General features: G+C 54.2%; 6 protein-coding genes across 20 annotated transcripts in view; 2 read left to right on the forward strand and 4 right to left on the reverse strand.

Moving 5' to 3' along the window:
* Positions 1–2,255: 2,255 nt before the first annotated feature.
* Positions 2,256–5,082, reverse strand: ENSA (endosulfine alpha). 2 transcript variants are annotated; one of them, XM_066985925.1, is made up of 3 exons: positions 4,935–5,082; positions 4,109–4,234; positions 2,256–3,340 (listed from the first exon to the last, which is right to left on the reverse strand). In XM_066985925.1, the coding sequence occupies exons 1-3, from the start codon at positions 4,989–4,991 to the stop codon at positions 3,170–3,172; spliced, it is 354 nt and encodes a 117-aa protein (XP_066842026.1). In that variant the 5' UTR covers positions 4,992–5,082; the 3' UTR covers positions 2,256–3,169. The 2 variants fall into 2 exon arrangements, with proteins under 2 accessions (XP_066842026.1, XP_066842027.1); XM_066985926.1 differs by lacking the exon at positions 4,935–5,082 and adding an exon at positions 4,505–4,698.
* A 1,204-nt stretch (positions 5,083–6,286) lies between these two features.
* On the reverse strand, positions 6,287–11,332 carry GOLPH3L (golgi phosphoprotein 3 like). Its single transcript, XM_048054320.2, has 4 exons — positions 10,557–11,332; positions 7,836–7,967; positions 7,557–7,671; positions 6,287–7,260 (listed from the first exon to the last, which is right to left on the reverse strand). Exons 1-4 carry the CDS (start codon positions 10,728–10,730, stop codon positions 6,833–6,835), a joined length of 849 nt encoding a protein of 282 aa, XP_047910277.2. The 5' UTR covers positions 10,731–11,332; the 3' UTR covers positions 6,287–6,832.
* Positions 11,333–13,052: 1,720 nt separating this feature from the next.
* HORMAD1 (HORMA domain containing 1) lies at positions 13,053–26,696 on the reverse strand. Of its 8 annotated transcripts, none has more exons than XM_048054317.2 (15): positions 26,557–26,696; positions 25,811–25,865; positions 25,321–25,465; positions 24,951–25,014; positions 24,531–24,548; positions 23,137–23,173; positions 22,732–22,752; positions 22,614–22,640; positions 21,917–21,984; positions 20,556–20,707; positions 19,709–19,962; positions 18,633–18,696; positions 15,485–15,561; positions 14,646–14,729; positions 13,053–14,117 (listed from the first exon to the last, which is right to left on the reverse strand). In XM_048054317.2, the coding sequence occupies exons 2-15, from the start codon at positions 25,841–25,843 to the stop codon at positions 14,046–14,048; spliced, it is 1,116 nt and encodes a 371-aa protein (XP_047910274.2). In that variant the 5' UTR covers positions 25,844–25,865; positions 26,557–26,696; the 3' UTR covers positions 13,053–14,045. The 8 variants fall into 8 exon arrangements, with proteins under 8 accessions (XP_047910274.2, XP_047910273.2, XP_047910272.2 ...); XM_048054316.2 differs by having other exon boundaries at positions 26,492–26,690; XM_048054315.2 differs by having other exon boundaries at positions 26,447–26,690.
* Positions 26,697–27,338: 642 nt separating this feature from the next.
* LOC106029355 (uncharacterized) lies at positions 27,339–32,067 on the forward strand. Of its 4 annotated transcripts, none has more exons than XM_048054324.2 (9): positions 27,339–28,966; positions 29,614–29,726; positions 29,917–29,995; positions 30,401–30,465; positions 30,618–30,685; positions 30,877–30,902; positions 31,164–31,260; positions 31,549–31,633; positions 31,930–32,067. In XM_048054324.2, exons 1-9 carry the CDS (start codon positions 28,860–28,862, stop codon positions 32,001–32,003), a joined length of 714 nt encoding a protein of 237 aa, XP_047910281.2. In that variant the 5' UTR covers positions 27,339–28,859; the 3' UTR covers positions 32,004–32,067. The 4 variants fall into 4 exon arrangements, with proteins under 4 accessions (XP_047910281.2, XP_047910280.2, XP_047910279.2 ...); XM_048054323.2 differs by having other exon boundaries at positions 27,342–28,966; positions 30,615–30,685; XM_048054322.2 differs by having other exon boundaries at positions 27,349–28,966; positions 30,874–30,902.
* Positions 32,068–33,513: 1,446 nt separating this feature from the next.
* Positions 33,514–35,332, reverse strand: LOC136788164 (HCLS1-associated protein X-1-like). 3 transcript variants are annotated; one of them, XM_066986233.1, is made up of 8 exons: positions 35,176–35,332; positions 34,896–35,087; positions 34,675–34,790; positions 34,518–34,563; positions 34,324–34,439; positions 33,960–34,110; positions 33,728–33,871; positions 33,514–33,636 (listed from the first exon to the last, which is right to left on the reverse strand). In XM_066986233.1, exons 2-7 carry the CDS (start codon positions 34,999–35,001, stop codon positions 33,753–33,755), a joined length of 654 nt encoding a protein of 217 aa, XP_066842334.1. In that variant the 5' UTR covers positions 35,002–35,087; positions 35,176–35,332; the 3' UTR covers positions 33,514–33,636; positions 33,728–33,752. The 3 variants fall into 3 exon arrangements, with proteins under 3 accessions (XP_066842334.1, XP_066842335.1, XP_066842333.1); XM_066986234.1 differs by having other exon boundaries at positions 33,514–33,871; positions 34,675–34,799; positions 34,906–35,087; XM_066986232.1 differs by having other exon boundaries at positions 33,514–33,871.
* Positions 35,333–38,022: 2,690 nt separating this feature from the next.
* Positions 38,023–65,000, forward strand: part of SMG5 (SMG5 nonsense mediated mRNA decay factor) — a 28,112-nt gene continuing 1,134 nt past the window's right edge. For both annotated transcript variants that reach the window (XR_010827097.1, XM_066985935.1), the window contains exons 1-22: positions 38,023–38,181; positions 44,840–44,938; positions 45,559–45,682; positions 46,345–46,501; positions 49,333–49,422; positions 50,731–50,820; positions 51,732–51,810; positions 52,365–52,490; positions 52,956–53,024; positions 54,723–54,931; positions 55,075–55,212; positions 56,316–57,017; positions 58,543–58,712; positions 58,992–59,067; positions 59,749–59,924; positions 60,906–61,064; positions 61,293–61,352; positions 61,664–61,823; positions 62,211–62,301; positions 62,898–62,972; positions 63,307–63,445; positions 63,817–65,000. The exon at positions 63,817–65,000 is cut by the window's right edge. Coding sequence is in view for 1 of the 2 variants with exons in the window: in XM_066985935.1 (XP_066842036.1) it covers positions 38,105–38,181; positions 44,840–44,938; positions 45,559–45,682; positions 46,345–46,501; positions 49,333–49,422; positions 50,731–50,820; positions 51,732–51,810; positions 52,365–52,490; positions 52,956–53,024; positions 54,723–54,931; positions 55,075–55,212; positions 56,316–57,017; positions 58,543–58,712; positions 58,992–59,067; positions 59,749–59,924; positions 60,906–61,064; positions 61,293–61,352; positions 61,664–61,823; positions 62,211–62,301; positions 62,898–62,972; positions 63,307–63,445; positions 63,817–63,900 (3,150 nt within the window). In the remaining variant the exon portion in view is untranslated. The remainder of the gene's footprint in view (positions 38,182–44,839; positions 44,939–45,558; positions 45,683–46,344; positions 46,502–49,332; positions 49,423–50,730; positions 50,821–51,731; positions 51,811–52,364; positions 52,491–52,955; positions 53,025–54,722; positions 54,932–55,074; positions 55,213–56,315; positions 57,018–58,542; positions 58,713–58,991; positions 59,068–59,748; positions 59,925–60,905; positions 61,065–61,292; positions 61,353–61,663; positions 61,824–62,210; positions 62,302–62,897; positions 62,973–63,306; positions 63,446–63,816) is intronic.

Below are 65,000 nucleotides of genomic sequence, written 5' to 3' on the forward strand. Positions count from 1 at the left end.
TCCCACGTCCCCCTGCCCCCATCCGTGGTATCTCCGCATCCCCGGTGCCCCCCCCAATCCCCAGTGCCCCCACCCCCAGTGCCCGCACACCCCTGGTGTCCCCACACCCCTCATGTCGCCGTCCCCGGTGCCCCCATGTCCCCATTAACCCCATTCCCGGTGCCCCCACATCCCCAGTGCCCCCATCCCCAGTGCCTGCACGTCTCTGGTGTCCCCACACCCCTGATGTCCCCATCCCCGGTGCCCCCTTGTCCCCATTACCCCCATCCCCAGTGCCCAACGTTCCTGTTATCCCCCATCCCTGTTATCCCCACTCCCCTCATGTCCCCATCCCCAGTGCCCCCAGATCCCCATTATCCCCCATCCCCAGTACCCACACGTCCCTGGTGTCCCCAAACCCCTGATGTCCTCGTTACCCCCATCCCCGTTATCCCCACTCCCCTCATGTCCCCGTCCCCGGTGCCCCCATGTCCCCATTAACCCCATTCCCGGTGCCCCCACATCCCCAGTGCCCCCATCCCCGGTGCCTGCATGTCCCTGGTGTCCCCACACCCCTGATGTCCCCATCCTCGGTGCCCCCTCACCCCTGTTACCCCCATCCCTGGTGTCCCCCATCCCCATTACCCCCATCCCCAGTGCCCCACGTCCCCATTATCCCCCATTCCTGGTGCCCCCCCATCCCCAGTGCCCCCATCCCCAGTACCCGCATGCCCCTGGTGTCCCCACACCCCTGATGTCCCCATCCCCAGTGCCCCCATGTCCCCATTACCCCCATCCCTGTTATCCCCACTTCCCTCATCCCCATTACCCCCATCCCTGGTACCCCCACATCCCCAGAGCCCCCATCCCCAATACCCGCACGTCCCCGGTGTCCCCACACCCCTGATGTCCCCATCCCCGGTGCCCCACGTCCCCATTACCCCCATGCCCAGTGCCCAATGTTCCCGTTACCCCCCATCCCCGGTGCCCCCCCATCCCCGGTGTCCCCATCCCGGGGCAATCCCAGGCAACTGAGGGGCTTTGGGGCTCAACCCCCCACCCCCCCTCCGGCCTCATCAGGATTTTGTGCCTAAACAGGGGCAGGACGTTGGAAATGGGGGCCAAAATTCCCCCCCACCCCCCCGCGTCCCCCTTTGGGAGGTGGGGGGGACGTTGCCCCGCGGGAGGGGCCGTGCCCCGCTGCCACCCCGTCCAAAGGGCACGGGGAGGACGCCGGTGAAGGTGACGCCAGCCCCGGCCGCCGCGTCACCGCGACGTGACGAAAGCGGGACGCTGGGCACGGGGCCGCTTTCTGGTTCCTTTGGGCAGCGGGGAAAGCCAACAGCCCCCCCCACACACCCCAAAAAAAAAAGGGCCGCGGAAATCCCTGCCGGACCCCACCACAGGTGGCCGTGGGTTGGGGGGGGGATTTAAAACGCGGGGGAGGAAATCCCAACAGAGCCCCTCAGGCGGGTTTTTCCTCCGCCAGGTTGGGCAGCGAGGACCCCAGGGAGCGGCCGGCGTTTTTTGGGGGGGCCCCAAAGCGAAGCCTCCGTCACCATCCCGGGCGTCACCACCCGCCGGTGGGGACAGCGGAGGAGGAAGCTGCGGTTAGCCGATGTTGGGGGGGGGGAAAGGGGGAGCGGGGGGCACCGGGAACCCCCCAGCGCACGGCCCGGAGCTCGTTTGGAAGGCAGGAGGGGGAAAAATGTCTCTCCCGGTGCCCCCCCCGGGCTACTCAGCTGAGAAATGTTGCGGTGCTGGCACGGCTCGGCACAAGGGGATGGGTCTGGGGGTCCCCAATGGCCCCCAGCACCCTATGGGGGGGTACGGGGGTGCTTCAGACCCCCCCCCCACAAAGGAAGGGGATGAACAACGGGCAAACGTTGCTCAGCCAACCTGAAGCCCCCCCGGGTTTTCACCCGCCCCCTCCGGCACGCAGCTCAGCTGCCTCAGCCCCTCCTGCCTCAAAGCAACCCCATCGGAGCCCCCCCCCCCCCAAAAAAAAGCCCCTGGGCACCCCCACAGGGGGACGTGACCCCGCTCCACACTGCAGTCGCGTCCCGGAGCTGCTCTTGCTGTTTCTCACCCTCTGTCGTCACGGTCGCTTCCTCCCCCCGCGCTGGGGGAAGTCGCGGTGGCGGAGCTGTGCCCCCCCCGTCCCCACCCCGCACGGGGGCTTTGCATTTTTCCCCTATCTTGCCTCTTTTTTTTTTCCGCCCCCTTATTTTCATTTTAAAACCACGGCGCGCTAGAAAAGAGGAGAGCTGCAGGGGTACAAAATTATATAGATTTTTATATATAGGATTCGTTATCTATTTACAACCCAGCTGGGGCAGGCAGCGGAGCACGAGGCGGCCGCGCAGCCGCGGCCCTGGCCGGGTCGCGCAGGGACCCCGGAGGGGAGCCGAGGACACGGCGTGCCCGTCCCCCCCGCCCCGCTCCTTGTCCCCGCGGAGGGCAACGTCCCCGCTCTGCTCCTCGCCTGCCCTGCGGAGCGAAATCCCCTCCCTCGGGGTCTCTCCGAACCGCCCGGCGCCGAACGTGAGCGTTGGGAGCGGCCCCGGCGGGGATGGCGCTCGAAAACACGCCCCAGGAAAGCCGGACCCCTGCACGCGGCGCCGCCCGTTGTCCCCCTCCCGCGGTTTTCTCCCGTCCCCATGGGAATCCCTAAAGCCGACGGCGTCCGCTCGCCCTCCCCTTGCCTCTGGAAGCAGGGGGGGGACAGGACTCGGGGCGGGTTCAGCGCAGCCCTCGGGGCCCTTCTGCTGACCCCGCACAAAGCCCCTCGACCGCGCGGAGCGGGCGGCGCGCCCCGCAGCCACCGCGCCGCCCTCGCTTTGTTTTTCGAGCCTGAAACAAAAAGGCAAGAGGGGGGAAAAAAATATAAAATAAATCAAAAAAAATCACCTCCGCAAGCAGGGATGGTTCCCAACAGGGTGAAAACGAAGGCAGCAAACCGGCTCGCTAAAAGGAACTGCCCAACCCCATCCGCCAAGCGTGTCCCGGGCTACTGACACCTCTTCTAGGGCCTGGCGTGTGTTTGCCGTAAATACTCATAAGCTACGCGGATTCTGGTGCTCCCAGCCCTACGGTACAGTGACGTTCAATCCGATTAACCGAAAGAAAAAGGAAAACGAGGAGAAAAAACAAACAAACAAAAAAAAAAAAACCAGCCTGTGAGCGCAGGCTACCCGGCCAGCTTGCTGGTCACAAGCGAGGATTTTCGCTGCGGGAGGTCCTGCGGCGTGGGGATGTGGTCTCCCGTCACCAGGTTCTTGTCGGGCCCCGCGCTCGGCAGCTGCTTGTTCTTCATCTTCGCCTTGGCCATGTTGTAGTCGCCGGAATCGAAGTATTTTTGCTGAAAAAAGGGGGAGGGGGGGGGGACTTGGGTTATTTTGAAGAGGTTCGCGGCACTCGCAGCGGGGGGACGGCCGGGACGCGCGCGTGGGGCCACGAGCGAGGTTCTTTACGGTGCTGCCAGGGGTGGTGCACAAAACCAGACCCCAAGGGGAAAGGCACAGCTGATTTAGTCCATGCCGAGCAGCGAACAGACGACCCGCTGGCACAAAGGCAGATTTTCGCCCCAGGCAGCACAGCCTGGCCCGCGCCAGGGCTTCTGCTGGCGCCACGCAGGTGGCGGACAGGATCCCGCGGCCGAAACCGAGCAGGGAAAAAAGCCTGCCTCGTGCCAAGCGATTAAGTAACCCTCTTTTTATTTATTTTTTTTTTCTCTCGCTTTAGGAACTGGCACCTAAACCCAACATTCCCAGCGTTTGCGTCGGTGGGAGAGCAGGCGCGGAGGCCGCTCTGGCCGCAGGGAAGGCAGCACCGAGCCAGCCCCAGTGCGGCGGCGAGGGGCCATCGTGCGTTCGGAGCTGGGGAGAAGGGATCCTCTCAGAAGGGATTTGGGTTTCCTGCCCCAGCCTCTGTGAGGAGGAGAGCCAGCAGCAGCAACCCCAGCGGCTACAGCTGGCTCTCGGAGGAGGATTTAATTACTTTTCCAGGGAGCGCGGTGAGAGGTTTTACGCTGAGGTGCGGCTCTCTGACTCGCTGGCGTTCCCCGTGCCCTTTGCACCAGGGCAGAGCCCGGGGAAGGGAGAAAAGGTCGCGGCCGAGCAATAAATACCCCTTTCTGCAGCCTCTTCATCAGGAAGTCGGAGCCTCCGGGCTTCTGGCCCAGGTTGGGGTATTTCGCCTTCAGCTTCGCCTCTTCCGCCCTCTCGGGGATGACGATTTCCTTCTCTTGCGCATCCTGAAAAACCAGAGGGGACTGAAGGCGCTCCAGCCCCGCGGGGAAACAAAACGCACCCGCGACACCGCGACGGGATCTCCGCCGGGCTTCAAACGCTGCCGACGGCCGCTGGGAGAGCTTCCTCCCCCGAGCAGCGGCTCGGAGGAAGGCTCGGAAGCGGCTCGGAGGCTGTTCCGAGCCATTTGTCGTGGCCAGCAGGGCTCGGTGCTGGCAGAGCCAGGTGGGGACCTGGCTCGGTGGCACCGCGGGGACGGGCTCGCGTGCTCTGACCTCGGGGAGCAGCGCCCTACGGGCAGCGCCGGTGCAGGCGGGTCCCCCGGGTAAGCCCAGGGCAGCTCTCACCGCTGCTCGCGGCATCCCCCCGCGGCACGGCACGGCACGGCTCGGGCCTTTTCGCCCCGCTGCCCCCTGCGGGGACCGGGACCGGGACCAGCCCTGCGAGGGGTCCGGAGTCCGGGGTCCCCGGCCCCCGGCCCCGCACCCCCACTATCCCACAACCCCCCGCGCTCCCCTCCCCCACAAGCCACCTTTTCCCCGCCTCTCCCGGAAGTCCCGCCCCCCAGGCCCGCCCCGCAGCCAATGAGAGGTCGGCGTTACTGAGAAGGAAAGCGGCAGCAAGCAATCAGCCAGCGGGGAGGTGAAGATTGACGCGCTGCCGAGCCAATAGGGAGCCCCGAGGGCTCGCCGCGGGGGTTCCCACCTGTTTTTCCTGCCCGGGTTCCTCCGTGCGGGTGCCGGTGCCGAGCGGGGCGGCCATGGCGGGGAGCGGCGACCCCGGTGGATCCACGCTGCCTCCGCGCTGCCTCCGCGCCGCCCGGCCCCGCTCTCTGCTCCAAAATGGCCGCTGCCGCCCCCTGCCGCCTCGGCAGTCTGACGGACAGGCGGCCGTCCAATGGGAGCGGGGAGGAGGGCGCGCTGATATCATCGCCAACCAATCAGCGCCCGCGGGGGGCGGGGAGAAGGGCGGGGCTTAGCCGCCCCAGCTGGAGCTGCGGCGGGCCAATGGGAAGTGAGGCAGCGTGAGCGGGGAGGGGGAGCCCCTCAGCTTGATTGACGCTGGGGAGAACCAATAGGCAGAAGGACTGAGGCCGGGGGCCCAATGAGCGGGCGGGAGGGGCGGGGGTTAGGCTCGGCTGCAGGACCAGGCCCGGGCGCCTCCTGGCGGGGCGCAGCCGCCCCTTGGAGCCCTCAGAGCTCCCAGTGCCCCACAGCGGCCCCCAGTGCTCCCAGGACCCCCCCAGTGCTCCCAGTACCCCCAGTATCCCCAAGCACTCCCACTGACCCCCCCCCAGTGCTCCCAGTGTCCTCAATGGGGCATCGTCCTGATGGCCCTGCGCTGGCCTCACGGCCCTGTAATGTCCCCATGGCCCCGCCACAGCCTTGTGGCCCTATAACGTCCCCACGGCCGTATAACATCCCCCCGGCCCTGCGCTGATCCCACGGCCCATAATTTTCTCATGTCCTGCAATGTCTCCATAGCCCCCAAATCTCCCCATGTCCCAGTTCCCCATAGCACCGTAATATCCGCATGTCCCTGTATTGTCCCATGTCCCACAATGTCCCCACGTCCCAAAATGTCCCCATGTCCCACAATGTCCCCATGTTCCACGGTGTCCCCATGTCCCACAATGTCCCCACGTCCCAAAATGTCCTCATGTCCCACAATGTCCCCATGTCCCACAATGTCCCCATGTCCCAAAATGTCCCCATGGCCCTGCACTGTCCCCACGGCCCATAATTTCCTCAAGTCCCACAACGTCTCCACAGCCCTGAAATGTCCCCATGGCCCTACGTTATCCCCACGTCCTACCGCGTCCCCACGCTGTCCCCATGGCCCCGTGCCATCCTCACGCCCCCACGTTGTGCTGCGGGCTCCTCGCCCACGCTCCCCACAGGCACCGGCACCGACCTGCTGCTTCCCTGCTGGCCCCAGGAAGGTGCCCACGAGGATCTGCGTCCCTGGGGACAGGCCTGGGCCTCACAGAGGAGCCCTGGGGCGCAGGAGCCCAGCCTGGGGTGCCCCCGTGCCACCGGCAGCACCGAGGACCTGCCTTCCACCACCAAACCCTTTTATTAGAAGGAGCAGTTGGAACCGCCGCGATGGCAAGCTACGGGTTTAAATACCCAGAAACACATTCATATTCACTTTGGGGAGTCAAAGTGGCAGAGCAGAAAGGAAAATAATAATAATTAAAACAAACAAAAATCACAGTGAGCTCTTCCCCTTCCTAAAAAGAACTGCACAGCAGCACAGCCCGGAGGCTCGGGGCCGCCCCACAATCGCACGCAGGGGAAGGAGGTGAAGGGGGGGCCTGGGCCGTTCCTGAGGGGGGTCTGACCCCCTTCCCATCGCGATTTGGCCGGCGGAGCGCTTCAGTGCCGCCACAGCAGGCATTCAGCGCTGCCGGTGGCCGTCACCTCCGCTCCCTGGAGGCACCGGCCTCTGTTTGCAGCGGCCCCGGGGCCTCATGCCCGCCCCGAGCCCTGCGGGGAGAGCTGGGCCCTGCAGAGCAGAGCCTCCCGCTACCACCCCGCGCCAAGGGAGCCCGTGGCCTCGCGCCGAGGCAGGCGAAGCTCCGCCGCCCACCCTGCGGGGCCTCAGGCCTTGTTGAAGGCCGCCAGGATGGCCCAGATCATCTCCGTGCCTCTGCCTTTGGCAGCTTCCACCTCCGGATCTGCGTCAAGGACCTCCTTGGTCCTGTTCATCGCCACCTCGTACCGGTCGTCCGGCAGGCTGCTGAAAGCGTTCTCCAGCACATCCGAGGAGTGGGCGAGCACCAGGAGAGCCAGAGTCCTGCGGTCCATGCGGTGCGGGTCACCCGCCCAGCGCTCCAGCACGCCTTCCTGCAGCCTCTTGAGCAAGCGTTGCTTCTCGGCGGCGTTGCTGACGGGGTGCGTGGTCATGTCGAAGAGGAGGAAGTTCTGCTTCTCCGTGGTGAGGATGCCTTTCTCCACCAGGTTCTTGGCGATGCGCTCGCGCACGTTCCGCAGCTGGTACTGCAGCTTGAAGGGGTTCCAGGTCTCCCCTGAGGAGAAGCAAACCGTGTTGGAGGCCGGGGTGGATGGAGCCTGGCTCAGCCCCAGGCTGCCCGGAGGAGCCGTGGGTGCCCCATCCCTGGGGGGGCCCAAGGCCAGGCTGGATGGGGCTGGGGGCAGGAACGAGGTGGGCTTTGAGCTCCCCACCAAGCCAAGCCAACCCAAGCCAACCCAAGCCAACCCAAGCCAAGGCAACCCAACCCAACCCAACCCAACCCAACCCAACCCAACCCAACCCAACCCAACCCGTGCCAGGACTCTGTGCCTCCTCTCTCGCTGCGCCTACCCGTGAGCAGCTCTATCCAGGTCTGCACCGTTTCTGCAGGCTCCGTGGCCTTGATGTGCCGTAGGGTCTCGTCCAGCAGGATGTCGCCAGTTGGAGTGTCCGACTTCAGGTGCACCTGGGGGGCCAAAAGGACGAGGCGCCATCAGGCTGGGACGGGGGCAGGCACTGAAGCATGCCGCAAAGCCACCGCGGGGCGTGGGTATGTATGCGGGGGGGACGCACGGGATGGCCGGCACCCATGGCACCGCCTCACCCCTTCGGCCCCATCGCTGCCATCACCTTCCTGTCCAGCAGCCGCTTCTTCCTGGTGGTGAGGGGCTCCAGCTGGATGCGGCCCCGCAGTGCCAGCTCGACGAGGATGCCGCCGCGCAGACCGGGGGAGATGCAGTCGTTCCAGAAGGAGGTGTAGCCCTGCGGGGAAGGGGACACGTGTGACGCTGGGGACAGGCGGCCGGAGCCCCACCGCAGTCCTCAGTGCCGTGTCCAGGGACCCCCACCCCCAATGTCCCCTCACAGAATCAAAGAATCACAGAATCACCAAGGGTGGAAAAGCCCTCCAGGATCATCTGGTCCAACTGTCCCCCTACCACCAATGTCACCCACTAAACCATGTCCCCAAGCACCACGTCCAACCTTTCCTTGAACACCCCCAGGGACGGTGACTCCACCACCTCCCTGGGCAACCCGTCCCAATGCCTGACCGCTCTTTCTGAGAAGAAATGGCTCCTCATTTCCAGCCTGAACCTCCCCTGGTGCAACTTGAGGCCATTCCTTCCAGTCCTTTCATCATGGAAAGGGCCGCAATGGGCTGGGCAGTGCTCGAGTCGGGCCAAACTCGACACATTTCACACCAGGCACTCTTTTTGGAGCCCTGCCCTGAGAAGCACGGGCTCCCAAGTCCGTATGGTGCTGGGCAGAGCAACAAGAAGGTGCAGGGGGCTGGAAAACATGGTCCTGGAGGGACTGCTGGTTGCATGGGGTTCTCAGTCTGGGAAGAGAAGGTCTGAAAGCAGGATGAGGTAAGCAGGCCCCAAGGCATAAAAACCAGCTGCAAAATGAAGGGAACGGCCTCTTCCCCGCCTCCACCGCATGGCAGACAGAGGCCGGGGCTGCAGCTGCGACGGAAGAGATTCAGGATGGCCCCAGGACAAACTCACTGCGCCCGAAGGGTGGATGGGGCCGGGTGCTGTGCCCCGTTCCTGGCCCTCGCTCCCTTTTCTTGGTGCTTTTCTTTGAGAAAATGGGCAGGAAGGGGGGAAAGGGCAGCTCTAACAGCCGCCGGGAGACCACAGACAAAGCAACCCAAGAAGCCTTTCCCAAGGCAGAAAGGCCAAGAGCTTGCGGCCTCCTACGTAGAAGCTTTTATAGTCGATATGGGCAACCTCCTGTCCCCAGCGTGTCTGTTTGTACAGCGCATCTGGACACCGGGCTGTTCAGCTTGCTCAGCACAGAGAGTCATAAAATAAATTAAAACCTTTATTTGCTTTCTTCACTTCCTTGTGAGTGAAGACAAAGCAACCCTTCACACTTGCCCTGCTAAGACGTGCCGATTTCCTTCCATGGGCGACGCACTGTGGTTTGGTTTTTTTGCACGTGCCCTTTAGGAACCAGTTCTCTGAAAAAGGGCACAGAGGTGACCGAAGATTTCGGTTCGTTGGGCTGGAAGGCACATTTTGCCCCGAAAACTTTAAGGGGGCTGAAATCAGAGAAGTTGAAAGCTCCTTGGCTAATATCAGCTCCTGAAATCAGACCGGTCACAAATGCTGGTGTGCATCCAGTGTCCCCTACATGGACAGACTGGTACTTAAAATAATGAAATTGCATTGCGGGCTCATTGGGTTTGGCTAAAATTCTCTTTTTAATATATATTTTTTTAATTTTCCCCTGCTCATCAAACCATGAGGGTGGACCATGAGGTCTGCTGCCTGTGTCTTCCCTTCAGGTGGAGAAACACGGAAGGACAGGATGAAAAACAAATAAAGAAAGTGTGAGACAAGTCTTTCTCTTATCTATTGTGCTCTCCTAACTTCCTGGTGGCTGGAGGGCCAGTCCCAGGAATACATAAACCGCACCAAGAATGCTTAACGTAGCCCAGGAATGAAGGAAACCGTGCCACGCTGCTCTCAAATATTTGCTCCCAAGTTATTTCCGTGATGCTCCCCGGATAGCCCTGCTCTCCTCTTACTCCCTGCTGAGCTTGGCAAGCCCTCAGCTACTGGCCAGCAGCCCCCTGCCGCATCCGTGCCTGCCAGAAAACCACGGCCAGAGCAGGGCTGGGGGCATGAGGCACCCGCCCAGGCTCATCCAAGGACCAGCGGGGCCCCCGGGGATGGAAGCACAGGCACCCTGCACCCCTCTGCACGTGTCGCTGCCTCAGGAAGCGCCTCGGGCCCCCGCTGAGCCTCCCCTTGCCTCATTTTCCCCATTTTGGCTGAGGGAAGGAGCAGTAGCGCCGTGCCCCAGACCAGGAGATAGATTTAGATGCAGGCATTGACACGGAGGAAGCAGAAAGGTGCCGAGCGGGGCCTTCCCCGCTGTGGGGCTGATAAGCAAGAGCCCCGATCGCCCCCGGCGCTGCCCGAGCAGGGAACGACAGCCCCCGGGGAGCTCATCCCGCTCCAGCCACTTTCTGTCGCCTTGCCCTCTTCCCTCAAAACCTGCCCCCGCCGTTTCTCAAAGAGGGTTCTGGCGAAGAGCAAACGGCGCAGGGGCATCTCCGCGCTCCCGTCGGGGCTGCCACACGAGGTGGGGCCCCCGCTGCCCCACGCCCTCGGTGCCGGCAGCGAGCACAAGCGGGTGGCCGCCGCGCCGCGCCGCCCTGCCCTGTTCCCCCCACAGCTCCCCGCAGCCTCTGCGGGCCGCCCTCGCCGCTCAGCCCGAGGGAGGTTTGAGCTCGGCGGGCAGAGGCTGCTGCGGAGGGACCCGAGGAAGCCACGAAGCCTCCACCACGAGGCCGCGGGTTTCCCTTGAAGACCTTTAGGACCTGCAGCCTCCCTTCACCTGCTTGTCCTTCAGTCCCAGGAGCAGCACCTCCTCCATCAGCGTCAGGCGGGTGCCTTTGGAGTCGTCGTCCTCCGGGTCTCTCTCCGCGGCCGCCTCTTCCTCGTCGTCCAGCTTCTTGCCCGCGCTCCCACCCGCCTCGGTGCGGCGGCCCCGGTGCGTCAGCGTCGTCATCCCCACCCGCGGCCGGGCCGAGGACCACGCACGAGGGGGGCTGCGGCTGGGACCGGGCCTCCAGAGGCGTCGGCGAGGCGATGGGAGGCTTCGCCCTTGCTCCCCGGGGGGGGGATCGCAGCTCGCCCGCCCGCCCCGCGATGGCTGTACAAGAGTCACCGGCGGGGAGCGGCCGCCCGTCGCCCCGTGACGTGTTTGAAGCAGGCGGCTGTGCCTCCACGGAGGCGGCGAGACATCGGGTCGGTGACCGAGCCTTCACGCCCCGGCGACCTCCGGCCTGGCGATGGGGTTAAGAACCCGGTTCACGCCCGGGGACTGGCGGCAGCCCCCCGGGGCAGCCCAGCTTCTTCTCGGGATGTATCCCGGTGCCCTCCGAGCCTCCCCTGGCCCCAAGAGCTGAGCCCGGAGCCTCGCTCGCAAGTCCGGAGAGCGGCCGGGGGCGAGGGCCGGGGCTGGGCAAGGAGTCGAGGGGCCGGGGCCGAGGACTGCGGGCTGCAGAGGGGTCCCCGGGCCGGTGCGGGAAGCGAACCCGGGACAGCGCTCCCCGGGCTCCGGTAAAGTCCAGCGGGGGGCCCCGGCCCCGGGGAACGGGGGTTGAGCCCGGCCCGGAGCCGCCAATGAGCGCGGGGGGGGCGGCCCCGGACGGCCCCGGGGGGGGCGGCGCCGGCTGCGGCCGGGACAAGGCGTGTGCGGGGCGTGCAAGGAGCGTGCGAGGGGCGTGCTGCTTGTGCAAGGCGTGTGCAGGGTGTGCAAGGCGCGTGCTGCTTGTGCAAGGCGTGTGCAGGGTGTGCAAGGGGCATGCTGCTTGTGCAAGGCGTGTGCGGGGCGTGCAAGGAGCGTGCGAGGGGCGTGCTGCTTGTGCAAGGAGTGTGTAAGGCATGTGCAGGGGGCATGCTGCTTGTGCAAGGCGTGTGCAGGGCGTGCAAGGGGCATGCTGCTTGTGCAAGGCGTGTGCGGGGCGTGCAAGGAGCGTGCGAGGGGCGTGCTGCTTGTGCAAGGAGTGTGTAAGGCATGTGCAGGGGGCATGCTGCTTGTGCAAGGCGTGTGCAGGGTGTGCAAGGGGCATGCTGCTTGTGCAAGGCATGTGCAAAGCATGTGCAGGGCGTGCAAGGGGCATGCTGCTTGTGCAAGGTGTGTGCAAGGGGCATGGTGCTTGTGCAAGGCGTGTTCAGGGCATACAAGGAGAGTTCAAGGGGCATGCTGCTTGTGCAAGGTGTGTGCAAGGGGCATGGTGCTTGTGCAAGGCGTGTGCAGGGTGTGCAAGGCGTGTGCAGGGTATGCAAGGCATGTGCAGGGCGTACAAGGAGAGTTCAAGGGGCATGCTGCTTGTGCAAGGCGTGTGCAGGATGTGCAAGGCACGTGGTGCTTGTGCAAGGAGTGTGCAAGACGTGCAGGGTGTGCAAGGGGCATGCTGCTTGTGCAAGGTGTGCAAGGGGCATGGTGCTTGTGCAAGGCGTGTGCATGGTATGCAAGGCGCATGGTGCTTGTGCAAGGCGTGTGCAAGGCGTGCAAGGTGCATGCTGCTTGTGCAGAACATGTAAGACATCAAGGCTTGTACAGGACGTGTGCAAGGCTTGTGCAGGGCGTGGAAGGCGTGCAAGACGTGTCGCACGCTGGGGTGAGGGGAAGGCTGTGCACGGGCACCGGGGTGAGCGCAGACACAGGAATCAACGCTGCCAGAGCCGAAAGGGGGCTACAGGAAGGCTGGGGGGAGACTCTTTGTCAGGGGGTGCAGCGGGGGGGGCAGGGTAACGGCTCGAGGCAGAAGAGGGCAGGTTTGGGTCAGGTATCGGGAAGAAATCCTGCCCCAGGAGGGCGGCGAGGCCCTGGTGCAGGCTGCCCGGAGGAGCTGGGGGTGCCCAAGGCCTTGCTGGATGGGGCTGGGGACAGGAACGAGGTGGGTTTTGAGGTCTCTGCCAACCCAACCCTTTCTCCAACTCTGCGGTCAAGAGTTGCAGAGGAAATCCTGTTAAATCAAACCGCAAAGCTGACGAAACCTGAGGCGACGCACTGGCAGCTTGTGCTAATTAAATCCTGCTCACCCGGTTCAGCGCGGTGAAGAGAAACGCGTGGCTGCGACCCACACCTCGCCCCACACCTCGCTGCGGGTCACACGTAGGGCATGGGGCAGCACCGGGGGCTCTCAGCACCACGACCGGAGCTGGAGATCCCCCGCGGGGCTGCACCGTACCCGTGCCCCCGCTGCCCGGCCAAGGAAAGTTCCACATCTGCGGGGTTTCACCCCGTTTGCTTCCCCCCCCCCCCCCGTTTTCTTAAGACCACTAAGCGCACTCCAACCAGAACGTGAAAGAAACACGCAGCCACAAATCGAATGCTGTTTTAATGGACAAATACGATAAAAAGATGTCAGTTTAAATTCAAATATATCAAGAAATGTTCAGCTATCCACATCCGAACACAGGAGCTGTGCAACAGCTTCACTCCAATTCTTCTACACTACATGCAAAAACACCAATTAATTTTGGCAGAACAATCCAGCACCTTTTCCAATTCCTGCAATTAATCATTTCTGATCCATGCAGGCTTCTCTTTCAAATCATCTCACAGCCTGAGAACAGACGCCTGACAGAGGTTCATACCATTTGTAAATACCTACGTAAATCTGTACACAAATCCTGGTATTTTGGCATGAAATACGTGGTGAAAGGTATGAAGAATGCTTATTGTTTGTCTGGTGCCTTTGGTCTGGAAAAAAATGGATCAAACATCCGTAACTGTTCTAGTTCTGTTTGCTTTGTAGTAAAACCAAGAATTGTAACACAGCTTAACAGCTTTCCTAAACTTGCTCCAGAAATTAAGAAACCTGCTCCAGAAATTAAGAAACCTGCTCCAGAAATTAACCCCGAGACTCGAGGATTTTGGGCCCCATAGGGCAGGTTCTGACCAAGGGGTTCCTCAGCTTTGCAATACAGCCCAGAAAACGTTACCAGTGAAATCTCTCACTGCAGTTAACGAACGTACACAAGCGCCATCAGGATTTAAGCACGTTGTTAGCAGGGAGCCAAATCCCCCAAATCACCTTTGTTACAGATTTTTTTTTTATTTTTTATTCCAGAGTTACATCAGTAGCCAGCCGCTATCTTTCCTGACGGGGATACAACCTCCTATAGAAAGGAACTTCTGATTTATTCCACAGGGCTTCTTGGTAGATTTTTCCTTAGAATCCACAACATTTTGACTGCAAATAGAACAAGGTCCCTGAAAGAACGTTTAAATATTAACAATCGCATTGAACAACCGAACGGAGGTGGTGTGGAGAAGCACCCTGGAAGCCGACAGCCGGGAGAGGGGCGTCTAAAACTGCTCCTTCGGCTCACTGATTTTTCTCCTTTTTGGCAGCACGTCTTGACTGGACGAGGGTTCGGCCTGCAGGGAGAAACCACGCACAGCGTTACAGGTCATGGTGCTGCGTGGGCTGCTCCTTGCTGCCACCACGTCTAACGAGGGGGAAAATCCACCCCGAACCCGGGTGCGCGAGGTGCTGAGCACTCGCGCTGCTCCCCACTGCACACTCAGAGGTTTTAACACCCGAAAGCAACATCTGGGCACCGAAGTTTTTCCAGCACGACCCCCCCGGCGGCTGAGGAAAGAGCAGGGGATTTATTTACGCTACAAGGGCAGTGCCCCCGCGTGCTGCAGCTTCAGGCAACGCGCCCCAAGCCCAGCTCCTGGAGCACCGTGCCACCTTCCGACCTCCATCTGGGCATTTCTGACTCGCACACCTACGCTCTGCAGCACCTCTGCTGCTTTAAAGCAACTGCCTCGTCTAAATTCTAGCATTGTTTCATTTTCTTCCAGCATGAATTGTAACAAAGGTTGGAGTTTTACTCACTGCTTGCAATAGAAAAAAAAGTCTTAGAGAAGAACAGGAATAGAAGAAAACCTGATACTAACAGTGTAGATTTGAAATATCTTCCCGCTTCTTGTCCTGCTCTCTGACACATTAAGTTCAGATGTCTTACTTGCCAAATGATCAACCTAAAATGAGAAAATAAATGCTTGTGACAGCAGTAAAAAAAAAAAAATACGCATCAGAGGGTTCAGTGCGCAGAGAGATTTGGCTCTGCTCACCATAGCACTTTACCTGAAATTTAAATTCAGGAGTATTTTGCAATGAAATCAACAGTGCTACTTACAGGCAGGGGTAACAGCCCTGGCAGATCAAAGCATCAGTTTTTTACACAATAAACCACTCAGTTACCTGGGACTACCCTGCACTAAGAAATCTTAGGGACCTGCATTTGAAGTAGTCCCCCACATTTAAATTATAACATTTTGCCCTTCCCCCCCCCCCAGGGAATATACTCTGAGTTTTAAGCCTGAGGAATAAGGCTGTATCTTAAGTTTTAATCAACATCATAAAAATCCAGTTTTGATCTGCTGGAATTAGAAGAGAAATTTCTGTTAGGCAGAGTGCTTAGTTACAGCAATTTATAAACACGGGAAATTGCTTTTCCATTTCTTGTAGCATCAGTCAGACCAGCTGTTTAGTTTGAAAACTGATCAGAGCACCAGCCTTTGGTTATTCCTTCTGATTGCTGTAGAATATTAACCACTTTTGTAAGACACTGGAAATTAAAATCTTAACGTGCTCTATTGCTGAAAATACTGTTGTAAATAAACCTTCAGCAGATTGCTGATTAATCACTTGAGTTAACCCAAAATATGGAGTCGAAAGAAGCTTCACAAAAGCTCGAGGAAAAGTTGAAGATGGCAGAGTGTGGTTTCCATACCTGGCGATTGGAAACGTACAGACTCCTGTTCTCTCCAGCCTTCGTAACTTCATCCCCTCCACGAGGGAAACTCGGGTCTATAAAAGTTGTTAAATAACAAAGCACACGGTCGACAATGCACCAACAGCCTCTTACCACCGCAACACTTTGACACGAGGAGAACGCGCGCTTCTGTGTGATACAGACTCGCACGTACCCTTTGGGAGGACGGGCTCGATCCCCAAATTCTCAATGTACTGCTCAATGCCCGTCTACATCACAGCTTGCTTGTGAGGATAAAGCCTCACGGGTCGGTTTTGTACTTCTGGCAGGCTCCTGCCCGTTCCAAACCACTGTCAGCAGGTGGCTGGTGCTTCGTAACCCAGCCACATGCAGCTGAGGACCTCTGCCCGCAGCTCCTGGTCACAGAGACCAGGCAGGAGGAGGAAAGAATGAGCTCTGAGAGCGGGAGAGGTTTCTTTTTTGTTGCTTCTAATCCACTGTGTTTTTCCACATATAAGCACAAACTGGTTAGAGGCGACAAACAGGTTCTTCAGGCAGGGAAATGACTAACTGAAGTATTTCTGGATGACAACCGCATTTTTCTGGCAGTCTCGCAGGTCCCATAAAAAAGCATTATACCAACCCTGTAAGACAAGCTATTCATCATACTTTTACATTTATTTTTATTTGTTTTTGAATTCTGGTGAATTCTAAAAGCACATAAAAGCTGGATAGCTTTCAGTGGGTATTGCAATTCTGCAGCCTACTTACATCAAGAGAAAAAGTGGTTTACATGCGCTCTTTCCTACGCACTTCCACGATTATTTTTCAACAGCATGGGAATATGAAGCTGTTTTGGAGAAGTTGCACATTTCTGAAAAACAACTGTAATGCCACTATTTAAATACAGAGCCTGTGCAGTGTCGGACTTTGATACCCCAACACATTTAAAAAAAAAAAATCTAGGCTCAATTTGCTTTGTCCAACTGCCTCTGCAAGCACTCAGACACCGCAACAGCCCCAACGAGTTGCTTGCTGTGATGGGGTTTGGAGGACCAAAAGCCTTAGAACTAACATGGCTGCTGGTTTTAGTTACATGGGGAGGAATGTCTGGCAGTTTTTAATGGAAAAATAAGGCGTTATTGCAGTCTGCAGAGCCAGAGTTAACACTTCAAAGCAGGTATAACTTAGGGGAAATACATAAGGAGAACAAACAGGGCAAGCAGCAGCAATAATGGGTATTTCTTCTATGAGCACCATGCATTTATCTCCACAGCAGCCTCTGCATCTACAACAGGAAAACATTTTATCACGGCTTCTGATCCAAAGGCTTCCTTCACCCCCAATTTTGGTTGTAAAGTGCTTTTTTAAAAAACAAAACAAAACAAAACAAACTTGTCTTGAGCAGCCTGTTCTTTTGGCTATCCTGTTTTACATGGGAGTATCAACATTCCAGAGCGTACTTGTCTACATTATCTCTGCTTAATCTTCTCTCCAAAAGGGCACTTCGTTCCTCTTTCATCCTTCCTTGCTGTGTTTGAAATAGTTGATGTACAGCAAGCGGGCGCCAGCATGGCCTGGGTGCCTCCCGGTCGCTTCAGAGCTCTGCAAGCAGCGGTTCGCCCTGCAGCTGGGCAGCCTAGGGGCTCAGACTTTGCTGTCTAAGGGAACCCAGAGGGAAATCGTTTGCTGCTTTTCCTCCTCGTTTCTCTGAAGTCTTAAGAGGGAAGCTTCTGCTGGGAGACGCCCAAGGACAGCGTTTGCTGTACCATGTTTTGAACCAGAGACAGTCTGGGTTGGCATAAGGGATGCTGAGTAAGAAAGCCCGAGTGCTCCCAGGGAGCATGCCTGGTAGCGGCTGCGGTCAGGCTGATGCAGCCGGGGTGTTGTTTTATTGGCGTTTCTGCATTCGGAGCTTACAGCTGAGGACGTTTTACATGACTCATGCAAGCCAGCAGCACAGGCTATTTATAAAGGGTAAGAACTTCAACACCACCAGTGCTGTTCTTCAGCAGCCAGGATCGGTAGGTACTTCCCAACGAGCTGCGTTAACAGGAAGGACGTAACTGCTGATCGATAAAAAGGGAGAAGGAAGCTTTATCTTGTGGTGTTAGTTTATCAGAGTAAGACTTCATTCATATTCTCCGCAGAATTCTCAGTTGAACTGCTTATGGACGTTGCACAAAACTTCAATAAAACACGTTAATATCTTTGGTACTTTCTGAAGTACTGCCGGGTAGGCTTCACCTTGGACTTTGCTTTTTGCTGCTGCTCACATTGCATGCATAGTTTTACGCTGACAGATAAATGTTAGGATTTTACTTGGAGAAAACTCAGCTTTGCCAGAACTTGTACCCACTAAAACTAAACCAGTTTAAAAAATATTAGCAATAACTTGTGATTAGCGAAGCACTTCGTGTAGCCAGTGTGAGAAAAGGGCCACTGGAAGCAGCCAGAAAAGCCACTGAAGTAGCCGAGGGCACAGGCACGATCACACGATGAACCATAAAACTTATCTAAGTTCCTGACTGTACCAGGAATAGCAAACCATTGCGATGAACTGCTGTGAGAAGAACGTGCATTGTATGCAGAGGTATTTTCACACGGATATAATTCAGCCCACCACAAATTAAACTCTCCTGTGCACGTGAGCCCTGATGGCCTTCATTCGTTCACGATCACGCAGACTGAAGCAGGTATGGGCTGCAGAATCACACTACTGGCCTACCGTGGTCAGAGCATAATGAGAAAGGTGGCTAGAAGTGGTGTTTTGCCAAATTTAGACTCTAAAGTCTGTAATAACAGGCTCAAGAGCACCTGGGACTACTCCAGCAAGCGTTATCTTAACATTAAATCCATTAATAAAAACAAAGTAATAAAAAATCAAGTGGCAAAAGATTTCTTCTAAATATATAACACGTTCGGTTTAGCTTATCTGATAAAATAGAAGATCATGATTTCAGAGCAGAAAAACAGAAATGGCTGTTTCCTAACAAAGTGCTTCACAGAACAGATCCATAATAAAACAAAGGCACAGCAACGTGCATGAGGAAAACACTGCAAATCTGAATACAGCAGCCTACATCAGAAAACTGAGTATTTCTTAGAGTAGCATCAGGAAAGAGGCACAAACTGAAGAGACTTGAAAAATAGATATAAATTTTACCTTGAGCTTCCAAAGTATTTACGTGATTATTATCTTCCACTTTATTATCTAACACGGGGTCTTCCTAGATTAAGGAAAAGGTCCGTCACTTACAGCAGACATAAAGAAAAGTTTCTACTCATAAAAGCTTAGCAACAGATCTCATTGGATGGATTCTTGGTGAAACAAACTGCTTTAAAATAATCAAAGATGATACGGGACATACAGACTAGCTCAGCGTTAGTTATCAATGCAAGCATACATTTAATTCAATTACTGAAAAACCTGTCCAGGATATTAAAACCTTAACAGATGCTAGGAGAAAACCATCGGTGCACCAGCTGCTGCCTTTGTGTTGCTGGCGAAGCAGCGATGGAGCCGTGCAGAGAGGCAGGGGCTGCCAAACTGCTGCTGGGGAGGCACTGGTAAGGAGGACGAGCCAGAAGCCCTGAAGCTCCGTTCTCACCTATGGCCAGTATGGATCAGCAGAGGATTTCTGCACCCAACAGCCCCTAAGTGTCCCCTGCCGCCTGCCCAACGCTCAGCGCCATCTCAGAGGCTCCGGCACCAGCAGGACGCGTGAGCCTGTCGGCACGTTCAGATTTGGCTCTGCTTTTCCTGAGAGAAATCCCAATCCAGATCCAAACTGAGCCACAGCATCCCCAGCTGGGTTTACCCTGCGGTCCAAGAGCAAATTCAGCCCCGGTCAGCACCGCCTGGCCGCAGTGGATCGCTCGGGACGGGCACGAGACAGCGGCAGGGAGGTTTCAGGGTGGCTGGAGCTGAGCAAGCAGCCAAGTGTACCCGCAGCACACCGCTGCTTCCTCCCTTGCTGCTCCTCTCCTGCCTCGGAGGGCTCCCAGCAGCTCGGGCATTGCGCTGACGCGCTTGTTCCATACTGCTTTAACGACAGACTGCCAACTGGAGAAGTACAATTAGAAGTGTGCTGAATACCTGCTGTGATACTTCAGTGTACCTGGAAATACCACGTCCCTTATTAAGATTGTCGTAACAGGCGCAGTAGGATTAACAGCCCCTTTCTAGAACATAAACCACAACACATTTCAATAAGCTGCACAAAGCACGCGAGCTCTTACATCCATGGGCTGGCTTTCTTCTGGAACCTCTCTGTCCACTCTGAGCACCTGGAGGGGCAGGTCAGTATCTCCTTGCTTCAGCATGCTCTCCTCGGCGTTTTCCATCCTCTGTTTGTCAGTTGTCACTTTAACTTTCAGCATGTGAAAAGGCGTCGGCACTTCACCCATGTTAAGATGCATTGGCTCTCCCTCAAATATCATCCCCTCACATTCACCCTCCTTAAAACCAGGAGGCTGGTAATCAGGTGGTGTAACTGCAGGGAAGAACACACGAGGTGTTGCATTGTAATAAAACGTGCTCCTGTCAAATTAATCTCAGCTTGTGCAGCTAAAAGACTTTTCTTCTTTAAATGCAGAGCTATTCATGAAAATTGTCTTGGGGGAGGGAATGATCAATACTCCATTTCAACTCCGTGAAGTTCTTTTTCCCCTACACAAAACTATTTGAAACAGTTATATATATGAAAGGAGACGAACTAGAAACTCCGATTTTTCACTTCATAGCAGTAATAGGCACTGAAAGCAGAAGCTAGTGTCAACCATTTAAACAGTTAAAATAGAACTAATCTGGCAAACATATCGCATCCTAATATACTGAGGTAAACTCCACTCGTTTTAAAACCCCACTGAAATCCTTGCTCCAATGAAGTCAGTCGTAAGACTGTACTCCTACAGAGAGATCAGATCTGTGCCCCTTGGATTTTAGAAACCGTCACAAGAAATAATTAAACACGGGAAAATTTAACAAGTCCCAGCCACCACAAGGATTATACATGAAAATATTTCTCTGTATTGTTTTCAAACGTCTAAGCACAGTTGATAAATAGAGGTAACAGGAAAACACTACCTTCATCGTAATAAAACAGCTTCATGGTCAGGCAGACATCATTTGGTAACGGACCTAGGTTTTGCATCAGAACGTAAATCTTGCGGATGAGGAGGATGCTCGCTTTCTTGGTGTCTGCACAGGTGATTGGGGAATCACTCCCCTTATTCTTGCTAGAAATGGACAAAGCGTTCAGATTTTTTTATACAGACCAAATGGTTTCAGTATTACAGTACACAGACACGCTGGAGAAGTAGACATCCCATCGCTGAGATCACAAGGACTGCAGTTCCTACCACCACCTAGGTGAGCTGCGCGCTCTCTGTCCCTTGTAAGATCAAATTCTGAGCCAGGAACGTCAGGGAAGCGTTGGGGTGCAGCAGCTGTGACCGACAGCTATATTTTATGTTACACAATGCTTAAAAACCACACAGATCTGAAAGAGAAGTTGGTACGTTTGAAAGCCCCGACCCTGCTAGGTCTCACACGCTTGCAGTATTTCAGGGGCAGCAAGTAACACTCCTGGCTTTGACAGGGAAGCTGCCTGAGGGACTCCTGGCATCCGGCTCCGCAACATCCAACTCGTGTTGTACAAGCAGCTGCCCCAAACTCTACCTTACCGTCACTAAAAACGGAGAGGTCTTGCTCTGCTGCCTGCTCCCTCCTCCTCACAGCCACCTTCCCAGCTGCGTTCCCTGGAACTTGTTAACATCTTTACAAGAGCCTGAATATTTCCCAGAAATCTACCCCAGGTTAGAGAGGTGTCAGAGGACCTGAACAGCCAGCCTAAGGCAAGTAACCGCCAGTTATTTCACAAGGCAACACGGCCTTTTGGAGGCACACCCGAAACACTCCGCAGACACTTCTCTTTCCCCGCAGGGTGGCAAGGAAGCGGGACTTATTTTCAAATCAGCCTAGTGCACGAAGCCAGCCTGCAGCGGCTGCCTCCCACCTCCTGCCACCACGCGACTTTCAGAGGGACGTAACCAAACTCAGGCCAAAGGATTGCAGCACTGTAGCCCACTCTGTTGTGTTTTTTTTTTTTTAGTTTAAAATCATTTTATGCCAGAGAAAAACTGGAAGGAGTACGTTACGCAAGGAAAGAACTTGTCACATTTCAATATTTGTTTAGAACAAGCTACTTCCTTGTAGCTAAGAAACATCTTCTGACTGCACATTTAACAAATACCCTCGTGCTATGCTAAAACAATTCACTGTGTTTTAAAAATAGCCTAACTAATAAGGACACATTGATAAAATTAGTCTTAAGATCCAGATTTAAAAGAGCAAAAGCCAACCGGAAAATCTGAAGTTCTTACATTCGGGTTGGTGCACACAGCGAACTTTAAAGCTACAGAGCAGAACAGCCCCGGTGACAGTACCTGCTGAAATTCAGGAGCGGCCCATTGTGGGTGTACTTGAATTTGAAGTGATAACATTCAGTAATTGTCTGCAAACAAACAGCAATTATTAAAGTTGTCAAGCAAACAGCTACTGCTGCTGCTTCTACTCAGTCACCTATTAACTTCGTATTTAAACAAAACGATGATAGCTCTTAGCTCCCAGCCTCTAATACAGCATAGGAATACTTCAACAGCTTTAATGCACGCTATATGAATCAAATCAAACCAAAAATCTAAAGTTCCCCCCCGGAACCACCACAATGAAATATTTTAAAAGAAACTTCAGCAGAAGTTTTTAGAATTAAATATTCTCTCCAAATTTCAATTGCTATGAAACTACTCCACACACCCCACAGACAGGGGGACAGCGGTTAGTTATGGATTTTCCCCCACGAAGAGCCACGGGTTTGTTACACGGAGTTAGGACGATGGATTCTTTACAGACACTGAACTCTGCAACCGTACTCTGCACTGGCTTGAGAGTAACCTGACAGAAGATGCTCAAAGGCAATGTAGAGCAATTCTTATTAGCTCTGCTGATGTCTACATTTAGCATTTTAAGCTTTTTTTTAATGTCCATTGGTGAGAAAATTCAGTCCTACTGCTCGTATACAGGCATGCCTCACTCTGCCTATGCTATCATTAGTCATCAAGGAAATTATTCCACCAGATTTACCTGAGGATCTTCCGGATGGGTATAGACCTGGATTTTTAAAAGTAAAGACAGGAAACAGATTAAGAACTGTACACACATTTAAGCACGTAGAGTAGTGCCTTACTTTTGACGTACTTACCGCTAGGACAATCATTCTTAGCTGTTGGAAACATAATTAAAGCAAAAAAAAATTAGATACACTCTACAGCCTATTTCTGCTTACCAAGCTGCTTTGTTTCTTTAGCTCTCAAAACCAATTATGACCACTGTAGGCCTATTTGAAGAAATCAAGCTCTTCATATGCTTAGCTCATCTGTTTAAGAAAGAATTCGCTTTACTGGCTTAAGAATATCCCGAAGTATCCCTGACTAAGTGTTTCTACACACAAAGAACACTATCCTGAGACGTAGCTAACTATTATAGCATGCTAAAGCAGAGCTACCCCGTAACCAGAAAGTCCTACAACTACCGTGGCAGGTAGTGGAATTATATAAACGAACATTCCCATACACTTAAAGTAATCAAGCGATACTAGAAGACTTACATATTTCTTCTGCAAGGCATCATAGCATCCTAACATCCTGCAAAAATCAAATAAGATTGTCCGTCTAGTCCTGATTAAAATATCCCCACAAAATTAAAGTCTTTGTATAGTCTTGCTACTGCTGTAGCAAAAATAATGCTTATTCCATTATGTCTCTTTTATTAATAATAAAAACTTTCACTTACAAATAAAAATATAATCTATAAGGAAATAAAACAATGCAATTGTGCGCTTATTGTCAAACTTTATGTATGGATTCACAAATCAGTTTATGGATACTTAGCTGAACATGGGCATCTCTGAAGCACAAAGGAGTTATTATTTAGCTGCTGGAATTTTATGCAAACAGTACACCAAAACTTACTGTAATTTCTCCTACAGTTCTTTTGAATACGGTCAACGAGCAGGCGTTATTTATGGCGTGTCCACGGTGCTGAGTTACAGAACGCTGCTCACCTGTAAGCGACGAAGTGCTTGCACAAGCCCTTGCCAGCATCCCCAGGCTGCTGTGCCACTGCCCTCGCACGCTGACGCTCGGTGCGCGAGGGCAGGGCGACCTGCCGGCTGCTGCCCAGTCCCCTCTGCCGCAGGAGATGAGCACAGGCCACGGGTTACAGGGAGGAGGCCGTTCCCATCTCCGAGTGACCCAGTCACACCTCCGACCTCACAGCTCAGCATCTCCAGCACCTCAAGGCAGCCCCAGCTGCTGAACTGCTTTGTTTCTAAATGCTCGATCTCTCGTTCTGGTTTAAGTGCGAAAACAACAAAGGCGGCTTTTAGGGAGGTCCTAAAAATAGGAAAGTGTCCTCCTAAAAATAGGAAAGTGTCCTCCTAAAAATAGGAATGTGTCCTCCTAAAAATAGGAATGTGTCCTCTCAACGTCCTGATGCAGCTTGAGCTTGACCACAACACGTTCTGTGCGTGGACAGTGACTCCAGTTTGTTTCCTAAAGGGTTCGATGCAGCTTGCTGTGGGATCCTGTGCATGAAGTTGCTGCATCCTTCCCTCTATCCTACAGGACCGAGAGGGAAACCTTCCTTCTCGAAGGAAATCAAAGCCACACCTGGAGGCGCCCAGTAGCGAAACAACTGCAGGCAACACCTCAGGAATCAGAGGGCATCCCGGCTGTGAAAAAGTTTGAGGTACTTAGGCCCATTCTCCAGCACAGCTGTGAAGGAATCCATTTCCCCAGGCAGACAAGAACCACCCCAGGTGCCCTTTGCCTTATCTACACCTTTCTAAACAGCAGGGAGGGCAGCCAGGAACGAATCTAATTGTTAACAGAAAGGAAAACAAATACCTCTAGTCCCACCTGAATGTGTGAACGTGCAAGAGGACCACCATCTGCAGAGCCAACTCTGGTTTGGAATAGGAATGCCCACAGTACCACTTACACAAAGTTAGAGCCAGACCTTTAAACGCAAGATGCAGAAGAGCAACAGGTTCATTTTTCATGGGAAGGCTGCACCCCCTAGCCAGCTACAGAGGAATCGCCCGTCGGATTTTTTTGCATCCATCTGCACCTTGAGCGTTCTCCTGTACCCACGGAAACCAAACATGAAGCACGCTCACACTAAACAATGACTGGCGCTCTGTTAAACACTGAGCTGTAAGCTTTCTAGAAGAGGAACTAAAGAAATCAATTACAGCTTTACCAAAACGCATGCATTTTTATTTTCCAAGTAGAAAACTGCTACTAAAAGCACTGCCTGTGCAGTTTTTTACTTGCAGAAAGTGAAATTTTCTTTATAGTTGCAAGCTAGAAAGGTATCTTTCCGAGCTCACACACCACGTAAGTGTTCTAGTTGACATACCATTTCACCAGCTGAGTAGAGCCAGGACAGTTCTTGTCTTCCCTCAGGATTTTGACACACAGATCTCAAAAGAACAACAACAAAAAAAATCCTTAAGGACAAAATTATGACACGAAAAGTGAAGTTCATTCTCCAGAATTGTATGTTAAAAGTATACTATCATTTACATTGCTTTAAATATTCTAATTCCTGAATCAGCATCAGCCCTATCTTTAATAAAACTCGGTAATTACATTAGCAAAGTTTCATTACAGTCATGAGAAATAGCTACTGCCTTTAATTAAACGAACCCAGCGTCTTTAAAACCACCAGCTTAACAACCACCCTGTGCCACTGTATCACGCAAAGCAGCTTGCAAAGAGCCTGTTACCATCCAGGTATCTCGTCCCATAGGCACTTTCAGGAAATATCCCTCTCAGATAGGTGATGCAGGACACTGCCACTGCCAAGAGCCTCTTCACGAGCGTCAGGGATTGCTGTTCAGTGGTTATTTTATTAGGGAACACAACCGCACTCTGAAAGAGAAAAATAGCTTTCAACATCAAACATCCAGACTGCAGCCTGCTCCGCTGCCTTTTTAATTGACAAGTATTGATAAAACTAAGCATTTTCTTAACACTTGGTGTTACTACGTTTTTAGGACATTGCTGATTTCTACCAAGCGTATGACCGCGAAGTTCAGACTTTTATTTTGCTATTTTGCTACTGAGCACCTTTATGCACAGTTAAGTGTTGAATTAGCCCATAATTTTCAAACGCAGAAAGCTTACAAAGCACCTGGGTGCTTTATTTCAGCTAAGATTCACTACGTTTTTCTTTATTCAAATAGCACGCTGTGCTGAAACACGAGAAAATCATACCGCGCAGTTCTTCTGCTTCTGAGCAGTTGCCATTCTGCTGATTTTACTCTTCTGGCTGTTAAGAAAACATCCGCGTTAACGCACACACGACCGCTGCTCGGGAGTGCATTAAGCCCACGCTGCAGCTATTCGGTTTTATTTGGTTTTATCGATCCAGTAGCTGAATCTACAGGTGGTTCCTGGGCAATCTACCTCCATCAGTAAACAAACAGTAATTTAAATGAAACAGTACAGGAGGCCTTATCTAGCGATTGGCAGCATTAGACACAGGCTTTTTCACTTGAAACTACATAGGGAAAAGTTGTATGAGCTAAGAGCAGAGATGCACGTGCGTGAGCGAAACCCACCCCAACCACCACCTCCCCCCTGTGTGTGTCAACACAGAGCAGCTCCCCATATATAATTAAAATATTTGGGGCCTATTGTCATTATATAAGTGGGCCTTTGAAAGAGATCCTATGATACGTTAACACCAGCCAAAGCCAAACCATTCGGCTTTTGGCCAACGCCCCCAGACTTCGGTTGTTTTCCTTCACCATTTAAATGAAAACACACAGAAACAGAACTTTTTTTTTCTGTTCAACCACTTTTTGACAACCTCTGACATTCAGTGGTTTAAGCATATGCTATGCACACCCCAAACAAGCCTTCCACGCTCCTGTTTCTTGAAGTGAGATGCACCTATGATGAAGGAAGGTAATCCCTTCCCTTTGCAGCCCAGAAAATACACCAGGTTGGAGATACACCTCCAGGAAATACACCACCAGGTTGACTAGGCCGCCCACAACAAGCAAAAGGGCCTGGCAGAGACTCGCCCACAGCGTCCGCCCTCAACACTCCCCCCACACCGCTCCTCAGAACGCAACGAGCGCGGCCCGCCCCCTCCCCTCCGCTTTTATAGCCCGCGAGGGCCGTGTGCAAAACAGGGCGGGGCTACGAGCTCTGCACGCGGCTCCGCGGGCCGTGCGCAGCCCCGCCTCTTCTCTCAGGCGGCACAGGGGCCGTGCGCAAAGCTCCCAGTACCCTCCCAGTACCCTCCCAGTACCCTCCCAGTACCCTCCCAGTACCCTCCCAGTACCCTCCCAGTACCCTCCCAGTACCCTCCCAGTACCCTCCCAGTACCCTCCCAGTACCCTCCCAGTACCCTCCCAGTACCCTCCCAGTACCCTCCCAGTACCCTCCCAGTACCCTCCCAGTACCCTCCCAGTCTTCTTCAGAGCTCCCAGTTCTGCTCAGTCTCCCCCACCCGCCCCCAGTTCCAGGGTTTTCAGTGTACAAAATAAACATGTATTTAAAAAGAATTTTAATCCACGCTCAGCTGTTGGGGTTGCCTTGCACAACCAGCGCTCTGCTCCTATCACTACGCAGAAAGGCCAAAAACAGAATTAAAAGCACTTGTTGGATTTATAATTAATGGGAGGGTGTTTTCTGTGTAGGTACGGGGGCGATTGTTAGAAATACGCATCAGGGGAGGCTTATGTCTTGGGATTTTAAAAGCCGTGCACTCACATATACCCACCTTGCAATGTCTTCTTTTGGAACCACGGAATTCAAGTCATGGAGATGGAAATGCATCCCTAGAAAAGGATCCGGATACCGCCGGCGTTACCTTCAAAAGGCCATGATCAGCTCCGCTACAGCTTGTGTTCTGCACTGGGCAATCGCCAGGCCTTGGGTAGGGACCCCTCAGCCACGCAGGTCGCTGTCAGCGCCCACAACAAATTGCTGCACCCCAGCCTGTCTCCACGGTGCTGCAGGGGATGAGGATTTAATGGGCCTCTTCCTTCAGCTACAATTATAAATGCCGTAACGTCAGTTGCTCCTGGACCTGAAAAATCTTTTGAGAAGGATGCTGCTGTGAAAAATGCAGTGAGGGAAGCGGTGCTTGTCTATGGGAAACCCAGGGAAGCTCCCACCAAGGTCAGCTGTGAGGCTGGGTCTTTTTATTCAATCGAATTTGGGAATCATTTTGACTAAAGAAGATGCTGCAAGTGCTATGATCAAGCTGGTAGTGGACATCCCAGTTTCATGGGTCAGGAAAGACCCTTGGACACTCATAAACTCCTTGGACAGTAGGAGTCTGAAGACAGCGGGGACAAGGAGAGCAGAAGAGCTTGGACTCGTTTCGGAGGAAAAGCCTCTGTGGATGACCTGAGATGGAAGAACAAGTAGGGCAAACTGCCTCTGTTCTCATCTATGTCTAGAAAACACGCGTTTCCAGATCTTACAGATAAATGTTGAGATGCAAAGACCTTTGCTCAGTAAATCGGATCTGCCACCCGCGTCTGACTTTTCTCATATGACATTTCGTAACTTTTTGGAGAGTCAGCTTTCTAGAGAAACAGGAACTGAGCTGTAACAGGAGGAAAGTTCAGTTAGCTTTAAACTTAACCCATTTTGCTGTTCTGATTATAATTTCCTATGACGCTATGATTCTGTAGCCACACAATATCTTCTCCAGCCATCTCCTTTCTCTTGAGAGTTTTCCAATCTCTTCCATTTCATCACATCAATTGGATGTCGTCGCTCTGGCTCAGTGTTGATGGGGGGCACTTCTAAGAGTATTAACTTTGCTTCAGGCTTGGTAAGGCAGCAAAGCTTCATCCCTGTGGCTTTGTTCCCAGCAGAAGAGGCAGCTTTGCAAGTGGTTTTACGGACCTGAGGCTGTATACCTATGACAGTTTAAAAATCAAACAAATGAAAAGCCCAGAGAAACCCTGTTAGACAGGAGAAGAAGTAAGCACCAAGTGCTTTGTTGTCTGGGCCCCGTTCCGTTTCATGCTTGCAAAATATGTTTAGCCCGCAAAACGGTGCAATAAAACAAAATGCCTCTTCTCACCAAGACGTGAAACATGCACGTAAAAATGACACGGGCACCAGGGCGAGCCTTTGCGTTTGGGCTGGGTTTTACGGAGGAAGAACCTCTGAAGAACCTCGGGAAGAAGACCCCGGTGTGATGCCACAGCTGCCACCTCAGGGGGCATCTCTGTGACCTCAGAGGCATCTGCGCTCCCCCCTGGGTGAGCCTGCGGTCTGCAGAGCCCCGGAGATGGCGAGGAGGGCTCCCCGCAAGAGGCGCCCAGGGGCATCGCCAGGCCCCTCGCAGAGCGGGGCCGCCTGCGAGGCCGCAGGGGAGGCAGCGGGGCCGAGCCACGGGTACGAGTCGGGTTGTTCCCACCCTGGGCCGGGGTGGAACCGTGGGCAGGGGGACCTGTGGACGCAGGGACACATGGACACAGAGCGAGGCGGCCGGTGGAGCGGGGTCAGCCTTGGGCAGCTGACGGAGGGCGACGCTGAGGCTTTGCTGGGAGGCAGTAGCCTCAGGTTTTGCCTCACAGGGGGGGCAAAGCCCCGAGTTTTGCCCCACGGGGGGGCCAAGCCCCGAGTTTTGCTGCATGGGGAGGCCAAGCCCTAGGCTGGGGCCGCTCCTGTCATAGCACGGCCGTGCCTGGCTGAGCGGGGTGGCCGTGCGGACGGGGACCCCACCAGCGTCCTGTGGGAGGAGGCCATGGTAGGGGACTGTCCCTGCTCCCTGAGCAGCATGAGGCTATTGAGGGTGGATTTAGATTAGATGTAAGGAAGAACTTCTTTACTCAGAGGGTGGTGAGGCACTGGCACAGGTCGCCCAGGGAACCTGTGGAGGCCCCTGAAAGTCACCCAGCTCCGCTGCCCTTTCTTGCTGCAGCTGGGAGGCCCCTGGGAGGCTTCCCAAGCCCTGTCCTCTGGCACGGGGCTCTGTCGAGGCTGCTCCTGCCTGCTGTGGCTCCTGCGGACAGACAGGCTCCGTCTTTTTCCTCCCGCAGGTGCCTCCACGTGCAGGTTGGGCTGCAGGAGGTGAGGCACTCTTTGGAGTTAGTTCCTGGCTCTGCCAGCCAAGAGCCTGCAAGGCGGCATGGCACGGCCACGGAAGCTGCAGGTAAGCTGGGCGCTGCTGCTTGCTCCGAAGTCCTCTGGGGTGAACCCACGGAGCTCCTCTGTGCCCGGGGAAATCGCTCCAGCAACATTTCCTCCGTGGCAGAAGAACCACAGGCTGCCCTGCTCTGGGGCACGCCTCTGGTGGGGATCCAGGGCAAGAGACCTGACTGTGCGCTCATTTCCTCGCCCAGGGATGGTCGTCAGCACTGCTCACCGTCTGGCAAGGGCCCTCGTGCTGCAGAGCCTCCTCAAGACTTGCACCTCTGCTGCGTACGTACAACACGTTTCTGTCGTGGACCGGGGGGAAAAATGGGATGGCTGCGGGCCAGAGGGTGACAAGGGGAGGGCGGCGGGCACTGCCCGGCCAGCACACCGTGGCTACTGCTGGCCAAAGCTCAGGCGCTGCCGTTGCCGTTCTGTAGTTGCGTTTACTTCCCTGGGTTATTCCCGCTCCCTTTCTGAAGGTGCTCCTGGAGCCCTTCCTTTGGGGAAGATCTGCCTGCGGCGTTGGACAGCGTGGACAGGAGGAGCGTTTCTCTTGGGGGCTGCCCGCTCAGCTTTCTCTCCGCAGCAGGCTTCCAAAACAGCTTCTTCTCAGACTGCAAGTGGAAATCCACCCACAGAGGGCTTTGCCCAAGGCTTGGAACATTAACAACAAGACTCCCTCCCTTTTAGGCAAAAGATGACCCTGCACAAGAAGGAGTTCTTGAAAATCTTCATCGTGGTCTCAGTGACCCTTGGTGAGTTTTCACGAGCAAACGTCTGGCAGCAGCCACGTTCCCCACGTCCTCCTTTCGCCTGCTGCCACACGGCAGCAGGAGGAGACAACGTGACCACGGGGACCGTTCGCCACCCCAGCAAAATAACCATCTCTCGGTGATGTGCACAGCAGCAGCTGGCGCGCTTTGCTGCGGGACCTCGCGGCTGGCCTGGAAGACGGGGGCAAGGAAAGCGGCCCAGGTGGGTGACTGCTGTGGGACAGGCAGCTCCTACAGGAGCGCTGCTGATGGGAGCTGGGTCGATCTCTGGCTGCTCTGCTTCCCTGTGGAGCGACCCCAGGAAGCAGCAGCTTTGCCGTGTCTTCTTGGGGAAGCCTGTGGGGAGCCCCAGCAGCTTCGGTTCTCTAACAGAGAGCTTTTCCTTTCCAGAAGCTGCTGGAAGAAATGGAGTCTGTGCGGTAAGAGACGTTTCCTGAGCGGGACTTGGTTTCGTGCAGTAGCCTCAGCTGACCTCTGGCTACTCGCACTCATTTTCGTAGCATCCGGGGCTCCCGTGTGTCTTTTGGGTCTTTGCCTTTCGCTAAACCTGGTGATGAAGGGGAGCACTCACGCAGAGAAAGAAAGGAGAGCCAAGCACAGCCTCCTTGCTGGGCTCGGAAGCTCTCAGGAGGGGACAGGCTGCCCTCTGATGAGATCTACTGCTTTCCTCTTGGCCGCAGGAACTCCCTGGATTCCATGGAGGCCCAAGGCAAGAGGATACGGCTCCTGCTGGAGCAGGTGGCTTCGCTGAGGGCAGAGCTCAGCAGCGTGACGAAGGTGATCCCGCGCTTTGGGAAAGGAGGCCGGGATGAGCAGAACCCCAGGCGGCCGGAGCCTGGCTCCTGGCTGACCTGGCAAGCGTAGAGGGTGGAGAGAAGGGTGCGGGGCCTGGCCCGCGTCTGCGCTGTGGCTGCAGGCACAGACACTGTTCCTCAGCCCTTCCTTCTCTTGCATCCCTCCAGGCAACGCTTGCCGCGAGCTTCTGACCCAGGCCTCCTTCTCCTCCGGAGAAGCTGAGCCGCCGCCGCTGCGTTTGCTTCCTGCGACCGTTTCTGTCTTTCCCAGGTGGTTCAGGAGGTGAAACGGGCAGCCTCTGAGACGGCTTCGGAAGACGACGTTCAGCCGTCTGACCGGGCACCGAAAAGCTCAGGTACAGCCACGTGCTGGCACGGGGCCCAAGGCTGGGGCCGAGCAGCTTTCTCTGACCCCCCCCCTGCCCTCGAGCTCCTTGCGGGTGCCTTGGCGCTGCCCCCGCGGGCATTTCCCTGCCGAGGCAGGGGGCTCTCTTCCTCCCCGCTGCGTTTGGCTCTGAGTACCGTGGCCGGATCACCCTTTGCTGTCTGCGCCTGTCGTCCACGCGGGCGCTCGCTGCCTCCCAGCACCACCGCAGCTGCTTCCTGCGGTGCAGAGCAGCAGCCAGGTGGGTCCTGTACTTTCCCCGTGCAGATGGGCGCCTCCACCCGACGAGGACAGCGACGAGAGACGTGGGGCTGGCCAGCGGCATCAATAACACCGTGTAAGCACCGCGTTCTCCTAGCCTGTGGCCTCTTGCACCCTTACGTTCCTTCCTCCATTAAAGGTGCCACCAACGACCGTGTCCGAGACCTGCGAATGCCAAGCGAGTTGGTCCTGCAGGCTTTTTTTTTTCGCTTCTTCCGTGCCACAAATCCTTCTGATAACTATCTCGCGGGTTTCAGCCCTTCCTGTGAGGTTAGCAGATGCCCCCCACAGCCCGGTTGCGTTGCTCAAGCCCGCGGTGTCGATAAGGATCCTGGAACCAAAGGTCTAATGCAGGGCACCCTTCTCGCGCCCCGAGGCCTCCCGGGGACACTTCCTGCAATCTGCTGTCTGCTCGAGGCGTCACAGAGCTCCCCAGTGTACTCCAGGACGCCGCAGAGGCCTCCCAGGGGCCCACATTTTGTTCTAAAACCAGTTAGAGCCATTGGAACGCTCTCCAGGGACCTCGTGGGTGCCCTGGAGTCCTTCAAGGCAGCACTACAGCCCTTCCGTCAATCTATAATCCACTCTAGAGTCCTCACGTGTCTACAAGGAGCACCCGGTGCACTCGAGCTCTCCCTGAAACCCTCCCAGTGACCTCCACTGTCCTCTAGGATGCCGCAGAGGCCTCCCAGTGCTGCCTTCAAGCATTCTGGGGCCCTGCAGTGCTCCCTAGGACCTTCTGGAGGCCTCGAAGGGCCCTGCAGTGTACTCTAGCACACCATGAAGACCTTGCTGGACTCTCCAGTGCTCTCTCCAGTCCCCTGCAGGCATCCCAGTCCCCCCCCGCTGTTCTCCAGTGCCCCGTACGTGCCTCCCAACGCTCCCGGTGCAGTCTAGCATCCGATACAGGTCTCCCAGTGTGCCCTAGAATCCTCCCCGGGGCACTTGAGAGCACTCTGGGTTGTCCTAGGAGCCTCCTCTTGCACCCTAGAGGCCTCCCAAGGACACTTCCTATAATCTGAGAGCCTCTTGCGGCCTCACAGGGCTTTCTAGCGTGCTCCAGGGCACCCTAGGGGCCACCCAGGGCCCTGCAGTTTGCTCTAGGATCAGCCAGACACCTTGCAAGGCTCTCCAGGGACCTCGGAGGGACCAGAGTCCCGCGTGGGGCCACTGGCAGCAGCCGCGTCCCTGCTGCCACCCGTCCCTGCCTGTGGTGCCGGAGCCCCCCCGAGGACCCCCTGGCGGCCGCGTGAAGTCCGCGCTGCCCCGCGTCCCGGTGTGGGAGCTTTCCCCACCCGGAGAGCCGCTGCTTTCGTCCGCCGGGTCCCTTCCCAAGCCACCGCCGCTGCGGGCAGCGCTAATGAAAAGGCCTTGGAAGTGCTCCCAGGGCCCTCGAGAAGGGCCCGGGGGAGGCGATGAAGCGGGAGGGGGAGGCGGGCAGGGAGCAGCGCGGGCACGGGGCCAGGGCAGAGGAGCCCCGTGGGTGGCTGCGCCCGCAGGGCAGCCCCCGGAGCTGCAGTGGGACCCCCACCTCCAAACCTGGGGGGGTCCCGGCCCACCCCGCGCCCGAAGGAGCCTCGCACGCCACCGTTAGCATAAATAGACTTTATTGCTCTGTACACATATACACGCTCGCCCCCAAAAAGCAGCGGTGCCCCAGAAGGGGGGGCAGCCCCCAGCACAGCCGCTGCGTCCCAGCAGGACCTGACCCACCTGCAAGGAAAACGGGCGGGGAGAAGGGGCTGTGCCCGCCCCGGGCAGGGCCAGGCAGCCCCCCCGGCCCCCCCACGCCCCTCTCACGTACGGGGGCAGCTGCCAGGAGGGCAGGGCTACCAGCCGGAGAACCAGCGACGGAAGAAGGTGCCCAGCACGGACGAGGGGTCGCTCAGGGTGGGAGCGCGGAGCTCGTCTTGCTGCGGCCACGTGCCTGCGAACTGCGCCAGCTCCCCTGCAGGGCGGGGGGGGGCTCGTTCGCAGGGCGCCGTCCCGCTCCCCTCACCCCTCCCGCACCCCCCCCCGTCAGCCCCCCCACTCACGGTCATCCATGTTGAGCACCTCCTCGCGGCAGTCCTTGCCCGTCCCGTCCTCCTTGGTGGTGGTGATGAAGGCCTGGTCGCCCCTCCGGAGGGTGACGGTCGTCTCGCGGCGCCCGTGGCTGTCCTGCACGGTGCGGCGCTCCTCCACCGCCTGCACGGGGCACCCGCAAAGTGTCACGGGGCACCCGCACCGTGGCAGGAGGCACCCACAAGGTGTCATGGGACACCCACGCCATGGCACAGGGCACCCACACGGTGGCATGGGGCACTCACGCCATGGCACCAGGCACCCACAAGGTGTCACGGGGCACCCACAAGGTGTCATGGGGCACCCACACCGTGTCACGGGGCAGAGCACACTCACCCCGTCAGGCAGCGTCACTTTGGTGACGGAGACGCTCTTGAAGTAGGAGCGGGGCTGGGGCTCGTCAGGCCTCAGGATGGTGCCCAGCCCCGCCGAGGACACCTGCGAGTCCAGATCTGCGGGGCGGCCGCGCGGTGAGCGCGGGGAAGGGGCGCCCGGCCCCGACCCCCCCCCCCCCGCCAAAGGGCACCCACCTCGGTCCTCCCTGCGCTCCGGGGGGGCCGGGCGAGCGTCCTCCAGCTGCAAGGCAAAGCCAGCACCGGTCACCGGAGCCCGGGGCCCGGGGGGGGGGGGGGTGCTCCGCCACCCGAGGGCCCCCCCCCCAGCAGGGCAGGGCCCCCCCCTACGCACCCCCGGGAGGGGGCTCCAGGGCCGGGCCGGGTCTCGGGCGCCCTCGGGGCCGTCCGGGTGCTTCAGCATCGAGTCGCGCAGCGGCCGCCCGGGGCCGGGGCCGGGCAGGGGGGGCTCTGCGGGGCACAACCGGGGCGGGGGGGGGGGTGAGGCCGGGCCTCGGGGCTCCGCCGAGCACCTCCCCCCCCCCCCCCCGAGCCCAGCCCCGGTCCCGTTCCCACCTATGGCCGGGGGGGGTCCCGGCCCAGGCCCCCCCGAAGACGCCCAGGAGCTCGCCCGCGTCCCGGAGCAGCTCCTCCAGGCCGCCGGGGCCGAAGCCGAAGCCATCGGGGGGCGGCGGCCGGGGGGGGCCCTCGGCGTCCTCGTCTCCGTCCTCGTCCCGCGGCGCTCCGCCGAACAGCGGCTCCCGGGGCCTGCGGGGGGGGGGGGGGGGGGGGGCGCTGAGACCGGGAAGGGGAACGGGGGGAGTCTGGGGGGGGGGCCCCGGGCCCGTCCCGGTACCTGCGGCCCCCCGGGAGCCCGAAGAAGCCGCGGAAGGCGTCGTAAAAGCTCATCGGGCCCGGCCGCGAAGCGCCGCAGCCGCAAAGCGCCGCCGCCGCAAAGCGCCCCCGGAACCGGCACCGGCACCGGGAACGGGAACGGGGCCGGGACAGAGCTCGGGGCCTCCCCGCAGCCCCCCCGCCACGGCCCGGCCCGGCCCCGGCGCTGCTGGGGAGGGGACGGGAGCGGAGGGGGCCTGGGGCCTGCCGCAGGGGGCGCAGCCCCAGTAGGTAGCACACCAGTAACACCAGCAGCCCCAGTAGCACCAGCAGCCCCGGTAACGCCAGTAGCCCCAATAACACCACACCAGTAACACCAGCAGCCCCAGTCACACCAGTAACAGCAGTAACACAGCGGCCACCCCAGCAACACCACCAGCAGCCCCAGTAACACATCAGTAACCCCAATAACACCACCAACAGTAGCCCCAGTAACCCCAATACCACCAGCAGTCCCAGTAACACACCAGTAACCCCAATAACACCACCAGCAGCAGCCCCAGTAGCACACCAGTAACCCCAATACCACCAGCAGTCCCAGTAACACACCAGTAACCCCAATAACACCACCACCAGCAGCCCCAGTAGCACACCAGTAACTCCAATAACACCAGCAGCCCCAGTAACACACCAGTAACCCCAATAACACCACCAACAGCCCCAGTAAGACACCAGTAACCCCAGTAAGACACCAGTAACCCCAATAACACCACCAGCAGCCCCAGTAACACCAGTGACCCCAGTAACACCAGAGCGCGGCTCCCGAGGCAGAGGCAAGGGGAGCAGGGCCAGGCGGTGACATCCCTGTGCTGGGAGCCTGGGGGGCCCGAGGGGAGAAGGGTCCCACTGGGGGGGGTCCAAAACCAGCGCTGCCCCCCCTGGGGCACAGGGAGGGATGAGAAAAGACACACGTCGCTTTTGATCTTTATTCTCCTCAGTAAATAACCCCCGCGGGGGCTGCAGTTGAAGCGAGCGGTTTGAACTGAAAAATACAAGATCTGGACTGCATAGAAAAAAAAAAACAAAAACAAAACCAAAACAAAAAAGAACAAAAGGAGAACAGAAAATGGGGGGGGGCCCTCCCCAGCTCCTGGGGGTGGTCGCAGAGAGCAGCGGGGCAGGGGTACAGAAATGAGGGAACTACAGGACGGCATGGGGTTTTTGTTTTTATATACAAGACACATTTATCCACTGAATTTAGAACACGGTACAAAAAAAACACTTCAACTAATTCATCTTACAATGCTGTTCATACCAATTACTGTTCTTATTCCTAATAATAAGGGGGTTTGCTGTAGGTGACTCGCAGCTTCCACTCCTTTGGATCCGAGAGGTTCTGGGGCAGCAGGAGGTGCGGGGAGGGGGAGGAGGGAGAAAGGAGTAAAAACCAAAAAAGGTTTTCACTCAGTTGGCGCCCCAGCTGTAGCTGTTGTAGGCAGACGTGTTGGCCTGGGATTTCTGGGGGACGGAGCTGCCTTGGCTGCGCTGCCCGGAGCCGCTCTGCGGGGAAGGGGGGCAAGGAGGAGAAGCAGAGGGTTAGCACCGGGGTGCGGGCGCTGCCATCCCTGGGGTCCCAGCCCTGGGCAGCTCCACAGGGTGATGCTGGCACCGCTGGCCCCGGGCACTGCGGGCTAGGGGTTGTTTGGAAAGAGAGAAGGTGCAGAGTCCTGTTGCATGTGGGGTTGCGTAAAGGCTCCCCAAGGGAGTTCAGGTGTACCCAAAGGCTTCCGTTGGGAGCACTTTTGGATGGGAGAAACTGATGCCGTATGTGACTTCTAGGGTCGTAATTAGGGTTAGTTTTGGGGTTACTGGGAGGCTTTCAGGGGGAGCTAGAGGGCTCTGGGTGGCCCTGGTCGACCTGTGGAGGATCTAGAGTGCAGCAGAGGACCACAGGAGGCTTCCAGTTTGCGCGTGTGTGCACTAGAGCCCTGCGAGTCCTCCAGAGGCCTCCAGAAGCGTCCTTGTTTTGCCTCTAGGGTTCAAGAGGAGGCTCATAGAGCACCGCAGGGTGCCCTAGGAGGCTTCTAGGGCATCGTAGAGGAAACTGGGGGTCACTGGAAGCCTTTCTGGTCGAGCTAGAGGGCACTTGTTGTCCCTGGTAGACCTGCTGAGGATCTAGAGCGCAGCGGAGGACCACAGGAGGCTCGCAGCATGCGCGAGAGCGCACTCGAGAGCCCTTGCGGTTCCGCTGGAGGACACTAGATTCCAGGAAAAGAATTTATTATTTATTTACATTATTTATTTACATTATTTAGTTATTATTATTATTTATTCCTTCTTTTGCCCGCGCGGTGCGTTAGGAGGCTCGGAGCGCACCCTGGAGTGCCCTGGGGGGCCTCTAGGGCGTGCTAGGCGACACCGGGGGGCACTCGGAGGCTGTCCGGGGAAGCCAGCGGGCAGGCGGCCCAGCCCCACAGCTCCTGCCCGACCCACGGCGTGAGGCGGCCGCGGGGAAGCCCCCCGGGGCCCGCGGGGAAAAAGCAGCCCAAGGAACCGGCAGCCGGCGCCTCCCCGGCCCCGCTTCCCAGCGCCGTTCCGTCCCCCCCCTCCTTGGGCCGCCGGAGTGACGCCGGCCCGGCCGCCATGTTGCCAGCCTTTAGTACTGGCACGGCCGCCATGTTGGCGGCCCTCAGGGGCGGCGCGGCCGGCCCGTTTGCCAGCACTAAGTACTGGCGCGGCGAGCGGCGGGCCCTCGCGGGGTGAAGCCGGCCCGGCCGCCGCCATGTTTGCCCTCCGCCGAGATCTCGCGAGAGCGGGCGCGGGGCAGGGGGCAGCGGCGCAGCCATGGCGGCCGAGCGGGGCCGGGGGCGGCGGCGGCGGCGGCGCGGGCGGCGCTGAGGGGGCGGCGGGGGGCGGCGGGCGGCGCCGGGCCTCGCCCCCGCCGGGGAGCCATGAGCCAGGGCGGCGGGGCCGGCAGCGAGAGCGGCGAGCCCGAGGCCAAGGTGCTGCACACCAAGCGGCTGTACCGGTGAGGAGCCGGGGGGGGCGGGGAGGAGGGGGGAACCGGAGGGGATCGGGGGGATCCCGGGGGGGTGAGGGGGGATCGGGGGGATCCCGGGGGGGTGAGGGGGGATCGGGGGGATCCCGGGGACCGGGGGAGTGAGGGGAGATCAGGGGGACCGGGGGGGGGGCGGGGATCAAGGAGACCGAGGGGGTTGAAGGGGGCTGAGGGGGATCGGGGGGGCTGGGAGGGCATCGGGGGGATCCCGGGGGGGTGAGGGGAGATCGGGGGGATCCCGGGGACCGGGGGGGTGAGGGGAGATCAGGGAGACCGGGGGGGTGATCGAGGAGACCGAGGGGGTTGAAGGGGATCGGGGGGATCCCGGGGACCAGGGGGGTGAGGGGAGATCGGGGGGGATCAGAGGGATCGGGGGGATCCCGGGGGGACCGAGGTGGTGAGGGGGGATCAGGGGGACCGGGGGGGGATCGAGGAGACCGAGAGGGTTGAAGGGGGCTGGGGGGGATCGGGGGGATCAGGGGGGATCCCGGGGATTGGGGAGGATCAAGGGGGCTGGGGGCGAGCAGGGGGATCAGGCGGAATCAAGGGGACCAGGAGGGACCACGGGGATGAGAAGGGCTGGGGGGAATCACGGGGGCTGGGGGGGATCGAGGGGACCGAGGGGGATCAGAGGCGTCAGGGGGGGATCCCAGGGAGCAGGGGTGGATGGTGGGGACGGGATGAAATCGGGGGGACTGGGAGAAATGAAGGGGATCGGGGGATCGAGGAGAGCGGGGAGGGTTTTGGGGATCACGGGGACAAGGGGGGGGATCAGGGGAAGGGGAGGGGAAAGGGGGAAAGCGGGGAGACCAGGAGGAAAGAAAGGAGGTGGGAGGGTACGAGGAAAGTGGGGAGGATCGGGGGGAAGGGGCTGGGGGTGTGGGAAGGGCAAGGGAAGGGAGATTGGGGGGTCAGGGGAGGTCTGGGGGGGCAGAGGAGGACGTGGGGGAGTTACGGGAGGGTTAGGGGCTGGCGGGAGGACGTGGGGGGTCTGTGGGATATCGGGGGGATGCTCAGGGAAGGGGGCGAAGGAGATGGCAGGATGTAGGGAAGGTTTGGGGGAACTGGGGAAGGGGACGGTGGAGTTTAGGGAAGGTTGGGGTGAAGGAAATTTGAGGGGGGAGGTGGGGAAGGATCCCAGGGAAAAGAGTGGAAACAAAAGGAAAAAAGGAGGTGTGGGAGAAGGAGGGGGGGGGGGATCCAGGCAAGGTTGGGGGGGGGGGAAAGGCAGGGGGATCCAGGGAAAATGTGAGGGGGTAAGCAAGGGGGGCAGGCAAAGGGGGCGGGGGGGGCAGGGAAATGGGTCAGGACAAGGGGGGTGGAGGAGGGAGTCGTGCAGGGTCCACAGGGCCGGGGTAGGAGATGCGAGGATGCAGAAGGACATGGGTAAGATGTCCTGCCCCCTCGGGACACCCAGGGAAAGGGGAGGCCGCGACGGGGCGTGCGTGGCGTCGGTGGCACACGGGGGAAGAACTGGAAGGCTTTTAGGGCCAGGGGCCGCTGGAAGGAGGGCAAGGCTGCGGCTGCTGCGAGCCCGCGTGATAGAAGCGCTCCCTGGGACTCTGCTCTCGCTCGCGTCCCTGCGCTGCCTGGGTGGCGTCGAGGCCAAATTCTGGCGGCCCCGGTCTCCCCGGCCCAGCAGGGCTGAGGCACGGCGCTGAGGTGCTCCGCAGATGCCTCGTTTTGTGAGCACGTCCCACCCGTTGCCCCCTTCTGCCTCCGTTTCTCCAGCAGCAAAGCAGGCTCGTGGGTGAGTCGAGGGGCAGCAGCGTGCTCTCAGAGGTGAAGGAGGTGGCGAAGGCGCAGATTTTTTTTTTAGGCACGGCCCCTTTGCTTTTCGTCTCACCGCCTTGCTCGGTGACATCGGGCAGGCCCTTTCATCTCTCCGAGCCTCGTCGCCCTCTTCTAAACTTGCCTCCCTCTGAGAAACCCGGCAAGATCCTCGACTGAAAACACAAAGCACAAAATCTCAGGTTGGAGTGACTAAAAGCTGTTGCCTTGGCGTGCTTCATCCAGGTTCTTCGTGCTGTTCTTTGCCCTTTGAGGTTAGATGAGGTGGATTTCTTTCTCTTCTTGCGAGGTCGGTGGTAAAATGGCTTAACCCGAGGGGTGGGCTCCGTTAGCGCGCCAGAAACACCTCCGGGGCTGCGGAAGATCCCTCTCTGCTGCCAGACCGAGGCACCCCACCGGATCCCGGGGGTTTTCTCTCCGCATCTGCTGGAGGCTGAGCTAGCGCAGCACAGCGCCTCGCCTCCTGTCGCCTGCTGGGGCGAGCGGAGAGGGCTGGCGAGGACGCGTGTGGCGAAACGGAACGCATTTTCTTTAAACCTCCTTCGGCGTGCTTTGGGACGGGTTTTCCTCTGCGCTCACAGCGGATGAGGGAGGCGCGTGGGCAATGATCGCCTGATGAGCGGCGCCTCGCCGCCTTGCTGGAGCTCACGGGCGAGCATCCTTTGACCAGACGTGGGACCGGTCATCAGGGCGAGGAGGAGGAGGTGGTTTTCTTCTTGCGGCAGAATGAGGGGAGGGATTTCTTATGGCGTTTTTGCAGTAGAAGAAGAAAACTACAGCTCCTGGGGATCTCTGTCTCCTTTTAGCTGGAAGCGTTGTGGTTTCAGCGCAGGGTTTATAATATCTGCAGCAGCCACGAATTTTCTTGCTGCCTCGTTGATAGCTCCCCTAGCAAGCTTTCCACCTCAACCAGTCCCTTGACAATTTTTCTCCGTTTCAGCCCGAGGTTCAGTTAGGTGAAGCGGCGTCTTACTCTCCTTTAAGAGGCACGTGGCGCTTTGCGCGGTGGCTGACAGCCTCTGGAAACTTTTGGCCGCCAGATTAAAGCGAGCTTTTGAATCCCAGATGTTGCTGAGTGTCACCCAGCTACAGACTGCGCTGGCACGGGCTGAGGTTTGCGGCCGCCTGCTGCGGGAGTCGAGCTCAGGTCCTTGCTGAGTGTCTCTGTTCTGTTCCCTTTGACTCTTCCCCGACCGATAATCCCTGAGTTTCACCTCAGAATGTGGCAACTGGATTACGCTGGCTGCTGTTACGATGTACTTTCTTATTTTAGGGTGACCGGATATCTTTTTTTACGGCGTTCTGGGCAGCTGCCAGCTCCAGCGTGGCTTTGCCCTCCTCTTCTCGCCTGCCAGCCTTGTTCTGGGCGGCGTTATTTGCGCGCCGACGCATGCCAGGGTAAAGTGAACGGCCGCAGTTCCTCTCCCTGAGAAACGTCGTGCTCCTCCGAGTCTGTGCCTCTTGGTGATGGCATGAAATAAAGAAATAGAGGACAAATAACTCTCCCTGCCGTGTCGCCCCATCCCGGAGCGGTGGGGACGCATGGAAGGCGTCGGATCGGTTTCTGCCTGGCCGAAGGGGACTCGGCGTCGGACCGGCTCCGCTCTGCTTGGCGTGGCGTGCTGCGCTCGGTTCTTTTAATCGCCTGCTCTCTGATTTGCCACCTCCGCGGTTCCGATGTGCTGCCTGGAAGCAAGGTTTAAACCCAGCAGGCACAAAACCGGTTCCTGAGACGAAATTTGGCCTCTTGACTGCCGCGTAGAACTCAGCCCGTGGTCTCAGCCGCCCGAAGCACAAACGCTAAATAGCATTTTAATTAGAGCACGGTTTGCAGCGCCTGTCTTGGTGTCGCCTAATGCGTTCGAAGCGAGGCTGGCTCCGGTCCCTTTTTGTCCTCCCCGTGTCCCCCCCTTCCCGCTGGGTGTCTGATCCTTGCAAGTCACCGCTGGCCATCGCAGACCCCGCTCCTGCCTCTGCCTCCTCCTGGAGCTTGTGCTAATAAGGAGAGCTCGGGGTGTCTGCCTTGTGCCCTACAGGCACCTGCATCCTACGAGGCAAACCTTGCTGCCCTGCGGTTTTTGAGCCACCAAGTTTTTAGGAACCCCCTAAAAAAAATAGCAAAAGGGACCGGTGTCTCCAAGTGGCCGGGTCTGGCTGTTGTGGGAGATAATTGTGAGGCGGGCGCCCTCCCGGATGCCCTCCCCTTGTGCTTGAGGGTCCGGTGAGATACCCTTCAACGTCCCTGGAAGGAAACCTTTCTGTACTTCGCGTCTGGCAGGCGTTTGAGAGCCCCGGTGCGTGTCAGTGGGCTTCTTTCCTTAACTGCTTGGTTGCGTTTTGTAGCCAGCGGTTTCGTATCGTGCTGCCTGCATGGTAGGCACCAGAAGGGGGGCTCTGGCAAACGCGTTCTGGGTCACTTCCCCAGTGTCCTCCTGCGCAGTGTCAAGATGCGTTTCCGTCGCTGTTGGACTCGAGAGGATCTTTTAACAAGGCTTTATGACACCTTTTTAGGTATTTAAAAAAAAAAAAGAGGCTTGTCCGGGGTGTCAGCTGCCGAGCAGTGAGAGAACCTGGGCCACGCACCCGTAAAGGAACCTGAGTTTAATAAATGCCAGGAGAAGGGGCCAGCGTTGGGCCTTTGGGTACCGTTAACGTGCACCCGTGGATTTGGACGCATGGTTTCATGCCTGCACGTGTGACGCTCCCCCAGGGGCTGGCTGTGTCCTTGGGTGCAGGTGCCCACGACGAAGTCATTTCCCACCTGGTGGCGTCGGTGACGTGCGAGCTGGGGTCCGACACCCGGCAGCTGCCAGTTCTGCGTACGGCCAAAGCATTTTTACAGCCCTTTTGAAGACAGAGAGACTGCCCGTTTTGGGAATAGATCCCAGATTGCCTCTGCTTCTCCCTGGGAATCGAACGAATCGGCAGTTCCCCTTTCTTCTGCTCGCCCTTCTGCACAGGAAACAAATCAGTTCCCCGTGAACAGCGCCGATCGCTTCCCGCTGCAGGAGGGCTTTGGGAGGTAGCGATGGGACGCGAGGTGCAGGTTGCAGTCAGGGTGTGTTTCTTGCCCGCTGCTTTGGGGAGGTGACTTTTGGGGAAGCGAGGGGTGTGTGGAGGTTTATTTTTCTTTTTTTTCCCCCGTCGATATGCTGTGAGCTTGGATGAATGCTTCACTGCTTCGTATTCGGCGTGCCAAACCTGCCAAAGAAAACGCGTTTTCCTTGCTTGCTTTTCTCGCTCCTGCGAGTGTCAGGTTGTTAGGGATTGCAGAGGGTCTTCACGCCACGTGAGGAAGATGCTAGCGAGCAGAAGTGGCTGTGGGCATCCAGGGTAGTAGCAGACTTCTGGGTGACTTGTACTCTGTTCTCGGTTTTCTCCGTGGTTATTTAGGAAGAAGTCGGTTCCGCTCCGCGGTGTTTCCATCTCCCAAGTCGCCGTGTAGGACAGTCTTCCCTACACTCCTCTCCTTCTGTCAGGTTCTGTGGTTTACCGAAAGCAAATTTTTTTTTTCCCAGTTATTCCTGGCTTCCCAAGACGTAGCATGAGATGGGACACCTCTCGTTGAGTTCCCAGATGTTTGGAAGTGTTGTGTTTTGTTTTTTTTTTCCTTCCTTTGGGTGCAGTGCATTTGGGAGGGAGATCTGCCGTGCTGGTAAGGGGCTGCCGTCTGAAACTGTTACCTTGGAGTGAGACCTGTGGTTTTCAAGGAAGCGCTGACGGTTTCGGTCCGTGCGTATGGTTTTGCACGCTCTTACTCGCAAATGCCACGCGAGTGCCCTGTCCACGACACGACGCCCGTCTGAGAGAAGGACCAGCAGTTCCCCTGCGCTGTGAGCGTGGCCAGGGAGTTTGCTTCCTGCAGAGGATGGAGATTTCTCGGGGGGAAACTGGCAGCAGCATCCACCCCTTCTGCCTTGCAGAGGTTGGCTCTGCACAGGCCGGTCTGACCGTGTGCTTGCAGCACATCTGCAGCCTCTTGTTCCGTCAGCTCTGCGAGCGCAGCGGTAGGAGTGATGGAGGAATTGGAGCAAACAAGGAACAGTGGGAAGATGCGAGGTGGAGGGAGAGAACAAGTACCCGGGGGGTTTGATAGCCGACGGCTGGCTTGGCTTGGAGCACACGTTTCTTAAAAGAGGAGCGTGTGGAGTGGAGTAGCTTCAGGAGTCAGTTTATTGACCTCAAGCACAGGCTTAGGGGTGCTCTCTCTCGGTAAAGGGGGGCTTCACGCGGCTGTTCGATTCTGCTTTAGCGACCTGGCCGTGAGATATCGGCGCGAGCGCTTTCTCTCAGCGCTAATGCTTCCGTAAGTCACTGGTTTTATTTCCTTGTGGTGTCCTGGAATTGTAGGCTGATTTGTTCGCAGCTTCGGACTGTTGGGTGTTGATTTTACATGCGGCGGCATTCCTCCTCAAGGAGAAGTCTCAGGCAGCAACTCACACAAGTGTTTTTGCACAACTTGGATGCTTCTAGGTGGCTTGTTCTGTCTTTTAGCTGACATTCAGGGGGAAAAGCTGGTAAAAATTTCCTGTTTTAGACTCTTTTGGCATCCCTCTCTTACCTGTCATCTAGAGATCTTTAAGACCTTTAATTAAGGAATCATAGTAACGAAGGTGAGGAAATTTTGGCGAATAAGTTGCTTTCTCTTGTAGATCAGTTGGTAAGGAAGCAGGACTTGGTGGACGTTTGACTCGCCCTATCAAAATAGCGATCGTTGGGAATTAATTCATTTTATAACGAATGAAATGTGTGGTTCCATGCAGAGACTCCAGACCTTGTAAAATAACCTCAGATAACCCGCGCTGAAGCTCCTCTGTATGTATTTATTCCCTTGCAGAGCAGTGGTAGAGGCTGTTCATCGACTGGATCTCATCCTTGGTAATAAGGCAGCGTATCAGGAAGTGTTCAAGCCAGAGAACATCAGCCTGAGGAACAAGTAAGTTGGGCGGGGCAATCGTTTTTTGTATTTCTCTGGAAAAACCCACGTGGAGTAACACGTGGACGTCTTGAATCAAAGGTTTCACAGTGTATTCGCTTTGTGGTGCACCCACTGAGAACGGATTCCTCCAGGTTTTCGGAGCAGAGGCTAGATTTCAGGTATTTGAACAACACCTAGCCCCAGAGTCTGTGGCTGGAGGCTTTCCCAGGTGCCACTATAATACAAATAAGCTGTTGGCTGGTGCCTTCCTTGTAATTATCTTAAAAAAAAAAAAAAAAGTGTGATGTAGAAACTTTGTGTGTGTGTGTGATAAATCTTTTATCAGGTTCAGAAGATACCTAGTGGGGTTGTCTTTTCTTTCTAGCCTGTGGTCATAGACAATTTTTTTACATTACTGCAATTTAAGAAGTTACTGGTGGCCAGCTGAGCCCTGGTAACTGGTTTGGTGTAGGCTTTTCCAGATGTTCTTGTGTGGGAGCAACACAAGCTGTGCCATCGCCAGATAGCCTAGCTCATCCATCGTAATTAATTCAGATTTCCCTCGGTTTTGCTCGTGTAGCGGCAGCCGTGTTTGAAGCTGCTGTGGCTAAACACGAATTCTTTGCTGTCTCTCTCAGGCTGCGGGAGCTGTGTGTGAAGCTGATGTTCTTGCATCCAGTGGATTATGGAAGAAAAGCAGAAGAACTGCTCTGGAGAAAAGTTTACTATGAAGTTATCCAGCTCATTAAAACAAATAAAAAGGTAAGTATCTGTTGCTCTGGCATGAGAAAGCCTCTGGCCAGGCAGTGCGCCAGACCAAGTTAAAAGCTTTATTTGCTTGGAGGTGTTGTTATCTGAACACCGGGCAGTCCTGAATTTCAGTTGTGGACCTGACATACGCTTTTTGTCTAGCTGTGGGCAGGTAACTTCTAACGATCTGCTGAGAGGGCTGCCATTGCAGAGTATATTCCAGCATCATTTACTTAATTTTTGTCTTCCCAACTTCACAAAACACGTTTTCCATGTAGAATGAGTGCCAGTGATGGACTTACGAGGCTTTGTCAGTGCTGATATTTTTTTTTCCCCCTTAGAATTGGTCACTGGAAAATACAAAATATTCACACTGTATTTTCTAATGCTGTGAACTGTCTCCTGGTGAGCTGGTTGTCTGAATGTAATTAAGGCGTGTTCTAACCAGCCACCTTGATTTTACTTTTATTCTTTGTTGCTCCAAGTGTTTCTCCTTCCTGGTGTTGACCCTTAGTAAATACTACTAGATAAAACACTTGAGCAAGGGGAGGTGCAGAACTGTGCAAAACCAACTAAAGCTGAGCTGCCCACTGGTTTGCTTCATATAACTTGGGTTTCCAGCCTAAAATGTTACCTGGACTGCAGTAACGTCTTTTCACCTCTCTTTCCTCCAGCACATTCACAGCCGCAGCACTCTGGAGTGTGCGTACCGGACTCACTTAGTTGCTGGCATAGGATTTTACCAGCACCTTCTCCTCTACATCCAGTCTCACTATCAGCTGGAGCTGCAGTGCTGTATCGACTGGACGCATGTCACGGACCCTCTAATAGGTTGGTGTTCAGTGTCTGGGGCTGTTGGGGAAGGCCTGGATCCCAGACAGGAGGCTTCCCCTTGTGCTAGTCCATCCTTGTTTCAGCACTCAAGGGGCTGTCTTTTATTTTTCTGATTAGATTGTTATCTGATTAGAACAGCCTGTCCTGTTCTCCCTGTTCTCTTTTCCATAATGCTTTTTTTTTTTTTATTTAATACTAAACTCTGGAAGCTAGAAGGGTTTCTAACAGCAAGAAAATTCTGTTAGAAAACCCTTCAGTAAATGTTTGGTGATGGCAGATTTTTATGGAATCACAGAATCATAGAATGGGTTGGAAAGGACCTTAAAGATCATCTCATTCCACACCCCCTTCCACTAGACCAGGTTGCTCAAACCCTCATCCCACCTGGCCTTAAACACTTCCAGGGATGGGGCAGCTTCTCTGGGCAACCTGCTCCGGTGCCTCACCACCTTCAGAGTAAATCAAAGAATTTCTTCCAAATAATTTGGAGGCTTGGCAGAGTACTTCTGACTGTACAGATTGTTTTAGAAGAGCTTAATGAAAGTGGACAAATGGGCCGCTGGGGGAACGGGTCCTTGAACTCAACATGTTTTTTTATCAGAATGCCCTACTGACTAGATGTAAGACACGGTTCCTGCTCTTGGTGCCCCTCTATCTGTACTCCCCCGCGTACTTCCTACTCGTACACATACCACGTGTAGCTTTGAAACTGCCATTGAATCTTGGGCTGAGAAGACGAGGAAGCTCCTATAGCACAGCAAGCTGGGTGTTAGCTGCCTCAGCTAACCACTTCTGTGTGTGCCCTTAGATGCAGGATAATTGGAAGTATCTTAGCTGTTAGGAGAGGAGGAGTAAGCGTTCACTGTCTTGAAACAGCTCAAGGCTGTATATGGATTCACATCCTGGATTATCTTGCAATACTTTGTTCATCTTTGCTCCTGGGTTGTGCTCAGCAACCTCAAGGTACCTGTTTCTGTCTGAGGTGAGTCCAGCTGAGAAATGGATCGTCCGAATTTTGGGGAACTGTATTAGCAAGGGTTTAAGTGGCGTTTTTCAAGCTAGCAGTGGGGAGGACAACAGAAATCAGAGTCAGTACACCTTTAGCAATAGAACGTTTTAGTTGCTGGGATCCTATTCTTAGCTTCTGGGAGATGATTGTATCATGATCGGCTTTGAAATGTCAGTTGATAAGGCAGATGTCCCTGGCAACTGTTGATTTTAGAAATGTATCTCGGCACGGCAGAATTAATAAATTTTCAAAATGCACATTCTAGATCAGTTTATGCCCTGGGGTGTGATCACATTTGAAAGGCTACCCGTATTCAGGTTTCTCAATGTGTTTGGGCTCTAGAATTAAAATGATGCAGCAGACAAATATGTAACTTAATAATTCAGATGGAACCTTGCATATCCCGAAAAGATAGACGTGGAAGAATCCCACACGAACTACAAATTGGGGTGGTGACAACTTGATTGTTATATAAAGGGAAATGAGAAGATTAAAAGGAAAAAGGAAAGGGAGGATAGATCCAGTAGCGTGTTTGGACGCAGCTTTCGAGGCCGTGCGGTGGTGTTGTGTGACTCAGTGCCTGTCGGTAAGTGGGAACCATTCCTCACCGGTCACTTGAGCCTCCAGATATCACTTCCACCCTTTTAAACCAAGCCAAGAGGAAAGCAACTCAGGCTGCAGATTGGACTGATCTTAAAATCTTCCTTTGGGATTCCTGTTTGAGGGATTTTTCTCCTCCAGAAGAGACCTTGGCAACAGGAAGACTGAACCTAGACTGCGTCGGTGACGCTGGGCTTGCCCAGCGGCAGTAAATGATTTCTGGAGAGGAAGGGCAAACGCGGTACCTTTGCCTCCTGAGCTCCAGCTGAACCCACGGGCTGGGGAGAAGGTGCTGATGCGGAGGTGGGAAACTGTGGCTTCCCAGCTGCAGCCCCTCCCGGGGACTGAGCCCCATTTCACAGCTTAAATTAGGTCAGGTCAGCTGGCTGGAGCCTTCCCCTGTTGCTTTTGACACTTTCTACTACCTGAAGTGTTTTTTTTGTTTGTTTGTTTGTTTGTTTGTTGTTTTTCCCTGGAGGCAAATTCTCCCTGCCTGGCTGTGGCTGCCCTGCCTGCAACACAGATTTGCTGTCCCGACTTCTCCTTTTTTTTTTTTTTTTACTTCTCTTCCTCCTTTTTTTTTTTTTTTGACAATTCGAAATCCAAATCTCAGTCTTGATACAGAGTTCATTTCCACCTTCAGTGTCAGGGAGGGTATGTCCGCGTTGCATGCTGTCGCCAGGTGCAGGCGTGCTCAGCCTTTGTTCTGGCTTCCAGGGATTTGCGCCAGCTCCTATCCAAAGGCCTCATTAGCCATGCTAACAAAATCAGCCTCTACAGGCCTCATTAGCTTATGCTCAGCGCTGTGTTAACGCGATCACGTGCCTTGTAGACAGGAATTGGCCTTTGTCCTCTCATCTGAGTGCAGGCGTCGCCAGCTCTCTGTGGCATACCGTTAAGGCAAAGTCTGAGCGACGGTCATTCCGGTGACTGCTCGCCACGCCGTGACACGCGCTGCCCCTGATCAGCGGGGAGCGGAAGCGGGGAGGAGGCAAGCATCAGTGTCTACACGGCATTCGTCACCTTTCTGACAGCGAGGATGAACCACTGCTTGCCTGTAAGGGGCCGCAGACGACAGCCCACGGTGTGGTCTGAACGTGTGATCTTGGGTTTCCAGCCGGTGAAATGTTGGGGGTCTCAGGCAGGGGCGTGGGCTGCTCGTGTGTCTTTCCAGCTGCCTGTACCCAACGGTGTGTGTGACTTCGTATTTCGCATGTAGGCTGCAAGAAACCCGTGTCTGCGTCGGAGAAGGAGATGGAGTGGGCACAGATGGCATGTCACAGATGTCTGGTTTATCTCGGAGATCTAGGTAAGAGCAGCAGCGTCTTTCAGGGTACCCTTTAACACATTAAAGCTGGTGCCTGGGCAGCACTGAGCCCGTGACCGTAAGTCACCAGCCGTAGTTACTAGCAGGTGCTGGTTTCTCCTGCACACGTTCATCAGTAAAGGCTGAAATCCTTGCCGATAACTGAACTGCTGCAGATTGCAGGAGCTTTTTGTGTGTGTGCCAGTAGATGAGAATTTTGCGTTTAGCCAACAGCTGCATCTCTGAATGCTGAGGAATGGAAGCCTTTGCTTTCAGTTATGTTGCTTGGATGGTGTGAAGGAAACTCAAAGCGGGCTGATTTCGCAGTTGAGGCTTGCTTTAAGGTTGCCTTACAGAGCCGCTGTCGTGAGAAGTGTGACTGAAAATCAGCTTTGTTAAGCATTATTGTGAATCAGTCCGGAGCGATGGGCCACGGCAAAGCCCCAGGTTCTTTGTCGTTGTGTCTGGCTGTGTGTCATCCTTTCTATGGCAGACCTGTCTGTCCCACAGTCACGACCTCCTGAAGTGTGTGGTAAGTGTGTCAACTTCTCTCTTGATGGTGGACGTGTGGGTGTGAAAGCAGTGAGAAAACACGTAATGGTGTGAAAAACAGCTATTTGAAGTGTGTCATGGGTAAATGTGCTTGACACGCAGCAGCAGCCTTCAAGCTCTTGAAACCTGTTGTGCATTATCGTGCGTGAATCAGCTCAGGAATGCACTGCAAATAAATGTTTCATGGGGGTGGTAAGAGTGACATACGTGGCTGGTGGGAGACAAACGTGCTCGCCTCTTCGCTGTGCTTTCCCCTAAGGTTTCCAAAATGCCTACTTGTGTGTCTGTGATCCACCGCTGCCACCCAAATAAAATTGAGTCTAGCCATGGCCAAGTGTTTTGTGTTTTATTAGGTCAGCTGTCTTGCTTTAGATTTCACACTGTGCTGTGGTAGAATATAGTCTGTTTGAGGTACTGGGAAATGGAGTACAACACTGAGTTATTTCAAGGAGAAATGAATCAGCTCTTAGCACATGGAGGAGAAGAATTTCTTCTTTTTGCTTACATGCTACCACAAGCGTGGAGGGATGTCGCCTTCGCTTGAAATGGCAGGGATTGTAATGTGTGGGACAGTGTAGTTAAGTGTTTCAAACAGGCCTGGGAAGCCCTGGACATTTCTGTGTTTTGCCAAGCTTGGCTCTTGATCGGTACTTCTGGTTTTGGGGTGTTTTTATTTCACAGGGAAACTGCACCTCTGCAGAAGGGAAGAGAAGGTGCTGGCCTCTGATTTCTGATTTGCAGTGTGTGGTTTTCTTTCAGCTCGCTATCAGAACGAACTGGCAGGAGTGGACACAGAGCTGCTGGCTGAGCGGTTTTACTATCAAGCCCTTTCTGTTGCACCGCAAATTGGTGAGTGAGTTACCGTAAATTTTGGTCATTAACATCACGTTTCCCTAACGTAAAAACAATGGTAGTGGTAGCGCCCTGTTCAGGTCTATAACCTGCTGCTGAGAGAGGAGTGCTTTTATTCTCTGGTTAAAATCACTTCCTTCTATGAGAAGCTCTCTCTTGCTGACAAGCCAAACAGAGGAGATAAAGCAAAGGTTGTCTTCCCACATGGCCTCAGCTTACTCATCTGAGAAGGTCAAACTCCATGGATGTGGTAAAACTGTGTTTGGCTAAGAGAAGACCCAGCTGCCCACTGCCAGAAGCAGAGCGTTATTGCTCATCTCTGTGCCTTGCCACTGCCACCTCTAACCCCCAATCTCATGTGTTCCTGTCTCTTTTTAAAGGAACTACTTTACGAGAACACGGTGTGGCAAGAGTTGGGAGGCTGTCTTATCGCAAAAAGGATGTTGTTCCAAAAAGATATTTTCTCCATGCTGTCTTTGCAGGATTCTTGCTGAGGTGTTTGTTCAGTCTGATCCCAAATACCAAAAACTGACCAACATTTATGTAGTGCAGTGAGGTGGGACAGAACTCTTAAATGCTGACAAGATGTTGTCTATGGCAAGAGGAATACAGTATAACGGAGTCAAGGCCTTGTCATTATTAATACAGAGGTGGAGGAGGAATTGTTTGCTGACACAGCTAGCCAGCAGGAAGGTGCAGAGGATCCAAAAGCACCGTAAAGCCAAAAAAAAAAAAAAGGTGGTGAAAGAATCGAGTAGTCCAGTTCTTTGTACTGCAGCCTTTTAGCATTGTTTGTGCCACCTGCTTTCGCTCTCACATGAAATAGAGTGAGGAAGAAAGGCTCTGCTTTCTAGCAGGACCATTGGAGGATTCTAAGTTAATTCCGTTGCCCCTCTCTTTCATTACAGGCATGCCTTTTAATCAGCTGGGGACATTGGCTGGGAGCAAATACTACAACGTGGAAGCCACCTATTGCTATTTACGCTGGTGAGTGTCTGCGAGGATCTTGGCTTTCTGGGCAAAGAATCAGTGCACTGTGGGTGCTGATGCCAGATTCTTTTCTCCTTTACTTCGGTCAGGTGGGTTCGTTTCACACTTGGGCAGGACTGATAATAAAAGTTAGCCTTGGTCAGACCGAGCTGTCTTGCTGACCGCTGAACAAACGCACGCAGGGTGGCACTTGGAGGGCAGCGTTTCATCTGAGACCCTGTGCCTGGGCTAGAGAGCCAGGTCTGAAGGGGGAGTGGAAGTGCTGAGTGAGGCACCCGGCACAGTGAGGTGGATGGAATTAAGATACCTGAACATGGCCTTAAGGCACAAATTTAAAAAAGGCGTGTAAACATTGCAGACAGAGCCGTGATGCAGCCCGGAGTGGGATTCACAGATCTCAGTGGGAGTTAAGTTCCTTAGCATGTTCAAACAAAAGCTGGACCTATCTTCGTGTTTAGATGCCTGAATAACTTTCTGGGGAAGTAAAGCCATAGAACGTGAGCAACCTTGTGGCAAAGTAACTCTCGATGTGTTTTGTTTCCATATCTCAGTATCCAGTCTGAAGTGTCCTTTGAAGGTGCCTATGGGAACCTGAAGCGTCTGTATGACAAAGCAGCCAAAATGTATCACCAGCTGAAGAAATGTGAAACCAGGAAGTTGTCTCCAAGCAAGAAACGGTAGGAGGGCAAAGAAAAGGAGAGGGGTGCGGGCTGAGGGTTTGCAGTGACACCAATATCCTGCTCTGGGTCAGGAGCAGTGTCTTTCTGGGAAACGGGAACCGGTAGGTCACCCATTTGAGGCAGCAAGTGTTGTCAGAGCTTTGGGAGCCCTAGTTTAGATCCCATTCTAGGTCTCTCAGGTCACAGTCTTAGGAGAGAATATGAAGGCTCTCTAGGTATAGATGTTGAGGTGAGGTAATTCTCACTCTCCCCTGGAGCTGGTGGCAGTACAGGAGTGTTGAGACATGGGTGAAAAGCAGAAATACGTAAACTAACCTTTCTTTCTGCAGTTTCCTCAGAATGTAGTTATCAGTTGAGACCTGATTTACCTATTGGTAGAGCTCTGTTAGCCTTTTCCATCTCAGCGGTGGATACCTGCAGGAGGGTACCTGCTTTACAGTGTTTTCTTCACAATCTTTTTAGGTGCAAAGACATTAAGAGGTTGCTGGTGAGCTTTATGTACCTGCAGAGCCTTTTGCAACCAAAGAGCAGGTAAGGTTATGACAGATTATGTCTTCCATTCATAATTCACAGTAGCAGGCATTCAGAAGGGGAAGAGGCTGTTCCCTGCAGGATAACGGTGCCTGTGCTGAGGCTTTTTGCCAAAAGGTCCCAGCTTTATGAAGTCTGTTTCTGCTGGGAGGTTTTCAGGTGATTCTAAATTAACCCCTTGAAATAAAGCAGGTGTTTTAAAGGGCTAATACACAGACTGCAATTAAATTCATCATGGAATAGCGTAGTTTGGAAGAGACTTTCTAGAGGTTCAGTCTTTTCCCAAAAGTAGGGTCTGCTGTAAAGATAGATTCAAATGTGAAATTAGATGAGGTTGCTCTGGGCCTCAACCAGTTGAGTTTTGAGTGGCTCTGAGGACAGAGATTTCACACCGCTCTGGTTCCCCTTCCAGTCTTTCACCACCTTTACTGTGGAGGGTTTTTTATTTTCCTTCACTGCAACTTGTGCCTGTTGCTTCCCTTCTTTTTGCTGTGCGCCATGGAGGAGAGTCCTCTGGCTCAGTCCCTTAAAACCACCTATTTGGCATCTGAAAACAAAGTTTATACCTCCCTAAACCTTCCCTTCTTCAAACTGAACAAACTCAGTTCTCTTTGTCTCTTCTCATACATCATGTGCTGTGTTACCCTTGCAGTCCTCTGCTGGACTATGTCCACTTTGTCAGTATCTTTATTTTTTTTTTTAAACTGGGGACCCCAAAACTAGAGGCAGTACTCCAGATACCATTTCACGAGTGCCAAACAAAGAAGAACAATGATTTTGTTCAGTGTCCTGGCTATGCCCTTGCTGATGCAGCCTAGCATGGGGTTAGCATTCAAATATTGACTTATACCAGAGAAGAAATTCAAGGCTCATTTAATATCCACTTAATGAATATTTAGTGCATTAAAAATCAGGAAATCACTTTAATTTCCCGGTTATGTTGTCCCCCGAAAAGGATTTGCTAGATGTTTTGCAGACAGGTGTGGCTTTGTTGCCTTTTTTTTTTGGTGAGGAGGAGACTCCTGTAGCCCATTATACTGAAAACCATGTGTGCTTCATTTGAAGTAGCTAATAGCTACAGAAGAATGTTCTTGCGGGGCTGTGAGTTAGAGCCAGGGGAGGAGAGAAAACAGAGTCCCTAACGTGTGTGCTGCGATGCAATCCTTTTAACTGAGCAGTGGATCTGAAACTTTTGCTGTCTGTAACATTGAAGTGCCCCGTTTCGTAATGGCTACTGCCTGAGCTCCCAGGGAAAAAGTCATCCAGTGGTTATTTAGGTTAGATATAAAGTGGTTTTGAGATCTTTGAATTACAGGAGGTGTGCAGATAAGGACTGTGTTTGTTCCTGTGCTAGTCTGCAGGAGTGTCACTTTGGGCCTGGGACTCGACGCGTGAGCCCACCTGCTGGCCCCATCCCACCCCACATTTTTTCTGGTGACCCACCTCTTTGCAAGGACGTGCCCTAGTTATAGTTTATCTTTAATTTATCAGCTTTGGAGAGGAAAATGTAATCTGATTCATCCTGCTTGCTTCTCATACCTGTTGTTGCCTGCGTTATGTTCCCCTTTGCTTTATCTTTCCTAGGGCAAAGGATCGCCGAACTGTAGCTTCTGCCAGTTTTGGTCAGCCTCCACACAGTCATTGCCAGGAGTTTGGGTCTTGAATAATAATTCTTGTTAATTTTTTCTTCTTGTTAAGCTCTCTGGATTCTGAGCTGACATCACTCTGCCAGTCTGTACTGGAGGATTTCAATCTGTGCTTGTTCTACCTGCCTTCTCCTCCTAATCTGAGCTCAACCAGCGAAGATGAAGAAGAGTATGAGAGTGGCTACTCCTTCCTTCCCGATCTCCTGATCTTCCGCATGGTGATCATCTGCTTTATGAGTGTTCACAGCCTCAAGAGGGCAGGTAACCAGTGCCATTCAGCCATTCAGCAATCAAGTGATATGATAACAGTCAGCAGTCCAATTAGTCAGAAGAAGTCTTAGTTGGCACTCGTGTTTTGGGCTAGTGGTCAGTCTCCTCTGCCTCATTAAGCTGTCTTGTTGCAGGTTCGAAGCAGTACAGCGCAGCCATTGCTTTCACGCTGGCCCTCTTCTCTCACCTGATCAATCACGTCAATATTCGCCTGCAGGCAGAGCTAGAAGAAGGGGAAAATCCAGTCCCAGCCTTTCAGAATGATGGCACAGGTGAGAGGACGGAGGTGGTACTAAGCTGGGTCTCCCCACTTGCATGTCGATAAGGGGGTGGCTTTTACTTTCCTTTCCTAAATCTCCTGGACATGGGTTTTGTAGCATCGTGCCTGAGTGGTGCTAGAAACATCTCGATCTTTGACTGTTGGGCTGCAATCCACAGAGACGGGTAATTTGTGGAGACAGTCTCCACTTGGATGCTCTCAGTGAGTAGAAGAATCCTCATAGGACAGAAGGGTTGCTTGCTTCCTTGAAAGGAGTTACGGTTTTGTGTCTTTTGGCAGCTTGTTCATCATCTATTTACCCCAGTCTGTGCTGCTTATGTTCTGTCTGCGTTCACTGTTATTTGCTGGACTCTCTTTCTCTTCCACTGAGGTGATCTCAGGTAAAACACCTGGGCAGAGCAGTTTGTGGGGGAGGCCGGACCTACTCTTCACGCCTCATCTCTGTTCAGACAAAAGCAGGTCTTTAGTTGCCGGTGGAGCCTGTTGAGCAGAGAATAAAACCACTTAATCTTTCCCCTCCAAACAGTCAATTTGTACCATTTCACAGAATGCAAGACTAGAGTTTTCCTGGCCAAAAGCAACAGTGAACGACTCCTCCCCTGCCTGGGTTTTGAAGCTGGCAGGGTGACAAAGGGCTGCTGGAAAGGCTCGGAGCATGTTGGTCGAGGAAAGGGATTAGGTCAACTCGGTCTGGTTCTGAGGTGGAGAGGCTGGTTCCATCAAGGTGACTGGCACACGCTCCTGCCCTGCTGGGTGGGTCACTTGGCTCTCAGACTTCAGAAAGCCGGGGAAAAGATTTAAGATTCAACTGTGTGTTTTATGCCGCTTTGGCAACGTTCAGCATGGAGGCTGCCTGATAACGGAGCAGCACAGCTTGGGCTGTAGGAATCCAGGCTTCTCAAGTCTTTCCGGCTGCCCTTTTAGAGCGTGAGTCATTCTCTCAGGGTTGTCATTACTTCTCTTTCTGGTGAAAGACAATAATAGAAGTGACGGCTGAAATTTGCGCTGCTGGTTCCCCTGGCTCAGGGCTGGCAAGCAGCTTGTGTGAGACATCGGTGCTTTTCTAACTTGTGGCCTCATTTTAAATGTCTGCAGATGACCAGGAGCCACGGGAGCCTTTGAACTCGATTGAGAAAGAAGCCGAAGCTGAGTTGGCCAATCATCAGCCCAAAGAGGAACAACGGAAGAATGACTGCAAGAAAAGCAAGAAATACTCTCGCCTCTCCTGTTTGCGTCGCCGTCGCCACCCCCAGAAGGTGGATGAGAGTGACCTGAGCGAGGGCTTTGACTCTGACTCCAGCCAGGGCTCTACAAAGGGCAGCGATGGCTCAGAAAGTGGCTCAGAGAAGAGTGACGAGGAAGCAGAAGCTGCTTTTGATGTGGAGACGGACTCTGACATGAACAGCCAAGAATCTCGGTCTGACTTGGAGGACATGGAAGATGATCCGGGTGATGAGGGAAGCAGCCGAGGCAAAAGTGGGCCCAAAGAGGCCTTAAAAAACTGTGTAGATGGCAGTGGGCTTGGGGACTCTAAGATCCCAAGCATCTCTAAAACTGAGACCCCAGATTCAGCAGTGAATGGACCCGTTTCCCTGAGCACTAACGACGCGAGCATAGCCAGTAATCTCCAAGCGATGTCCACCCAGCTGTTTCAGACCAAACGCTGCTTTCGCTTGGCTCCCACTTTCAGCAACATCCTTCTGAAACCAAACAGCGAGCCAGCTGTCTTAAAGGATGGACTAGACAACAAGCCGTGCGTCAATGGAGATCTGGAGAAACCCAGCTTGGCAGAGCAAGGTAAGGATTAGCGCGATCGTTGAAAACATGTTGTGCTTCTGGGTAGAGGGCTGCGAGCTTGGAGCGGTCTGTTTGCTAAAATCCACCCCCTTCTATCCTGCAAGTTCTCCTTCGGCCAGGTTTGGGTGAGCAGGTTGCCCACGTACCGTCCAAGTCTGGGGCTGGGTGTTTCCTGGAGGAGCTTTGCTCCTATTGCCTGGCATCTAGGATCACACGCAGTTGAGGAGACACCTGCAGCCAGCCAGCGCTAGCTGTTGTTCTGCTCAGCAGGCACAGTAATAATTCGAGCCAGGTGCTGAGCACCTCTGATAGCACTGGGGATAATTCCAGCAGGGATTACAAGTCTGGATTACCTTCCTCTTTCCCACGTGAAACCTCTGTAATCAGATCCTTCCCAGTGCAGACGCAGTCGAGGAAGTTTTCCGTGAGCCGTCACGTTACCAACTCCGCAAAGCTGTTGTAGTAGCTTGTCTGGAAGCCATGTCCTATGTGCATGCAAGAGGAGTTGAGGGCCACTTTCTGTGACCCTCTGGACGCTGCCACGCTGAATTCAGTGTTGAACCAAACTGCAGATGCACAGCAGGTGGAGCTGTAATTTCTCTGTTACCGTACCATTTATGCAACTGAGTAATGTTCTGGGAAAAAACAGCTTGGAAGGGAGATCTGATGCACTACAGGGCGTTGTTTGTATTTCAGATAAAACCACACGGGCCTGTTCAGTCTTGTTTGTCGTTCCTCCCTGCTTCCCTGGAGCAAGGAAACATTTCTGCATCACGCTGCCAGACTCAATGGGCCTGATTCAGGCTCCGCCTGGGTTAGGATTTGAAGGGGAAGTATTAGGTTGTGTTAGCAATTTGTGACTCCCAGCTTTGCGTTGTAGCCACTTGAAAGAGTTTGGGGAAAAGAAAGAAACAAAGGGGGTTTGGTCTGTTTAACATTTTCCTTTATATATTCAGTGGACTGTGCAGAAGCTGCAGATCCAGAAATGTATCTGAATCGTGTGGCCGTGTTGCCTTTATAGATGTAGAAAGTGAGAGGATGAATTAATCTGTGTGCTTTTTGGCTTGGAGCTCCCCTTCCCTCAGCTGTGCTCTTTCAAAACTTGGGCTAGTTGATGGTTTTAACACTCTGTTGGGGGTGGTTTCTGAATAAATTGCTTCCTTCCTTTTTGATTCTGAGCATTTATTGAATGATAATTGCTGAGCTAATGGACAGAAGCGACTGTGCAATTAAAATAAGGGACCGTAGTAGAACACAGTTGATTCCACGCTTGCTGCTACCTTGATGTCAGGTCACTTGTGTAGCTGGCCTGCAGTTGTCATCAAGGGATGTTACTGTGCCCTGGATGCTGGCTTTGAGATCCTCGGGTCTGTAGAATGACAAAATTGCAAAACGTATTCAATATTTAAGTTCCCATGGTCCCCTGGCTCATAAAATAATGAGCCATTATTTTATGGCCTATTATTTTATGATATGGGGGGGTTTAATGCCTGCCATCATCTTGTTTTTCCTTTTATTTTTCCAGATGACATATCCGACTCTGAGGAAAGCATTTCAAGTAACAAATCCTGCAGGAACGAACGATCCCTTCAGGAGAAGCTAGAGATCGTGACCAACGAGGGGCTGCTTCTCACTGTCAAGGTGTTCCTGGACTGGCTGAGGACAAACACAGACCTCATCATCATGTGTGCTCAGGTGGGAACTGGGCTCGGTGTTTGGTCCAAGGCTGCGTCTGTTCAGATCCCCTGGGCTGGGCTGGGCTGCTGAGGGCATATTGAAACTGTTGGCCCAGTCTTGGACAGAAGGTGAGGTTCCACGCCCCACCAGCTGAATTAAGATCATTGTGGCCTCAGGAAGTTTATGTTTTTAAAGCATTTTGAGGTCTGTGAAAGATAACGGGAAGCCCACGTGGCCTGGTTATTGCATACATCTATCCTGACGTTTCCTGTGGCCTTTTGTGTTTTGTTCCTGCAGAGCTCTCAGAGCCTGTGGAACAGGCTGTCTGTGCTCCTGAACCTTCTGCCTTCTGCTGCAGACCTGCAGGAATCAGGTACGGGAGAAGGAAAGGGCAACGTAGTGTTTCAGCAAGCCTAGTCCTCGGTGATTTTTCCATGTTTCCAGTAGCAGTTTGCTTTAAGCCCAATGCGAAGTGACTTATTCCATGTGTTATTTTCTTATTTAAGCACCTCTCCAGTTAAATACTGTCCTGTAGACTTCAGCTCCATTAATCCATTATATAGGGCTGACTATAACCAAAACTCTTGCACCCGTGTGCGTGAAGTCCTTGTGTGGCCAACCTGATGGGAATCACCAAGACCGTAAGTAAGGGTCCGATTCCATCGTGGCAATCATGGAAATCAGTTTTCAACCTTTGGATGCTCATGATGTGCCCTGTACCTCAGCCTAAAAATCCATGTGGGTGTTAGGAAGCATAGTTTCGAGGGATTCTTGTTTTTTGGAAGGAATGGGAAGGCTGACCCTCCAAACTACAGCTTTTCTGAAAAGAGAAGAGTACCTCAGCAGGTTGTTTGGACCAGTTACTCTTCGTATTGTGGGTGGCCTTTTTGTTAGCAGTGTTCCTCCCCCAGCACATGTTCACAGTACATATGTAATTATAAACCTCCGCCCTTGTTCATTGCGCATTTTGTGCCTTAGAGCATTTTTCCCTCTGTCTCTGCATCAGTTGTTTCAATCAGCATATATTGGTATGCTTTTCCTCCCTCCTTTCCAGGACTGGACCTTTGTAATGAAGTCAAGGACATGCTGAGCGGCGCTGAGCTGCCAGACCTGCACACCAACTTGCTGCTCCCAGAAGATGTGGCCCTGCGAAATCTGCCCCCTCTGAAAAATGCACACAAGAGGTTTAACTTTGAGCAGGACCGACCAATTTTCTCAGCAGTGGAGGAGGTGAGTCAGGGTAAATCCTGAATCTTGGCATGAACTGCGTTTGCCTTTCTGGAAGTGCAGGTGAAGATCTAGTTCTTTTTATTACCAAAACAGACCCCAGAGTGATTCAAACGTCTTGAGTCTGAGTTCATGTTGTTATTGGTGGTTGCTGAAGTCGTCTGTGTCCAAAAAACCAGCGTGCCTTCCCTTCCCTTCCCTTCTCTGTCAGACTCATTATGAAAGGAAGCGCAGTCACATGTCAGCGTTGCTGCATGAAATCCCCTGACCTCTCTGTCTGGACAGAAGAGTTTTATCTCTGCCCTGCCTTGGACGAAAGGGTCAGAGTTGCAGGATACATCCTGTGATCCTACTCAAGAAAATGCAGAAGTTAGTGAAATCTTATGTTTCGTGGCACTGTGCGCCCTCACAGAGCACTTCTGTCTGTTTTCCCAAATGTAAAGGACCAAGGCGATAATTTTGGGGTAGTGTAGCTGTCTTCAGAAAAGAAAAAAAAACCAAACAACTGTTCTTCTGTTTTGCATTGCTGGACTAGCCTGCTTCCTTCGGGGTGGGGAATATGCTAACATCGTAACCCCATGGTGTTAACTCACAGTCCAGCTGGGTGAGGTCTTGAATGTCATCTCGACCTGCTGGGGCAGCTGGAGCAAAGAACATCAATGTCACGTCCCATGTGAGCTCACCTTTTGCTGCCTTCTCCCAGCAGCACAACAAAGAGTAGTGCCTGCCCCCAAAATAAGCGTAGAGGTTGTAGTTTCATTTGATTTCTTTTCCCAGCTTGAGCAGAGATTTCTGAGGGGAAGCCTGTGGATGTTTCCTGGAGCTTTCTTGAGCTGGGGAAACCCAGGCTGCGAACACCAAACACTTCTCAGCTCTCTGGCCAACTGTAGACTTTCCCGCAGCCCTCTCCACGTGTCTCTCTATTCAGCAGCACATTTTCATCAGAAATGTGTCCTTTGAGGATTGTTTTCTGCTTCTTTGCAGTCTGTTGTTCGGATTTGCTGCATTCGGAGCTTTGGCCACTTCATTACCCGCTTGCAGGGCAGCATCCTGCAGTTCAACTCAGAGCTTGGGATCTTCATCAGCATAGCACAGTCAGAGCAAGACAACTTGCTGCACCAGGCCCAAGCCCAGTTTCACATGGTGAGTTGGCAGAGGCGGGCTAATTCTCTCTGCTTGGCACAATTTCCTATATGGTTCCTATTAAATTGGAACTGTAGTCACAGATTTGGGGTTGGAGTTGGAAGTTTTGCTCCTGTTACCCTCCAAAAGCTACTCAGGTGTCCCCTTTTCACCCTGTTCCTGGAAGTGGGTGCTTGTGTCAGTTTGTGTTTCCTGCTAATTGATTTGGAAGCTTGTTTTTGTAACTAGGCTGCAGAGGAAGCTCGTCGGAACAGGCTGATGAGAGATATGGCTCAGCTTCGACTGCAGGTAGGAGGTCTTTGGTTGCTGTCTAAACACTGGCAGAATGATGCCCCTGAAATGTCTGAAACTGGGAAGGGAGGTGGGAGATCTCCCTCTCTTTCTCCCGTTCCATGCAGAAGTAGGAAGTCTTCTCTGCATGAGACAGACGTGATGGGTGGGATGGAACTGACCACTTCCAGCTCTCTGCTTCCTGCACAACTTCTCTGTGCTGGAAGGTTGGAAGGGCCGGATGGAGCACTGTGAGGGAAATGTTGCCTCCTTTGATCGTTCGGTTCAGCGTAACGTAAAGCGAGTGTCTCTGCGCGTGTGTTTTTCAGCTGGAGGTTTCTCAGCTGGAGGGGAGTCTCCAGCAGCCCAAAGCACAGTCAGCCATGTCTCCTTACCTTGTCCCGGACACCCAGGCCCTCTGCCAGCACCTGGCTGTTGTCAAGCAGTTGGCCACCAGCGGGAGGTTCATAATCATCATCCCTCGAATAGGTACGGGAGCTCTGCTTCGTGTCACGCAGCTGAGCCTGCCTGCCCCCCACTCCCTCATTGCCGGGAAGCAAGCGCCGTGAGCCAAGGTGGCTGCCTCCCATCCTGCTGCTGCTGTCCTTTTTCAGCTGCTGGAGCCGTTCTACACGGTTTCTGCGTGTCCCTTTTGGGGCTTGCTTTATGCGTGGCTCATGCTTGGGATCTAACATGGTGTATCAAAAAAAAAATAAATAGAGAGAGGCCCAGTTCACCCTCCCCTTTGCATCCCGTCCCAGCAACTGCTGCGGTGGAGAGAGAGTTCCGTGGGATGAGAAATTCCTGACACATCTGGATTAGCTTGCAGAAGTGTAGCTGTAAGCCAGATGTCTTTGTTTCTTTTTTTTCTGTTAGTGATCGATGGCTTAGACTTCCTGAAAAAGGATAACGCAGGTGCTCGAGACAGCATCCGGTATCTGGAGGCAGAATTTAAAAAGGGAAACAGGTGAGAATGGGAGAGTGATGCGCTTTGCCCTTGGTTTTGTAACGGGGGTATTGGGGGATGGAAGAAGACATCAGAGGTGGGAGCAAGCTGTGCGCCCCTTAGAGCAGAGTGAGGAGTGGGCCAAGGGAAAGCCGGGCCTCAGGAATGCACTTGGCAAGGGGGGAGGTGGTGAAGTAACAGATTTGGCAGCTGGTTCTCCAGATGGGCTTGTAGTTGCTGCTTGGCCATGAGATGTGGCTGCTTCTGAGGAGCGGAGTCGCAGCTCTTTGTCAGTATTGCCCGGGTTTGCTGCAGCAGGACAAACGACAGCACTTCTGCAAAGACAAACTGCACCTCCAAGGCCTGTGTCGGGGCTGGCAGCCTTCGAAACACTTGCGGGATTTGTGGAGTGCACGCAGCCACGGCGATGAGAGGGGGGAGGTGGTCTGAGGGGTTTCACAAGGGATTTCTGGAGCCGTCCTTTAGGTATTATTCTGGTTGATAAAAGCCAGCATTGCCAAAGGTGCCTGGGGACCCTGGTAGACCTGTTGTAGGGCATTGACTTCAGTCTGTGCGACAGTCTCCGTGTGAGCTCAGTGACTCTGATCTTTCCTTAGATACATTCGTTGCCAGAAAGATGTCGGGAAGAGCTTTGAGAGGCATAAATTGAAGAGACAAGATTTAGACGCCTGGTAAGATGACAACATCTGGAGATGTCTGAGCCTGATTCCCAGCAGGCAGGTGGTTCTGGAGAGAAGTGTTAGCGCTGGGACCAGTCATACAGCTTGCTTGATTTGATGCTCTGTGTGGGTGACGGTCAAATTCCCCAGAGAGAGTGGTAGGGCGTCCATCTGTGCATCGTGTGTAGCACCAAACGCTTCTGGCCCTAAGAAGGGTCTCAGAAAAGCCCTCAACAGGCAACAGAGAAACAGCCCTGCTTTCAGTGCATCATCCTGAGCATATTTGAAACTGCTCGCACAAACAAGTGGTCTCCCCTCTCTCTCTTTTCTTGCATCTGCGTGGCAGGAATCTCTATAAAATACTGGACAGCTGCAAACAGCTGACAGTGTCCCAAGGGAACGGAGAGGATGACACCACGGGAATGGTCACCATCATCACAGGCTTTCAGCTGGAAGACCCAAGCACGCTCTCGGCACCCATGCAGGTCAGTAACTCTGTGCGGAGCTCAGCCCTCCTGCTCCCTAGGAAGATTAAAGTCTGGTTGGTTGGCAAGAGGTTTTTTTTTTTTAATGTTTTCTGCAGTGAGTAATAACAGGATTTCCCAAATTTAGTTGGAAGCCCTTGGTCCCTACACGTATTTCCTTGAAGGCCCCTCGATCCATCATGCTTTAGTGGTGCAAAGTAATCCTGGGGGAGGAGAGAGGAGTAATTTGTGTGTCTGTGCAGGCCTTTAATGCCAGAGCAGCTTTAGCATGAAGGAGAACTGGGCCTTTTAGCCACGACAAGCCGTGTCTGAGAATCTCCAGGTTGTGAAGGGCAAGAAAAAAATAACCTGTTGTGTCTGTTTGCTTGCAGTCTGCCATCCAGGCAGCCACCAGTGCCAGCGTGGAAATAAAAAACGTTCTGGAGTTCTACAAGCAGTGGAAAGAGATGGGCTGATGTTCAGAAGGGCATCGGGTTGGTGTACCTTTCTCTCCCCCTCTCGGAACGTGCAGCGTCTGAACAAAGGAAACAAAAATCCAGGCGACACTTAGCCACGAAGCAGCAGCAGCAGCAACAACAGTAACAAAAATACCTACAAAAAAGGAAAAAAAAAAAAAAAAAGGAAGGAAAAAAACAAAAATCCGATTCGGCACGCACACGGACACCCGCCACCTGCACCCCGACCAGGCGGCTGTACGTCTCTGACGGCGCCAACTGCTCTGAGAAGAGAGAGGCACCTCGGCACGGCCGAGGCAGAGCTCTGCCCTTCTCCCAGTCGGCAGGGATGGGCGAGAGACGGGCAGTCCTTCATTTCCCCCTCCTTCCCCACCAAAGCTTGCTTGGTCATCTGAAATGGGCAGGCGGCTTCTGAAGCGTGGACTTGACTTCAACGAAACCAAACCAGCACGGCAGGAACGGAGCCCTCCCAGCTTGGCAAAGAAGATCCAAAGAGCGTTAAGCTTTTGCTTGGCAATCTGGTGACAGGAAACCATACTTTTTTTTTTTTTTCTTTTTTCCCCTTTGAATTAATTATTTTTCAAGGATTTTTTTTTTCTTTTCACTTCTTAGTTTTATATATATAAATAATATTAAAAAAAAAAACAAAAGTGGAGTTCCTTTGGGGTTCTGGATACTCTTCCGATGTCAGAGAGAAAAGGAGACGATGCTATTTAAAAGGGGGGGAAAAAAGCTCTTAATATAATTTTTTTTTTTTTGGAACAAGCATATTTATTTCCTTTCCCTGTCCCCATGGAGCGGGCTCAGTGCAAAGGGACGTTGGCCTGCGAGAAGAGCGCTGCGCGACGTGCGCCTGTGGGCTTGGCGCACATCCTTGCTTCCTGTACGAGCTGCACACTTCACGAGCAGTAAGAGATCGACCAGGCTGCTTGAGAGAGGGGAAAAGGACTCTTCCCCTGTCTTCTCCTCCTCTTCCCCCTTCCCCGGTCCCTCCCACTTCTTTGCTTCCAGGCCTTGGAGAAAAGGAGTTGAGTCCAGCAGAGTTGCTGGAAGAGGAAGAACCACGCAGGATTTAAACCCCAATAAGGCTCAACCACTTG

This window comes from Anser cygnoides, chromosome 33 (assembly GCF_040182565.1).
Source record: "Anser cygnoides isolate HZ-2024a breed goose chromosome 33, Taihu_goose_T2T_genome, whole genome shotgun sequence".
Taxonomy (NCBI): Eukaryota; Metazoa; Chordata; class Aves; order Anseriformes; family Anatidae; genus Anser; species Anser cygnoides.

Excerpts from the sequence above, each read along its gene's own strand:
- ENSA (XM_066985926.1), bottom strand. The coding sequence starts at position 4,591 with ATGCCGCGAGCAGCGGTGAGAGCTGCCCTGGGCTTACCCGGGGGACCC. Across the intron at positions 4,235-4,504 it reads GTAGGGCGCTGCTCCCCGAG|GATGCGCAAGAGAAGGAAAT; the intron begins GTCAGAGCACGC and ends CTGGTTTTTCAG. Across the intron at positions 3,341-4,108 it reads TGAAGAGGCTGCAGAAAGGG|CAAAAATACTTCGATTCCGG; the intron begins GTATTTATTGCT and ends CCCTTTTTTCAG.
- GOLPH3L (XM_048054320.2), bottom strand. The coding sequence starts at position 10,730 with ATGACGACGCTGACGCACCGGGGCCGCCGCACCGAGGCGGGTGGGAGC. Across the intron at positions 7,968-10,556 it reads TGGGACTGAAGGACAAGCAG|GGCTACACCTCCTTCTGGAA; the intron begins GTGAAGGGAGGC and ends CCTTCCCCGCAG. Across the intron at positions 7,672-7,835 it reads AGCGGCTGCTGGACAGGAAG|GTGCACCTGAAGTCGGACAC; the intron begins GTGATGGCAGCG and ends TTGGCCCCCCAG.
- HORMAD1 (XM_048054317.2), bottom strand. The coding sequence starts at position 25,843 with ATGGCAACTGCTCAGAAGCAGAAGAACTGCGCG. Across the intron at positions 21,985-22,613 it reads CCCATCCGGAAGATCCTCAG|ACAATTACTGAATGTTATCA; the intron begins GTAAATCTGGTG and ends GTTTGTTTGCAG. Across the intron at positions 15,562-18,632 it reads AAATACTTTGGAAGCTCAAG|ACCCGAGTTTCCCTCGTGGA; the intron begins GTAAAATTTATA and ends CAACTTTTATAG.
- LOC106029355 (XM_048054321.2), top strand. The coding sequence starts at position 28,860 with ATGGCGAGGAGGGCTCCCCGCAAGAGGCGCCCAGGGGCATCGCCAGGC. Across the intron at positions 28,967-29,613 it reads GCAGCGGGGCCGAGCCACGG|GTGCCTCCACGTGCAGGTTG; the intron begins GTACGAGTCGGG and ends TTCCTCCCGCAG. Across the intron at positions 29,727-29,916 it reads CACGGCCACGGAAGCTGCAG|GGATGGTCGTCAGCACTGCT; the intron begins GTAAGCTGGGCG and ends TTCCTCGCCCAG.
- LOC136788164 (XM_066986234.1), bottom strand. The coding sequence starts at position 35,228 with ATGAGCTTTTACGACGCCTTCCGCGGCTTCTTCGGGCTCCCGGGGGGC. Across the intron at positions 34,800-34,905 it reads GGCCTGGGCCGGGACCCCCC|GCCCCGCAGAGCCCCCCCTG; the intron begins CCGGCCATAGGT and ends CGCCCCGGTTGT. Across the intron at positions 34,440-34,517 it reads GGAGCGCAGGGAGGACCGAG|ATCTGGACTCGCAGGTGTCC; the intron begins GTGGGTGCCCTT and ends GCCGCCCCGCAG.